This window comes from Salvelinus sp. IW2-2015, linkage group LG31 (assembly GCF_002910315.2).
Source record: "Salvelinus sp. IW2-2015 linkage group LG31, ASM291031v2, whole genome shotgun sequence".
NCBI lineage: Eukaryota > Metazoa > Chordata > Actinopteri > Salmoniformes > Salmonidae > Salvelinus > Salvelinus sp. IW2-2015.
Genome location: NC_036870.1, coordinates 28,361,406 through 28,428,199, shown reverse-complemented (window position 1 = coordinate 28,428,199; position 66,794 = coordinate 28,361,406). Strand labels below are relative to the sequence as shown.

Below are 66,794 nucleotides of genomic sequence, written 5' to 3'. Positions count from 1 at the left end.
TAGTGGTAGTAGCCCTCCTGTGAAGGAGGCTTAGTAGTAGGTATTTACCCTCCTGTGAAGGGAAGTAGAGGGTAGTAAGCCCTCCTGTGAAGAGAGTAGTGGGTAGTAGCCCTCCTGTGAAGGGAGGTAGAGTAGGTATTTACCCTCCTGTGAAGGGAGGTAGAGTGGGTAGTAGCCCTCCTGTGAAGAGAGGGTAGCGGTAGTAGCCCTCCTGGGAGGGAGGTAGAGTGACGGTATTTACCCTCGCTGAGGAAAGTAGAGTGGGTAGTAGCCCTTTCCTGGTGAAGGGAGGTAGAGCTCATTGTAATGGCTGGAATGGAATGAATGGAACAGAGTCAAATATGTGGTTCCATATGGTTTGATGCATTTGATACCGTTCAATTTATTACATTTCCAGCCATTACAATGAGCCCGTTCTCTATAACTCCTGCCACCAGCCTCCACTGACATATACACTACCATTCAAAAGTTGGGGTCACTTTAGAAATGTCCTTGTTTTTGAAGAAAATAAAAAATGTTGTCCATTAAAATAACATCAAATAGATCAGAAATACAGTGAAAATACAGAAATACAAATACATTTTTAATATTGTAAATAACTATTGTATCTGGAAACGGCAGATTTCTTATGGAATATCTACATAGGCGTACAGAGGGCCCATTATCGGCAACCATCACTCTGGGTTTCACTGGCACAATTGTGTTAGCTAATCCAAGTTTATTCGGTTTTAAAGGCTAATAGATCAATCACCTCACAAGGCCACAAGGGCTTAATTTAGTAGTACCCGCAAAACACCAGTCTCAACGTCAACAGTGAAGAGACGACTCTGGGATGCTGGCCTTCGAGGCAGAGTTGCAAAGAAAAAGCCATATCTCAGACTGGCCAAAAAATATATATATTACGATGGGCAAAAAAACACAGACACTGGACAGAGGAATTCTGCCTAGAAGGCCAGCATCCCCGAGTCACCTCTTCACTGTTGACATTGAGACGGTGGTTTTGCGGGTACTATTTAATGAAGCTGCCAGTTGAGAAACTTGTGAGGCGTCTGTTTCTTAAACTAGACACTCTAATGTACTTTTTCTCCTCTTGCTCAGTTGTGCACCGGGGCCTCCCACTCCTCTTTCTATTCTGGTTAGAGCCAGTTTGCTCTGTTCTGTGAAGGGAGTTGTACACAGCGTTGTACGAGATCTTCAGTTTCTTGGCAATTCCTCGCATGGAATAGCTTTCACTTCTCAGAACAAGAATAGACTGAGTTTCTGAGTTTCAGAAAAAAGTTATTTGTTTCTGGCCATTTTGAGCCTGTCATCGAACCCACAAATGCTGATGCTCCAGATACTCAGCTAGTCTAAAGAAGGACAGTTTTATTGCTTCTTTAAATCAGGACAACCGTTTTCAGCTGTGCTAACATAATTGCAAAAGGGTTTTCTAATGATCAATTAGGCCTTTTAACTTCTTATGGCTGCATCCCGCTATCGATATGACAGCAGCCAGATAAAGTGCAGGGCGCCAAATTCAAACAACAGAAATCTCATAATTAAAATTCCTCAAACATACATGTGTCTTATATCATTTTAAAGGTATTCTTGTTGTTAATCCCACCAAAGTGTCCGATTTCAAATATGCTTTTCAGCGAAAGCACTACAAACGATTATGTTAGGTCACCATCAAACCACAATAAGCACAGCCATTTTTCCAGCGAAAGATAGCAGTCAGAAAAAGCAGAAATAGAGATAAAATTAATCACTAACCTTTGATTATCTTCATCAGATGCCACTCATAGGACTTCATGTTACACAATACATGCATGTTTTGTTTGATAAAGTTCATATTTATAACAAAAAATCTGAGTTTACATTGGCACGTTACATTCACTAGTTCCAAAAACATCAAGTGATTTTGCATAGCCACATCGTTTCAACAGAAATACTCATCATAAATGTAGATGATAATACAAGTTATACACATGGAATTATAGATATACCTCTCCTTAATGCAACCGCTGTGTCAGATTTCAAGAAAACTTTACGGAAAAAGCAAATCATGCAATAATCTGAGACGGAGGTCAGAACAATAGCCAAATTAGCCGCCATGTTGGGGTCAATAGAAACCAGAAAATACATTATAAATGTTTCCTTAACTTTGATGAACTTCATCAGAATGCAGTCCTAGGAATCCCAGGTCAACAATACATGCTTGATTTGTTCGATAATGTCCGTTATTTATGTCCAATTAGCTACTTTGGTTAGCGCCTTTGGTAAACAATTCCAAAGTCACAAAGCGCCTCCACTATAACGTGACGAAATGTCTAAAAGTTCCGTAACAGTCAGTAGAAACATGTCAAACGATGTACTGAATCAATCTTTAGAATGTTGTTAACATACATCTTGAATAACGTTCCAACCGGAGAATTAGATTGACTTCAGAAGAGCGGTGGAACGGACGTCCTCCTCATGTGAAGGCGCATGGTGAATGCGTGACCAGCTTGTGGCAGTGATGACTAATTCCTGTCTCCTTCGGCCCCCCTTCACATTAGAGTCATCAGACAAAGTTCTGTTGACTGTTGACATCTAGTGGAAGCCGTAGGAAGTGAAAACTCATCTATATCTCGCTGTAATTTCATTGAGAGCTTGGTTGAAAATCTGCCACCTCAGAAACAATTCAAACAGGAAGTGGAACTTCTCAGGTTTTTGCCTGCCATATGAGTTCTGTTATACTCACAGACATAATTCAAACAGTTTTAGAAACTTCCGAGTGTTTTCTATCCAATACGAATAATATGCATATATTAGCAACTGGGACTAAGGAGCAGGCCGTTTAATATGGGCACCTCTGTGCACCTTTCATCCAAGCTACTCAATACTGCCCCTGCAGCCATAAGAAGTTTTAAAGTGATAAACTTGGATTAGCTAACACAACGTGCCATTGGAACACAGGAGTGATGATTGTTGATAATGGGCCTCTGTATGTCTATGTAGATACTCCATAAAAAAACTGCCATTTCCAACTATAATAGTCATTTACAACATTAACAATGTCTACACTGTATTTCTGATCAATCTGATGTTATTTTAATGGACAAAATATGTGCTTTTCTTTCAAAAACAAGGACATTTCTAAGTGACCCCAAACTTTTGAACTGTAGTGTATATACTACATGACCAAAAGTATGTAGACACCTACTCGTCGAACATCTCATTCTAAAATCATGGCCATTAATATGGAGTTGGTCCTCCCTTTGCTGCTAAAACCGCCTCCACTCTTCTGGGAAGGCTTTCCACTAGATGTTGGAACATTGCTGCAGGGACTTGCTTCCCTTCAGCCACAAGAGAATTAGTGAGGTCGAGCACTGATGTTGGACGATTAGGCCTGGCTCGTAGTTGGCGTTCCAATTCATATTAAAGGTTTTCGATGGGGTTGAGGTCAGGGCTCTGTGGATTCCAGTCAAGTTCTTCCATACCGATCTCGACAAAGCATTTACGCTTTGTGCACGGTGGCATTGTCATGCTGAAACAGGAAAGGGCCTTCGAAAAACTGTTGCCACAATGTTGGAAGCACAGAATCTGCTAGAATGTCATTGAATACTGTAGCGTTAAGATTTCCTTTCACTAGAACTAAGGGGCCTAGCCCGAACCATGAAAAACAGCCCCAGACCATTATTCCTCCTCCACCAAACTTTACAGTTGACTATATGCATTCGGGCAGGTAGCCTTCTCCTTGCATCTGCCAAACCCAGATTCATGAGTCGCACTGCCAGATGGTGAAGCGTGATTAATCACTCCAGAGAACGCGTTTCCACTGCTCCAGAGTCCAATGGTGGCGAGCTTTACACCACTCCGGCCGATGCTTGGCATTGCGCATGGTGATCTAAGGGTTGTGTGCGGCTGCTTGACCATGGAAACATATTTCATGAAGCTCCCGAAGAACAGTTATTGTGCTGACGTTGCTTCCAGAGGCGGTTTGGAACTCGGTAGTGAGTGTTGCAACCGAGGACAGACAAATTTTATGCGCTTCAGCACTCGGCAGTCCCATTCTGTGAGCTTGTGTGGCCTACCACTTTGTGGATGAGCCGTTTTTGCTCTTAGATGTTTCCACTTCACAATAACAGCAATTACAGTTGACCGGATATACAGTGGGGAGAACAAGTATTTGAACCACTGCCGATTTTGCAGGTTTTCCTACTTACAAAGCATGTAGAGGTAGGATTTTTTTTTAATCATAGGTACACTTCAACTGTGAGAGACGGAATCTAAAACAAAAATCCAGAAAATCACATTGTATGATTTTTCAGTAATTCATAAGTAATAAGTATAAGTAAGTATTTGTATTTGGTCAATAACAAAAGTTTATCTCAATACTTTGTTATATACCCTTTGTTGGCAATGACAGAGGTCAAACGTTTTCTGTAAGTCTTCACAAGGTTTTCACACACTGTTGCTGGTATTTTGGCCCATTCCTCCATGCAGATCTCCTCTAGAGCAGTGATGTTTTGGGGCTGTTGCTGGGCAACACGGACTTTCAACTCCCTCCAAAGGCCTCTCTCATCTTTTTAAGTGGGAGAACTTGCACAATTGGTGGCTGACTAAATACTTTTTTGCCCCACTGTACATATGAGATGAGTAATGTAGGGTATGTAAACATTATATAAAGTGGCATTGTTTAAAGTGACTAGTGATACATTTATTACATCCAATTTTGTATTATTAAAGTGGCTATAGATTTGAGACAGTATGTTGGCAGCAGCCACTCAATGTTGAGATAGAAGCTGACAGACCTGAGCACCGGGGTTTCCTATTTTAGTTTCTGTCTATAGGCTAAAACATACAATATACTTGCTGTGAAGCCGCTCAACAACTACATCATATTAGTCATCTAACAGACTCGGATCCAGAGCGACACACAGAGGCAACCAGGGTCAACGTCCTGCTCAAGGGCACGTTGACAGATCTCCCACAAGGTCAAAAACGGGGACCCGGACCAGCGATCCATCGGCCACCGGCCCAAGCTCCCAACCGCCAGGCCACCAGCCCTCCCAGATCCCCCCACAGTTCCCCAAGAGCTGCCCCTCAACCATCCGAGAAAATAAGATTAAAATAAAATAATCCATCCAAGAAAATGAACAAAAGAGAAAAAAAGATGAAGGAAAACAGAAAACAATGCAAAAAACATCAAGGACAACAAAAAGCATAACAGCAAGGCCAATTGAATATGTTTGAGTGCATGTTTGGAACTATGTACATGTGTTTGTGCACATATGTACAAACACCTGCAAGGCATCAGCCTCAGGRAAACCGGCATTAGCTGTAAAAACACTGCCTCTCAGTGTCATTCAAACATACTTTTTGTTATGTTTTATTTTGACTTTATTTTTTAGACTTTTACTGTGGCACCTTTTGTTGAGGAGGCTCCACTCCTCATTGGCCACGCGACTTGTCTGTCTACTACAGATGTCGTGTGATTGGATCTTCCGTAGTGAATTGCTTATTCAGCAAATTCCCGTTGTGAGACACCAAACGATTATTTGAAAGAGAACCGTCATTTTGTCAAACAGAGATAATGACTTCTCCTAGAAGGCCTCTTAGGGTAGTTAGTGCTAGTGGAAAATGCAAAGCAAATAGGACGAAGCAAAATGGACAATCGTTTTTTTCCTGCTCATTGCATTATAATAAGAATATATGTAACTTGCAGCAATGCAAAGTATCTTATGGATGTTCTTATGTTCAATATATATTATGGATAATGAATTATCAATGAAAAGTTAATCAATGAAAAGGTAATCAATGAAAAGTTGGTACATTATACAATTCATCTTTGTAATATAATGAGAAGTCAAAAACAAAGGATGTTTATTAAACATTTTGACTAAGAGTTGAACATTTTCCCAAATTCTCAAAATCTTTTTAAAGACTATTTAGAGTCCCGTCACTTTATCTTGTACCAGTATCATCATTGACATCAGTTGTGATGCTATTGTTATTGAAGTTTATGATTGAACAAGAAAAAGTACATCTGAAATAACAAAAATGACACACACATTGCCAACCTATTGTGATCACACAAAAAACACACACAAAAACAATTAATTCAACTGTTCACCACTCTCTATCATTGAAATACCCCCAGCAGCTGTAAACATATTTAGTTTCATTCTATAGGTAGACTGACTAATAAACTTCCTCCAAGAATACAGGTGTCCAAATATGTCAAATAGATTGTGTCATTTTAAAAGTCCCCGTACACACATGTAAGTCAAACATAAATACCCAGTGTTAGTGCTCACTTACCGTGACAGCATTGTGACGGGATAGTTCAGTCAGTGGGGCGATACTCAGGTGTCTCTATAGTTTCCAGTAGGTCTACAGTCTGGCTGGAGCGAACCCAAGAGGTTTTATACTTTCACCACCCCCTCTGCTCCTAGGGGGCCACAGAGACACACTGAGACAGAAAGAGAGACAGAGGCACTGCAGAGGAACAGCTAGCATTAAACTAGTTTAAAACAGGGTTGAGCATGAGGCTCTCACACCTTTGTGTTTTCAAACAGCTCATGTTCTAAAGTCCCCTCTGATCTGAATCTACCCCTGAATCTATAAAACTAAATAAAGTGAGTCTCGCACTCTATATATAAACTCCCAGTAATTTATTGGGTTAAACACCAACATTTCGGCATCACTGTGCCTTCAGGTTTACCCAATAAATTACTGGCAGTTTATATATAGAGTGCGAGACTCGCTTTATTTAGTTTTATAGATTCCCCTTTCTGTAATACACATGATTTCCAAATTACTTTGAGACACTCGTTTGTGTATGGGTTGATGGTCACTAGACTTGATACTGAATGTTATGGATTGTTCTCATGTCTGTTGATAGTGGTTGACGCCAGACTGCAGGAACAAGAACCAAGGATACTGATTGTTATTATATTCTGTGACCCTGTGTAATTCTGTAGCAGCTGATGTTGTGACTTCCTACAAGACGGTGGGTGTTGATGGAATATTAAAATATAAGAGCCTGCTTAGAGAAGGCCAGTTAGACCTTTTCTCATGCTGGACGTTGTCTCCCTGTTGCAACTTGTAATAAACCACATTGGTTTAATTGTATTAAACCAGATTCATTTTTATTTACTATTTGCAACTTTTCTTTTATTCACCTTGAAAATCCCTTAGTGACCACAAAATGTTTTGCATAAAGTAGAGGTAAAGAAATACACGATACAGATATTTCCAGGAGCTCCAAGGGTGGGGGTGTGAGATGGGGGTGGAGGGAAGTGGTTACCGACGGATCCAGTCTCTGCCTTTTGCTAAAAGCTCACTGTAATCTCAAGGTTTCAAGGCGGTGGCTTACCTTTGGTATCTGTTTGAGGGCCCATAGTGTGAAAGTCATAATTATGCTCTAAAAACTGATATACCGCAAAATTAGCGTAACCTACTGCGCGAACCCCCAAACTGTGCCGCATCATCGTCGCTTCACAAATGGAGTCGTGAAATGAACATAGTGGTAAATTAAATATAGCCTAAACAATGTTGTATTTTGCAAAATGGTACAACTACAGTACATTGTAAAGAAGGGATCCCTCTAATCCCTAGGACACCTTCAGAAATGTTTAATTTGTCAAATTAAAATGGATCATTGATTCCATTATTGTAGGACTAGGGTTACAAAATTCCGGTAACGTTCCCCAAATTCCGTTTATCCAGAAACCCCTATTCGAAGATTCCCAGAATCAGGAAGACCAGGGGATTTTGGGAAATTTGCCGTGATTTTGCAACCCTACAGATCTTAATTTGATCACTCTTTTGTTGCTGATCATTTTCCTGCACCGTGGGAAATCCCGATGAGCTTTGTGTTTTACATAAACACACTAAAACACGGTTATATTAACACTATTTCACTTTAAATGTAGCCTACTTTTGGCCAGCTAATAGCCTAACCACCGATCAAGCAACATTATGGACTAAAAATTCAAATCCTGTTGCTGCAGGATTATTTTTGCTGTGACAATATAGGCCAAATTAAGATCCTAAATCTGTAGGTAGGACCCACCTGCCATGTTGTAGTGATGAAAGACGAGGCCATGTTCACCAGCTGGGAAGGGAGGAAGAAAAACTGTGAGTGGTGATGGCTAACATCTGGGAAATGCTAGGACACATTACTCTGACAGCTGGACATTCTGGTCATTTTCATCCCTGGACTGTTTTTTAACCCTAAAAGCACCAACAGGGTAATTTTAGACCCGAAATAAATGGTAAATTGTTTAAATTCCTCAAAATATCATATATTCTTTAAAAAATCTCACACAATTATAGTCAAATGTGATGTTTCAAACAAAATGTTGTTGTATGTTTTTAACAAATATTTTGATCAATTTCATCCATAGCCACTTGTTATGAACCTTTGTCTGTTATTCAATCAAAGTGTTGTGTTTCTGTGATACTCAGAAGCTGAGAAATTTGTGACTGAGCTAATCTTACATACTGGTATGACCTATGATGGCCATCGATATGGCTGATTTAGGCCACCTGCCCATTACTCTCGGGGTGAAACCCTGAAGTAAGGCTGATCGAGACCCCCAGACGTTCCATGAACGCCTTCCAGACCCTAGACGTGAACTGGGGACCTCGATCAGACACTATATCCTCAGGCACCCCGTAGTGCCGGAAGACGTGTGTAAACAAGGCCTCCGCAGTCTGTAGGGCCGTAGGGAGACCGGGCAGAGGGAGGAGACGACAGGACTTAGAGAACCGATCCACAACGACCCGGATCACCGTGTTACCCTGTAAGGGGGGAAGATCGGTAAGAAAATCCACCGACAGGTGCGACCAAGGCCGTTGTGGAACGGGTAAGGGGTGTAGCTTCCCTCTGGGCAGGTGCCTAGGAGCCTTACACTGGGCGCACACCGAGCAGGAGGAAACATAAACCCTCGCGTCCTTAGCCAAGGTAGGCCACCAGTACCTCCCGCTCAAACAGCGCACTGTCCGACTGATCCCAGGATGACCAGAGGAGGGTGACGTGTGGGCCCAATAGATCAACCGGTCACGAACAGCAGACGGGACGTACAGACGCCCAGCGGGACACTGGACGGGAGCGGGCTCTGCACGTAACGCCTACTCAATGTCCGCGTCCATCTCCCACACTACCGGCGCCACCATCCAGGAGGTACTTTGTCACCTGAATGAGAATACGGAATCAAATGAAGAAATGGAGAAGCAAGTGAATATACCAGACAGGTGTGAAACATAGCACCCTCACCTGGACACACACCTGTGTAGTCCAGGTGAGAAAACTCACCTGTGTAGTCCAGGTGAGGACACTCACCTGTATAGTCCAGGTGAGAACTTACACCTGTGGGATCCATAGCAGATCAACCGCCAGGATAAAGTGACTCAGGGGGCAGTTGAAATCGGTGATGCAGCACAATTTTGGGGGGTTCTTGCTTTGGATTTATATTTAATTATGCTTATATCATGCTATACCACAACAGACCAAGTTCAAGTTCAAATGCCGAAACTCCGAGACCATTGACTGAGTGCTTTTGAAGTGACAAGTTGGCACAATTTCTTTTGCATATCTTTACTGTGCTGTATCAGCAGAATGGACAGTGCCCTATACACTAAAGCAAGGCTGTTTTGGTAATGAATATTGGCTACAATATAGATAAGGTAATTCACCTATTACAAAGCCTATATGAATGCAGCCGTACACACAGCTGACTTATTACACATTTTGTTGTGTTACAGCCTGAATTCAAAATATATATTTTTTTTACATTTCACCCATCTACACACAATATCCCATAATGACAAAGTGAAAACATGTTTTTAGAAATCTTTGCAAATTTATTGAAAATTAAATGCAGAAATAAAAATTAAATGCAGAAATATCTCATTTACATAAGTATTCACAGCCCTGAGTAAATAATTTGTAGAAGCACCTTTGGCAGCGATTAGATGTTTACACACCTGGATTGAGCAACATTTGCCCATTAATCTTTTCAAAAAATGTCAAGCTCTGTCAAAATGGTTGTTGAGCATTGCTAGACAACCACTTTCAGATCTTGCCATAGATTTTCAATTAGATTTAAGTCAAAACTGTAACTCGGACAGTCAGGCACATTCAATGTTGTATTGGTAAGCAACTCCAGTGTATATTGGACTCCAAATTTTGGCCTTCGTTATTGTCCTGCTGAAAGGTGAATTTGTCTCCCTGTCACGCCCTGACCGTAGAGAGCTTTTTATGTCTCTATTTTGGTTTGGTCAGGGTGTGATTTGGGTGGGCATTCTATGTTCCTTTTTCTATGATTTGTATTTCTGTGTGTTTGGCCGGGTGTGGTTCTCAATCAGAGGCAGCTGTCTATCGTTGTCTCTGATTGAGAACCATACTTAGGTTGCCTTTTCCCACCTGTATTTGTGGGTAGTTGTCTATGTGTAGTTGCATGTCAGCACTCGGTTTAAATAGCTTCACGTTAGTTTTGTTAGTTTGTTTAGTGTTTATTTGTTTATTAAAGAAGAATGTATTCAAATCACGCTGCGCCTTGGTCTCATCGTTATGACGAACGTGAGACTCCCAGTGTATGTTAGAAAGCAGACTGAACCATGTTTTTCTCTAAGATTTTGCCTGTGCTTAGCTCTATTCCTTTCTTTTTATCCAAAAACCTCCCTAGTCCTCGCCGATGAAAAGCATACCCATAACATGATGCAGCCACCACCATGCTTGAAAATATGAAGAGTGGTACTCAGTGATGTTGGATTGACCCCAAATATAACACTTTGTATTTTTTGCAGTTTTACTTTAGTGCCTTGTTGCAAACAAGATACATGTTTTGGAATATTTTTTATTATGTACAGGAGTCCTTCTTTTCACTGTCATTTAGGCTAGTATTGTGGAGTAACTACAATGTTGTTGATCCATCCTCAGTTTTCTCATATCACAGCCTTTAAACTCCCTGAGCGGTTTCCTTCCTCTCCAGCAACTGAGTTAGGAAGGAAGCCTGTATCTTTGTAGTGACTGGGTGTATTTATGAAAGTGAAAAGCTGATTTAGTGAAAATCTGATTTACCTAACTCAGTGGAGATCTCCAGAGTTAGCCATCCCTGAGACTGGGTCGGGTAGCGGAAGTTAATGCAAGACAGCTTTATAAATTCCAGTAGATAAGACAAAGCACTTTATTAGATTCAATAGACACATCACTTCAATCATTATACGTCTTGATTAATTAAGCTAATTGTGTGATAATTCGAAATATAAATAAGTAACTTTACCTGCAATACTGGTATCTAAAGAGGAACCTGCATGTCCTGGCAAAGAAGCATCGGAAAGACAGGGGATGTTAAGAGGTCAGTAAAAACAGATTGTTTAAATGAAACTCCTCGTAGCACTTAACATGACAGCCTAGAATAAAGTGGTAATAACATGGTGATAGTCAGCAGATGACAGAACAAGGCTTTACCATGAGAGTTGGTGTCAGAGGGTGAAGCATGAGAATATCCTCCACCACCTCCTCTATCACCTTCTCTTACACCACCATCACCACTTCCTCTTATACCACGTCATCCATCACCACCTCCTCCTCTACCAACTCCTCCTCTTCCTCCTTCACCACCTCCTTCTTCTCCACCACTTCCTCCACCTGCACAACCTCCTCCTCCTACACTACCATGTCTTTCACCACCTCCTCCACCACCTGAAGCAGACAGAAACACCTCAGGCCATTCAGTGCTACCATGGCTACGTTTACACAGGAAGCCCAATTCTGATCCAATTATTGTCAAAAGAACTGATCTGATCAGCCAAAAGAACAATTAGTGAGATTTGTTTTTCTATTGTGTTAACGCAGCCCATCTGCCAGATATTTAATATGAGAATGCAATGGTATGGCCTAATGCCATTACTTCCTTCTGATACCAAAGTTATGCTTTTTAAAATTTGACCTTTATTTAACTAAGTGCCATCCGTTTTGTCACCAAAGCCCCATATACTACCCACCACTGCGACCTGTATGCTCTCGTTGGCTGGCCCTTGCTTCATATCCGAGGCCAAACCCACTGGCTCCAGGTCATCTATAAGTCGTTGCTAGGTAAAACCCCGCCTTATCTCAGCTCACTGGTCACCATAGCAGCACCCACCTGCAGCACGCGCTCCAGCAGGTATATTTCACTGGTCACCCCCAAAGCTAATTTCTCATCGGCCGCCTTTCCTTCTAGTTCTCTGCTGCCAATGACTAACGAACTGCAAAAATCACTAAAGCTGGAGACTCATATCGCCCTCACTAGCTTTAAGCACCAGCTGTCAGAGCAGCTCACAGATCACTGGTCCTGTACATAGCTCATCTGTAAATAGTCCATCCAATCTAACTCATCCTCATACTGTATTTATTTATCTTGCTCCTTTGCACCCTAGTATCTCTACTTGCACATTCATCTTCTACACATCCTACCATTCCAGTGTTTAATTGCTATATTGTAATTAATTTGCCACCATAGTCTATTTATTGTCTTACCTCTCTTATCCTACCTCCTTTGCACATGCTGTATATAGATTTTTCTACTGTATTATTGATTGTATGTTTGTTTATTCCATGTGTAACTCTGTGTTGTTGTATCTATCGAACTGCTTTGCTTTATCTTGGCCAGGTCACAGTTGCAAATTAAAACTTGTTCTCAACTAGGCTAACTGGTTAAATAAAGGTGAAATAAATAAAATAAAGATTCAGCCTACACATAATGTCCATATGTAACCTGATACACTACCAATTGACAGCCAATACTATTACCAAACCAGTAAAGGAAGTGAATGGGTTCCTAGAAAATATTTTTCAAATGTACAAATTGTATTTGTATTGAGTGTTATAAAGGAAATCCTCCCTTAGCACCTTAACGAGGTGTCAGGCTGAGCGCTTATACCTACAGGAAACCAGCCTTGAAGTCTAGACAACCTTATTTAACAGTCCATTAAAAACCTTTCAATACATTCACTTACAAATATATATCCTGTATTGTAAGACTGAAACATTACAAACTTCTGCAGTGAGTTTAACTCACAATGTAAGATCTGTTTTTGATGGAAGAAAGCCTCAAATAAAATGTCTCAAAGTGAAATAATTTCCCTTCGAAATTGTTTTAATTAAGTATGTTAAAAAGCAGCTGTTCTGTGCTGGATCAGTGTGGGTGTACGCACCCCTGCAATAGAATGGTGTGGGTGTATTCCGGTCAGTAAAAATATTCATGTGAGTAGACTGCTGATTGGCCAGCTCAGCCAATGAGCCAACATGACAACATGTTCAATGAGGAAACGGTCTGTTTGAGATACAACTTTGAGGTGGGAATTATTAGGTGTCAGTGAGTCACAAACCAGTAAAATACGTAGAGCCGGGTCGCTCTCTTTCATGGTCCTTCGAGACAAATTTGTGACTTTGCTGATACCACTTCAGTATGGAGGCCCACAGAGACCACACAGGGTATTTTCCACACTGCCCCCCTGCAGTGCAGTGGAGTATGGCTCTGGGGTATCCAGTGAACTACTACGATGTGGATTATACCCCCTCTCTGGAGCCTACGGGAACCACGCCTGCCTACGATGCAGCATGGACCCTGTCCTACATCTGTGGGATACTGCTCAGCACCAGGTGGGGCTGCATCCCCAACAACCCAGCATGTGGATTATTCTTCTACGTTTGGATATCAGGGAGTTGCAGCGCAGTGGACATCGCCACAATTGTCATATGGAGTACAGGAAGCTCATGTTGCCCATATTGAGCAGAATATACAGTCTTCTTGGACTTATGCAACAGAAGACCAGATCCAGGGCTTCCTCCTGTCTGGGGAGCCCTCTCCAACAGGTTGCCATGGAGAACACGGGACAGTCTATTGTTTGACTGTGACCATCGGGTGTGACTATATTGCCTCTCCAGTATGGAACGCCTTTTGGGTCTTTGAGTGTCAAAAAAGATACACGTCAAATAAGCTTTAAATTTGCACGTCAAATAACACAATGATATTATAGAATGTTGTGTGTGCTGAATTTGCACGTGCAAGCCAAGCGCCACCATTACTCTCTGTCAAAGCTGTTAAAAAAAGTCTGCGAAAAGCATACACCGACCACGAACGATGCGTTTACAATACCGCGTTGGTAATAAGCCATTATTTGTTCGACCGAATGGGAAAACTTCGGTGTAAGCTTTGATATAAAATCAGGATCAAACAAGCATTATATATATAAAAAAAAAAAAAGCAAATATCTTTCATACAGATGTTATTAGCAATTTCTGGGGTAGCTAGCTAGCTTTAGCTTGGTACCTAGCTATCAACAATGCAACCACCCTGAAAACAATGACCAGTTAATGACTGGTCATTTCGAATATTCTTAGCAATGATTTAGGAATCAATGTGAGTAAGTATTCGCTAGGTAGCCACTTGCTGTTCGCCTATTGTAATTGAACTTCAATTCATGAAAATAACTAGCCAGCCAGCTACTCAACCCTGTAGCCCAAAACTAACGTTATAAACAGCCAGCTAACTTAATCTGGCTAGTGAGGCTCGACCGGACCGGGTTATGTGTTGTGAAGCTAGCCACAATAAGGATTAGCCACATTGGTGGAATTTTCGGTTCGCATTCAAAATAAAAGACCCTCTTTGAAAGTGACGCAGAAGGTTACAATTGGTGTAATCATGCCATATTTAGACTAGACAATGTTAAACAAGGTTGGAATGTGGAGCAATGAAATGGTTTATCTGTCTACTCGGTGACACCCACAGAACACAACTGTGAAAAGTTTACACAAATATTAGCGTTTGTAGCTCTTATCGTGGGACTGTGACTACGTGAAAACACCTCTCCAGTCAGCCTATTGTGCTTATTGACATTCATATTGCAATGTACAGCTTTACCTAAGGATTTGGGATCAATGAAATGGGGTATCAGTCTACTCAGTACCCAAGTACTTTTTTCCCAAAGTCCTCCTCAGAGTTATCAGGCTCCAGAACATCCATGTTGTATTGTTTTCCCTCGGGAATAGTGTTCAATACACATAGTAGGTTGACTGGTACAATAAATGTGGCTCAATTCACAGTGGTTTCAGAATCCCACAATAAGAGCTACGATGCTAATGTTCTCTGGGTGCCACTGAGTAGACTGATACCCCATGTCATTGATCCAAAATCCATAGGTAAGGCTGTACAGTGACATAAGTATGCCACAAACACAATTCTTAAGTGTTATACATCCAGTGTGATTTCAACCGATTTTTGTGAAATTAACAAATTATAGTCTTTTGTTAATTTTATATAACAACATTCCAACCTCATTTAGCATGATCTATTAAACTAAGGCATAATTCCACTATTTGTATTCATTTGAATCACTGTCAATTACAGACCTTTATTCTGAAGGCTAACCGTAAATTCCACTATTGTGGCTAATCCTTTTATTAGCTAGCGTCACATAGATGGGTCCGACCACCATTAATCAAATAATAACTATTTTAGATAATGACAGCTAGCTAGATAGTTAGCTAGCTAACTATAGCTACTGATACAGATTATGTCGTTTTGCTATGTTTAGCAATTTAGCAACAAAATTGCTAAATTGGCATCACTGCTCCTCACATGAGCGATATCGATCACCCACAGCTCGTGGCTTCAGCCAATCAGACTCTCTCCATGCACCCCACACTCTGTCCATGCACCGATCACGCATTCTCTGATTGGTCAGATGCTCATAGTTAGCCCTTCACCACATAGGGACTCATATGATTACGTCTTTATCAATAAAAAAAAGAAACATTCTGGTATAATACTCTATTGGAGAGGAATGTGATTAATGATAGTTTTTTTTACCAACAATATTTGATAATTTACTTTAAATGTACTCGTATGTCCTGTTTTGTAACTTTATCATATTCAGATTTTCACTTTTATCTTTTGTTTGTAGTTGGGATTATTGAGGGCACCATTTTAGTTTGTTAATAGCATTAAAATGTCACATTTAGCATAGCATTGTCCTCGTCTCACCAGCACTGGCTGGTCCTATGGTATCCTGACACATGACTCTCTGCCTTCCCCTCCTTCTCCCTCCCTCTCTCCCTTCCCATCTCATACACCTTCTTCTGAGAGTTCCACTTCACCCTCCTCTACCTCAATCTCTATCTTCTCCGGCTTTTTCTCTAAAGAAAGAAAGTATTTAGTTGATTATCTGTTCAAATATCACAATGAATACTAATACAACTTTAATTCAATGAGCTACTTCCATACCTTCCACGGGAGCAGTTGAAATTGTTGTTACCAAAAAGACAACCACAGAAGTAATTACAAATATTTCTGCAGATAAAGAAGATGTATATCAAAATATGGAGGGATGCATAAGTGTATATCAACCGTTTAATATCAAGGATCAATTATATTCCTTCTCCAATCTGAAGTGTATGATTTAAGTTGAAATACAGTTTTGCAGATGGAGGTGAAGTTTCTTTGTGGATTGATACATTTGCCATAAACCTACAGTACATGCATGTCATATTTATTTCCTAAGTGCAAACATATGAGATGTCACTAGGGAGCAGTATTCCAAAGAAATCGTATCAATTGTGTTACATTAAGAGGAAGAATCAAGAAAGAGTGCCCAATAAAGCCAAGACCATAACTGAGAATCAGTGTCATCTATTTTATCAGATATTATGTATTCTTCAACAACAATACCAACGGCAAAAATGTATTTAGGTTATATAAATTATTTCTCAAGCGCTTGAAAACCAACTACCTCGATAATATGAAATGTCAATGCATTACTAGTAAATTGTTCATTGTGTGGATGGATACCAACCCAGAGAGGCAAATCATAAATTGATCAATTACATCAGCATTACAGAACAATAATCATATTCAAGGCCTAACCAAAATCTCACGCTTTGAACAAAACAAAACAATACGCCTGGACCAAGATACAATCTTTCATTACCAAGATGACCAATTACAGGATTCATTATACGCAACATTTGCAGCTCTTCATTGTTTACTCACCGTGGCAACATGTTTTGTAAAGGTCTATGTGGGAAACACAGGAGCAGAAATATAGAGCAGTATGGTGAAAAAATTGAAAGATTATGTTATAATACTTTTATTGCATCAAATGGTTGTTTTATGCAACAGAATAGAGTATTGTTAACTATTGTGTGTGTGTTCTACTGAGGATGGGCCTCTGGGAGATAACACTGACAGGAGATTTACCATGTCTTTTGGGTGATAAAACCTAAAGAGCATTCCAGAGCATGAGTTAATGCTTCTGTTCTATACGGGGCCAGACACTGGTCTCTACACAATGAGAACTGTTGACACAGCAGATACTGTCTGCTATGTATTATAGGTATCTTTCATACAAATCTTAACCTTGTGACCCATTCTATATATCTGTTGTTCGTCATGTAGGTTGAAAGGGGTGTATCTTGGCTATAAAATACCTTTGTACTTTTTTCTCGGGGTTCTCAAGGAATCATTTGAGCATGAATTGTCGACCAGCCATGACCAGCCATCATTATCGTAGAGTACTCAATCGATTCACTTTATATGTGTGCTTTGTATTGACCTGCTCCCTTATTAATAAGTGATTCAAGATTTAGTTTAAGTATAACTCTGACTTGTGTGATAAGTTTGTCTCTCCTCATTTGATAGTAAAGAAATTAACCACCACAGCAGGTAACTGTAGCACACAGGGTTTTAGACTTCCTTAAGCTTGACTGGGCACCACTATATGTTTTATACCCTCTCATCCCCCCATTTTGGGAAGGGGCAGGACTTGTGGGATAACCCCAGCCCCTACCAATTGAGCTCAGCTACTCCCTAGCTAGGTTTCTTCCTTACAGGTGAACATATTACTAAAACACATTAACATTAGAGATAGAGATACAAACAGGAATAAAATAAAATAAAAATTCCAATATGAGCATTCAATTTATTCAAACAAACCCTGAGTCAGGCCGTCTCTAACTGATGGATCTTGCTGAGAGTGAGACTGTGGACAGATCTGGATAGTGGTGAAGAGTAATCTGAGTACCAGTCTCTGTAGCTAACATTCCACTCCTTGCCACTCCTTGTCATTGCCAAACATATTGGCATTTCAGCAATCTCAAAATTCAATATGCAGCAGGATATACTAGATTAAGCCTAGTTAGGGAAGAGAAAACGGGTCAGGTTGCTCAACCATCTTGCCTTCCATGAATCCCCCTGACATGAGCTGTAACCTCTACCTCTAGTCTAACCTCTCAGCTCGGAGATCAACAGTTAAGAGCACAGCCACCCTTCTGACAGTGGAGGGCACAGCCACCCTTCTGACAGTGGAGGCCTCAGCCACGCCTTCCTGACAGTGGAGGCCTCAGAGCCACCTACTGACAGTGGAGGGCACAGCACCCTTCTGACAGTGGAGGGCACAGCCACCTTCTGACAGTGGAGGCCTCAGCCACCCTTCTGACAGTGGAGGCTCAGCCACCCTACTGACAGTGGAGGCACAGCCACCCTTCTGACAGTGAGGGCATTGCACCCTTCTGACAGTGGAGGCCACAGCCACCCTTCTGACAGTGGAGGGACATGCCACCCTTCTGACAGTGGAGGCACTGCCACCCTACTGACAGTGGAGGGCACTGCCACCCTACTGACAGTGGAGGGCACTGCCACCCTTCTGACAGTGGAGGCACAGCCACCCTTCTGACAGTGGAGGCCACAGCACCCTTCTGACAGTGGAGGCCTCAGCCACCCTTCTGACAGTGGAGGCACAGCCACCCTTCTGACAGTGGAGGCACAGCCACCTTCTGAAGTGGAGGGCACAGCCACCCTTCTGACAGTGGAGGGCACAGCCACCCTTCTGACAGTGGGGGACTGCCACCCTTCTGACAGTGGAGGCCACAGCCACCCTTCTGACAGTGGAGGCACAGCCACCTTCTTCTGACAGTGGAGGCCAGCCACCTCTGCGACAGTGGAGGCCACAGCACCCTTCTGACAGTGGAGGGCACGCACCCTCTGACAGTGGAGGCACAGCCACCCTTCTGACAGTGGAGGGCACTGCCACCCTTCTGACAGTGGAGGGACTGCCACCCTTCTGACAGTGGAGGCCACAGCCACCCTTCTGACAGTGGAGGCCACAGCCACCCTTCTGACAGTGGAGGCCACAGCCACCCTTCTGACAGTGGAGGCCACAGCACCCTTCTGACAGTGGAGGCCACAGCCACCCTTCTGACAGTGGAGGCACAGCCACCCTTCTGACAGTGGAGGGCACTGCCACCCTTCTGACAGTGGAGGCACAGCCACCCTTCTGACAGTGGAGGCCACAGCCACCCTTCTGACAATGGAGGCACAGCCACCCTTCTGACAGTGGAGGGCAGCCCCCTTCTGACAGTGGAGCAGCCACCCTTCTGACAGTGGAGGGCACACCACCCTTCTGACAGTGGAGGGCACAGCCACCCTTCTGACAGTGGAGGGCACTGCACCTTCTGACAGTGGAGGCCACAGCCACCTTCTGACAGTGGAGGGCACAGCCACCCTTCTGACAGTGGAGGGCACTGCCACCCTTCTGACAGTGGAGGTACGCCACCCTTCTGACAGTGGAGGCACAGCACCCTTCGACAGTGGAGGCCACAGCCACCCTTCTGACAGTGGAGGCCACAGCCAACCTTTGACAGTGGAGGGCACAGCCACCCTTCTGACAGTGAGGGCACAGCCACCCTTCTGACAGTGGAGGCCACAGCCACCCTTCTGACAGTGGAGCCACAGCCACCCTTCTGACAGTGGAGGCCACAGCCACCCTTCTGACAGTGGGGGCATGCCACCCTTCTGACAGTGGAGGCCACAGCCACCCTTCTGACAATGGAGGCCACAGCCACCCTTCTGACAGTGGAGGCCACAGCCACCCTTCTGACAATGGAGGCCACAGCCACCCTTCTGACAGTGGAGGGCACTGCCACCCTTCTGACAGTGGAGGGCACTGCACCTTCTGACAGTGGAGGCATGCCACCTCTTTCTGACAGTGGAGGGCACTGCCACCCTTCTGACAGTGGAGGGCACAGCCACTCTTCTGACAGTGGAGGGCACAGCCACTCTTCTTATGAAATGAAAAAGAGCAGCCTTCTGCATTCTGATCTCATTTCCTGTTCGCTGACAGACAGTAGAGGTGAAAAGCGCAGCAGTGGTGTTTCTGAGGACGGGATTATTAAGAACAGCCCTTAGCCATGGTATATTGGCCATATAACACAACCCCCCGATGTGACTTTTGCTATTATAAAATGGTTACCAAAGTAATTAGAACAGTAAAAAAAAATGTTGGGGTCATAACCTTGGTATATGGTCTGATATACCAGGGCTTTCAGCCAATCAGCATTCAGGGCTCAAACCACTCAGTTTATAATGAAGCTATTTTTATTTGTATCCTTTATTTAACTAGTCAAGACAGTTAAGAACAAATTCTTATTTACAATGGCGGTCTACCCCAGACAAACCCGGACCAATTGTGCACCGCCCTATGGGACTCCCAATCACAACCGGAAGTGATTCAACCTGGATTCTAACCAGGGACTGTAGTGTCGCCTCTTGCACTGAGATGCAGTGCCTTAGACCGCTGTGCCACTCGGGAGCCTGAGGCACTTGGGAGTGTGGTATATGGCCAATATACCACGGCTAAGGGCTGTTCTTAGGTGGGACGCACTGCTGTTTAGTCCCTCTGTCTGCCAACTAGAATAGTACATTAAACCCAATGGTGTCCAGAGAGCCACTGTTAATTCAGCCCTCTTCTCCAGTATTGGGTGATTGCATTCCTGCTGAGCTTGCTAATTCACATCAGTCACAGCCCAGGTCAACACCAGCCGAAGGACTGTTTTATGCTGTCATTAATATCTCGAGGCTCAGAGACTTATTGGTTTAATAAATTCTTCCTGATAAACTGGATAAATATATCTTTCATAACAAAAGTAATTACCTCTGCCATTAAAACAGACCCCCATTGTTGTCCACTGAAATATAAAACCAACTGTTCCCTTGATCAACCCAATAACTTTGTTCAACTGTATACACATGTAGGTAAATTTTTGCATTGATTCATCTCTTTTTTATATAATCGCCCTGTTACTTGAATTGTTGATTTAGCAACAACCGTGACTTGACTTTTTCTAATTCAAGTCAATTTGGGACATGTTCAATGTAGTACACGTGTAGTTCTAATAGCCAGTTCTTATGTTCTAGTTGTTAATTGGTCAACTGAACAGAACCAGCACTATGGCCTAATTCTCTTTAGAACGTTTGGGACTGACTGGTACTCAGAGGAAGTGTGTCTCAGGAGATGTGACCCTTCCTCCCTTTGGATATCCAAATAACAGGGTTGATGGTGGGGGGCATGTAGAAAGGCTGCCGTATTATAGTGTTACATGCTGATTACACCAGGCGTGCGCCATCGCGTGCATGTTGATTTTGTCCACCCACACCAGACACCATCAGGACATGCAGGTTGAAATATCAAAACGAACCCTGAACCAACTATATTAATTTCTGGACAGGTCAAAAAGCATTAAACATGTATGGCAGTTTAGCTAGCTAGCTTGCTGTTGCTAGCTAATTTGTCCTGGGATATAAATATTAGGTTGTTATTTTACCTGAAATGCACAAGGTCATCTAATCCGACAATTAATACACAGATAAAATGGTTAACAGAGTTAGTTTCTAGTAATCTCTCCTCCTTCAGGCTTCTTCTGCTTCTTTGGACTGTATGTGGCGGTTGGCAACCAACTTTAAGGTGCATTACCACTACCAACTGGACTGGAGTGTGGACCTCATTTCATCTTTCAATCACCCATGTGGGTATATGCTCCTAAAAACCAATGAGGAGATGGGAGAGGCGGGACTTGCAGTGCATCATGCGTCACAAACAGAAACAAGTTCTATTTTAGCGGCTGGCTACTCAGACACTCATTGATGTGCACAAGGAGTGTGGATGCAATGATTGAATAACATCTATGTGTACATTTATTTCCCCATGTTCACGCACGCAACGCAGGTGGTGTGGTCAGCATGTTATGCCTTTTGCCAAGATTCCTCTTAGCTAGATCCATGTCCCACCTCCCCACATCACGTGACTGCTAGGCTCCTTGGGCTGGGACAGTGGGTTCCTGTTGTGGGCTGAAAGTGGCCTTGGAGCCAAGCTTGGGTAATGGCTGAGATTAGAGGCCTGACGGGCTGGTGGATTGATCCAGCATCGCCCTCAAAGGTTAACCAGTGGAGATGTAGTCTGTCTTTACAGGTGTAGTCCCCATTGGACGCTCCAGTACTACCACTCTCTGTTTCATCAACCAGATCTCCACTCAGGTTAGAGGTGACCAGCCAATCACACAGAGGAAAATGAGTAGCCTTCTACTTCGTCTTCTGGCAGGGCACAGACCCTTTGTTCTGAGCTGTTTGGAGGCTTTTGTCTTTGGTTCACTTCCCCTTACTTCCTCTTCCTTCTCCTCCTATCAGGTATCAAGGTAAGACCCAGATGCAGACCGTGTCGGAGTAACAATGTTTATTAAAGCAACAGGGGTAAAGGTACAGGACGGCAGGCAGGCTCAGGGTCAGGCAGAGGTTGGTAATCCAGAGGTGGGGCAAAGGTACAGGATGGCAGGCAGGCTCAGGGTCAGGGGCAGGCAGAGTGGTCAGGCGGGTGGGTACAGGGTCAGGACAGGCAAGGGTCAAAAACCAGGAGGATGAGAAAAGAGAGATTGGGGAAAAGCAAGCACTGACACAAACATTCTGGTTGGCTTGACAAACAAGATGAACTAGCAACAGACAAACAGAGAACACAGGTATAAATACACAGGGGATAATGGGGAAGATGGGCGACACCTGTAGGGGGGTGTAGACAAACACAAAGACAGGTGAAACAGATCACCTCTTCTTTCTCCTCCTCTTCCTCCGTCTCCATGCAGGCTGGGTCCTATCTGGACCACCAGGTTTGGTTTATTTGTAATGTGAGAAGACCCCCAGGTTTCAGGGGCCCAAACATCTGAAAAAAGCCTCACCGAAGATCAACACTGACAGAAACGTCATAGGGGCCTCCCGAGTGGCGCAGCGGTCTAAGGCACTGCATCGCAATGCTTGAGGCTTCACTACAGATCCAAGTTCGATCCCGGACTGTGTCGCAGCCGGCCGCAACCGAGAGACCCATGAGGCGGCGCACAAGTGGCCCAGCGTCATCCGGGTTAGGGAAGGGTTTGGATGTCCTTGTCCCATCGTACTCTAGCGACTCCTGTGGCGGGCTGGGCACATGCATGCTGACACGGTTACCAGTTGTACGGTGTTTCCTCCAACACGTTGGTTAGTCTGGCTTCCGGGTTTAGCGAGCAGTGTGTTAAGAAGCAGAGCAGCTTGGCAGGGTCGTGTTTCAGAGGTCGCATGGCTCTCGACCTTCGCCTCTCCCGAGTCCCCATGGGAGTTGCAGTGATGGGAGAAGACTTTAACTACCAATTGGGCAGAAAAAGGGGTACTAATAAAAATATAAAACAACGTCGTCATTATATATGCACAAACTCCTACGAATTGTTTTGGCTGAGAAGCATGCAGACGCCTTGAGTCTATTGTCCTGCTGCGGAAGGCAACTTCACACCTACAGTATGTGTTAGGGACCAGGTTGCCAGAGAACAGAGTCAGCTGACCTGGTAAGCCCCTGAACTTTTTAGTTGTCTCAAGGAGGGCAGGTTGAAATAACCTCAAGAAATTCCTGTCCTCCACCTCAACTCACATCCACATGGACAATGCTTTTTCTGGATTCCCTGACTGGTATTTAGGGCATCTTTGACCGTAAATCTCTTACACTACAACACTTTCACTTCCACCTAGTCCACTTCCTGTTTGCTGTGTGTGTGTGTGTCTGTCTTGAGTGTGGCAATAAATGTGTGTTCTGTACATCTGTCTCTTACTGGTCATTTCCGTCCTCTTACTGGGACGCTGGGACAGTTGCGCCACTTTCAGAGACCACCACTCTTTCTCAACAAAGCCAAGGAACGAGGAAATAAGCAATGCCATGATGCTTTCTTATAAGACAAAAGCCACAGTGACACTGTTGGATTGAAAGAAAAGAAGGCCAAGGGAATATCATTACCTGGAAATACTCATCCATCCACAATGAAAGGTTTGTCAGAAATAGGAGTGTTGAACAGCACATACTGGAAGACATGAAAAACAATTGATGTAATGTGGTATCTCAAGATACCGTTTAGGATAAATGTGTGGCCCCTGGCCCTGACTTACCTGTAGCTATACAGTGATTGCTACCAGGCCAGTGCAGGCCAGTGCTACCAGGCCAGTGCTACCAGGCCAGTGCAGGCCAGTGCTACCAGGCCAGTGATTGCTACCAGGCCAGTGCTACCAGGCCAGTGCTACCAGGCCAGTGATTGCTACCAGGCCAGTGCACTTCACACCTCTTCTTCATGTCATCATTGACATAATCCCTTTTATTACAGTGTTGTTATAGTGTTACAATGTCTGATAAGGTTATCTGCTGTGTTGGTTACTAATGTGGTATATTATCCCAGACCCTGGATGTAGGACTTAGTATGCTACTATTCGACTTGACATGTGTCTGTATTTCAACTGTCAATGCATCACATTCTAGAAACTCCATTGATTATTGTTATGACATTATATTTGTTCGTTCGTTGTATTATCAAATTATTTATAGTTGATATTATTGTAATGTCCTGGTAGTCAGTGAGTAGGCTTCTTACTTGCTTCTCGTTTCATCAGCACATCCTTTACACATTCACAAAAACACACACATACTGCTTTTTATCCCAACAAACTTGCCCCCCAAAAATGATCTGACAACTCAATCTTTATTAGATATCCCCCCTGTGTGCATACAGTTATGAAATTAAATTCTCATTATTTCTATGCAATTGTTATTTTACCATTTGTCCAACCAATGTAGATTATATCTGATCAAAGACATTGTATGTACACTTCATTTTGTATAAAGGTTCTTATGTTTCTGATAACTTTAAAATGAATGTTGAACTGAGCCAGTAGAGTTATTTTTATCGGTTAAGGAAAAAGTGCCAATTGAGCTTTCTGTCAAGGACTGAGACAGCAATGCATCACATGAAAGCAAGAGAAAAACTGTAGTAACCCACAACCTGCAGAAACCTAGCAAACCTACAATGACTGAGTGCTATCTTTAAAAAAAACAGACTTTTTTTCAAGGGCATTGTAAGGGAACATGGTGACCATTTTATCAACACGCTAGTTGATAAGACAGGGGTGTAACTTGTATAATGATGATGTCACAACTTAAATAAACTGTCTTTAACAAAAACAAAGTTGAAAAAATATATATTCTCCATGATCAAATATTAAACTACCCTTGAGATGCCAAAAAACAACAATGCAGTCAAAAAGTGGGTAAAAATGTAATGTACACCAAAACAGTATAATAATTTAATTGTATCCCCGTAGACACCTTCACCATTTTGAGTGGCAAGAGAGGGTTAAGGAACTTAAGGAACGTAAGTTTTTTTACGCTGTTTGTTGTCATGACTGCGGGAGGACGTGTTGGTTTATGTGGGATTCACCATGATGGGACTGCAAGGAAAAGAGATGGAATGAAGTGAAAAAAAAGGCATTGTACAACGTACCTCTCCTCTTATAGTAAGTACAAATCAATGGATATGGCTTTAGCTACCTATCAAACTGTCTGATTCCATTCACAGCGTCCTGTGGGCTCCAGCTACAGGGCTAAGACTGGGCTGCCGGTGCATCAGCGCCTGTAAACAAAATGAGATATACAGTACATAGAAATGAATACAATCTGACAGCATCATACAGTACAATGGATCACATCCATCTCTCTCTACGTCAGAGAGTGACAGACGGGTTAAATACGTCTGAAACGAATGTAAGATGTACACAAGTAAAATGTTTGCACACATGACTGTAAGTCAAATCAAATTGTATTTGCGCCGAATACCTTTCTGTGAAATGCTGACTTACAAGCCAGTTTGAAGAAAAATAAGAGATAAGAAAAATATTTACTAAATAAACTAAAGTAAAAATTAATAGAACACTAATAAAATAACAATAACGGGGCTATATACGGGGTGGCAGGTAGCCTAGTGGTTAGAGCGCTGGGCCAGTATCCAAAACGTTGCTAGATTGAATCCCCTAGCTGACAAGGTAAAAATCTGTCGTTCTGCCCCTGAACAAGGCAGTTAACCCACTGTTCCCCGGTAGGCCGTCATTGTAAATAAGAATTTGTTCTTAATTGACTTGCCTAGTTAAATAAAAATACAGGAGACCGATACTGAGTCAATGTGCGTGGATACAGGTTATTTGAGGAAAAAGTGTCTGCTAAATTACATATATGTTGTTAATGTGCTGATGTGGCTTGGTGTGTCATATGTTCTGCTGACATTACCGTGAGAGTCACCCTGTGTCATGTAATCCTGTTGGTCTGGTTGGTCCAGAATGTCAGCTGGAACAGCCTGAGGGAGAAAAGGATGTTTATTCCAATCCACACTGTTCCCAGTAAAGCTCTGTTATGTGCTCCCAGTATGTAGGTTTATATATATATTTTAAACTTCTGTCATCGTTGTGTTGTTCTCGTCCTCATACTTGTCATTGTACCTCATGTGTTGGATAAATGAGTCAGATAACTCCCTGCACAGTACTAAGAGAGAGAGTGTGTGTGTGTGTGTGTGTGTGTGTGTGTGGTGTGGTGTGTGTGTGTGGTGTGTGTGTGTGTGTGCGTGTGCGTGTGCGTGTGCGTGTGCGTGTGTGTTTGTGTCTGCATAATGTTGTGAGATGTTATCTCTGTTCAAACAAACAGACATCTCATCAGACTTCATTATCTCTGTTCAAACAAACAGACATCTGATCAGAAAAGTCACAGGGACAAAAGATATGTTTACTTCATGGCACATTGACTGAGTTGACTGGTGCACACACATGCACTGTTTCTTCCCCTGGTCGAGGAAGCCTTAGCATGATCGGGCCTTTCATTGGTAACTACCCAAAGATGTAAGTCAGTTTTGGTCCTTACCTTCTGAATCTGGAGCCATTGTTTCTGCCCCATCCATGTCATCATCATCATCCATATCGTCATCTGAGTAAAAAAACACGAAACAGACTTTATTTTACTATTTCAATTCAATTACTCAAATGTGAACGTTTGTTTGTATGGCTTTGACTAACCTTTCGCCATGGACTCTGACGCATCATCGGAATCCTCGTCGGTCTCATCCTCATCTAAAGACCAGATTAATATATATGATGTTGAGCCACAATAATGAATTAGAACGTTACAACAGCTAAAGACCTGTCACGTTCCTGACCTGTTTTCTGTTAGTTTTGTATGTGTTAGTTGGTCAGGACGTGAGTTTGGGTGGGCAGTCTATGTTTTCTGTTTCTATGTTGGTTTAAAGGGTGACCTAATATGGCTCTCAATTAGAGGCAGGTGTTTTTCATTTCCTCTGATTGAGAGTCATATTAAGGTAGGTGTTTTCACACTGTTTGTTTGTGGGTGGTTGTCTCCTGTGTCTGTGTTTGTTTTGCACCATACGGGACTGTGTCGTTCGTTCGTCTTTTTTTGTAGTAAGTACTTGTTCGTTCGTTCTGCGTGTGTTATGTAAGTTCGTCGTTCTAAGTCTGTCTACTTTCGTTTTGTTATTTTGTATCATTTCAAGTATAGTTCGTTTTGTTCTTGTTTAAATAAATACGTCATGTCATTCCAACACGCTGCACCTTGGTTTAATTCCTGCTCCTCCTCTTCGTATGAAGAGAGAGAGGAACAACGTTACAAGACCAAGCCATTTGAAAGCACAGGTGATATGTTTCAGGATCAGAGGAAACAAACCTTTGTGTGAATCTGCACCTGGCTCTGCATCAGATTCAGATTTGTCATCCTCTGAGTCTATGAAAAGAAAATGTGCATAACATCGAGAAATAGCATGAAATGATGGAACATTTGATACAATTTACCCCACTCTCTTTGATTCAGTGCTGCATGGATCAGCTGATAAAGAAGCAAGGGGATCAAGTGACATGCAAGATAGATAGACATACCAGAGGCATCCTTGTCCATATCATCTTTGTCAGCATCATCAGAATCTGTATCAGAAAGCAGTGTTTCAGTTATCACAATATGGTACCAATACCACTCACAATGTAATACTTAGTGCTTTGATATTTTTATTTATCCTTTATTTAACTAGGCAAGTCAGGTAAGAACAAATTGTTATTTACAATGACGGCCTACCCCGGCCAAACCCTAACCCAGATGACGCTGAGCCAATTGTGCACCGTCCTATGGGACTCCCAATGCGCGGCCGGTTGTGATACAGCCTGGGATCGAACCAGGGTCTGTAGTGATGCCTCTAGCACTCTAGTGCCTTAGACCGCTGGGCCACTCGAGAGCCCATTTTACAGGGAATCACATATGTACATTACATTATGGCTTAATTATTAGCCACATTTCTATGGTTTAGTAGTGGTAACCGCACCTTTGGGCTCCTTCATCATGCTATCATCAGTGTCCTCTGGCTGGACTTCAGTGTCCTCTTCACTGTCATCCTCTTGTGGTTTAGGGGCACCGCTGGTCCCAATGTCCTCCTTGCTGTTGGAGTCTGTGTCAGCCTCAGTCTTATCCTCACTCTCATCCTTAATCTCATTCTTACTGTCATCCTTACTGTCCTCCTTACTGTCGGACTCTGTTGTGTCTAGGTTCATCTCCGCATCCAGCTCCTCCTTCTCCGCCTCCTCCAGCTTCCCCTCCTTTTTTGACTCCAGCTCCGCCTCCTCCTCCGAATCCTGTAGAGGCTCAAATTCTTGGCTCCCTACATGGCTTCCCTCCTCGATGTTGTCTTCAGGGCTGGCCTGCTGTTCCCCCACGTCACCTCTGTCCTTCATGTCCATTTCCTGCTGCTTTGGTTCCTCCTCCGAGAACTGGACATCCGCTTCGCTGCTGTCTTTGCTGTCGTCTGAGCTGTCGCTGTCTTTCTCATCTTCTTTGTCTGGCTTGTCGTTTTCTTCTGAGGTGTCCTGTTGGCTCTCGCTGTCCTTTTCTTCTATTTCCTGGTGCTCTGGTTCCTCCTCTGGAATCCGGGCCTCTTCTTCGCTGCTCTCTTTGTGGTCATCTGAGCTGTCGCTGTCTTTGCTGTCATCTGTGCTGTCTTTCTTGTCATCTTTGTCTGGCTTGTCATCCTTAGTGTCTGAGTCTGCGTCGTCTTGTTTGCTGTCGCTGTCCGCCGCTTCCTCTGTCTCTGTGTCTTCTGCGCTGTCCTTCTCTTCTGCAGGGGCCTTACCATCTAGTTCAATGTCCTTATCCTCATCACTATCGTCTTTGTCTGTGGCAGCATCTGCAGAAAAGTACAGTGTTTAGACATTCTGGTAATTCATTATTATGGTATATGACGTAGAATATGTAGTTCTGAACCAAGTGAGAACAAGAGAGGTCATGGGGGACATCAGTAGTGAGAACAAAAGAGGTCATAGTACTGAGCCCTGGGGGACACCAGTAGAGATACCTTCCCTATAATGACCCTTTGTGGGTGAGAGATACACAAACCTCAACGAGTAGACTCACCTGCAGAGTCATTATCTAACATTTCTTCTTCACCTGCAGTATCCTTCCCATCTGCATCCTCTTGAGGTGAAGAAAATAACAGGTTTATGACCAACTGATGGGTAGAATGGCTCAAAATGACAGTTTCCCAGACAATGAATATCCAATTCAGAAATGTCAATTTAACACACCTGAGTCACTCTTGTCGTCACTCTTGTCATCATCTTTGTCTGTCTCCGTGGCCTCCTCCGTGTCATCACTGGTCACGTCTACAATCACACATGATTTATGTCATCAAACTGTCGCAACCTATTATTTGATGTCGTTGTATTGCCAATGAACCTGTCTAGTACGACAATATGATGAAAACATTGACGTTGTTCTTCATACTTACCAGAGTCAGCTTGCACGTCTGTCAGTGCTTCATCTTGAAAAGAAACACAAAGTTCATTGTGTGTTTTATTATGAGTACCTAATCATGTTTTCATTAGACAGGGTCATGTATTGTCTATTTATCAATGCTTTGAGGGTGGGAGGACGTACAGTATTAACGGCGGTATTTACAGCATCGTCCCTGTCGACCTTGTCTGTGGAATGACAGAGGATGACCTATTGCACTGTGACCGTTCTAGTTCTTCACTACCAAAACAAAGGAACTTTTTCTACTGGCAGCACTTCCTATTGAAAATACTGTGAAGATAACTATGTTTTGTCTTTCTCTGCAAGGAGTTCACCTGCCTCATGTTATGATTAGTTAATGTCAGAATCCAAGTATTTATTTTTGTAGATACATAATCCAAGTCTTTAGTCCCTTACCCTCAGAGGTATCATCTGACTCTGTTTCATCTTTATTGTCATCTTATGCAGTTTCCCAACTCCAGTCCTCTAGTACCCCAAAAGCACACAATTTTGGTGTAGCCCCAGACAAGCACACCTGATTCAACGTGTCAACTAATCATCAAGACCTCAATGAGTTTAATCAACGTGTACTGTTAGGGGTACTTGAGGACTGGAGTTGGGAAACACTGATCTGACGGACAAAGAAAAATACTCTTAGACGTGTGTCTCCAACGTTATTGTTGTGTACTGTGCACTTTTCCACGTCATACTGTCCTCATATTTTTGGCATATCTTTAATCTGTCTTTATCTACACCAGCAGCAATGTACTTTAACTTAAAGATTTTGTTTTTGAATCAGTCTGTTTTTAACACTTACCTGTGTTGTCACTTTCAGGAGACTCTGTGGAGTCACTTTCAGGAGACTCTGTGGAGTCACTGTCAGGAGACTCTGTGGAGGTACTGTCAGGAGACTCTGTGGAGTTATCTTCTGGAGACTCTGTGGAGTTATCTTCTGGAGACTTATCCACATCTGCTGATTGTGAAATCATAATTTAAAGCAACATAGATTTATTATATATTTTAAGTCTGCCTGTTGATGTTTATAGCAATGTTTGTTACACTGATGATGTTTGTTACAGTTATAATGTTCTGATGATCAGTGAAGTCAGAGCTTGGTTATTGTACAAGGAATTCAGAGAGAAAAGTTCTTACCCAAAACCTCTGCTGACACCTTCTCACTGTCATCATGTCTATGTCCTGGGATTTTATTTTGTTACTTACAACCTCATGCTAATCACATTAGCCTACGTTAGCTCAACCGTCCCGTAGAGGTTAAAGACTTATCCAAAAAGCCTCACAGGTGTAATCGGCGAGCTTCTACAAAGTATTGACTCAGGGTATGAATTCTTATGTAAGTTAGATATTTCTGTATTTCATTTTCAATACATTTACAAACTTTTCTAAAAACATGTTTTCACTTTTCTCATTATGGGGTGTGTAGATGGGTAAGGAAAAAAATATATTAAATCAATTTTGAATTCAGGTTGTAATACAACAAAATGTGGAATAAGTCAAGTGGTATGAATACTTTCTGAAGGCACTGTAAGTATAATACTGAAAGGCACAATTTATAGTACAATATTTACACATGTATCAGGGAAGGGGAAATTGGGGATCCAAGTGTCACCTCTAACTACCATTTTGTACAATGTATAATAACTCTAGAAGAATTTGTGTTTCACTTTGTATCTTTGTTTTGACTAAAGTAGCTGTTGTACCCAGCTGTGCTTAGTCTTTCTGAGGCTAAAAGTAGCTGTTGTACACAAAAGAACGGGGAAGCTGTGGCCTTGAGTGGCAAGAACATCTCTCAAAACGTATCGCTTCCCTCACCAGCTGCATCTTAACATAATGACATTATCGCTTCCCTCACCAGCTGCATCTTAACATAATGACATTATCGCTTCACTCACCAGCTGCATCAGCTGCATCTTAACATAATGACATTATCGCTTCACTCACAGCTGCATCTTAACAAATGACATTATCGGTTCCCACCAGCTGCATCTTAACATAATGACATTATCAGCTTCACTCATCAGCTGCATCAGCTGCATCTTAACATAATGACATTATCGCTTCACTCACCAGCTGCATCATAAACAAATGACATTATCGCTTCACTCACCAGCTCGCATCAGCTGCATCTTAACATAATGACATTATCGCTTCACTCACCAGCTGCATCTTAACATAATGACATTATCGCTTCACTCACCAGCTGCATCAGCTGCATCTTAACATAATGCATTATCTCTTCACTCCCAAGCTGCATCTTAACATAATGACATTATCGCTTCACTCACCAGCTGCATCAGCTGCATCTTAACATAATGACATTATCGCTTCACTCACCAGCTGCATCTTAACATAATGACATTATCTCTCACTCACCAGCTGCATCAGCTGCATCTTAACATAATGACATTATCTCTTCACTCACCAGCTGCATCAGCTGTCTTAACATAATGACATTATCGCTTCACTCACCAGCTGCATCAGCTGCATCTTAACATAATGACATTATCTCTTCACTCACCAGCTGCATCTTAACATAAGACATTATCTCTCACTCACCAGCTGCATCAGCTGCATCTTAACATAATGACATTATCTCTTCACTCACCAGCTGCATCTTAACATAATGACATTATCGCTTCACTCACCAGCTGCATCAGCTGCATCTAACATAATGACATTATCGCTTCACTCACCAGCTGCATCTTAACATAATGACATTATCTCTTCACTCACCAGCTGCATCAGCTGCATCTTAACATAATGACATTATCCCTTCACTCACCAGCTGCACAGCTGCATCTTAACATAATGACATTACGCTCACTCCAGCTGCACAGCTGCATCTTAACATAATGACATTATCTCTTCACTCACCAGTGCGATGTAACATAATGACATTATCGCTTCACTCACCAGCTGCCTTCAGCTGCATCTTAACATAATGACATTATCTCTTCACTCACCAGCTGCATCTTAACATAATGACATTATCTCTTCACTCACCAGCTGCATCAGTTGTATCTTGGCTGCCTGCTGCTTCAGCTGCATCGTAACATAATGACATTAGTGTTATTGGAAGGCTTGAAAATACTGTGTAATTTCTTGCCTTGTTATTGATTATACAACTATACAGCATTTTGGCCATTTTTTGCTGCAATATTTTTTTTTGACAGTAGATATGAGGCTAAAGTTTGTCTCTCCTCACAGCTTTGTCCAGTTCGGAGTGACTTTAAAGTGGACATGCAGATTAAGTATATATACACTACCGTTCGAAAGTTTGGGGTCACTTAGAAATGTCCTTGTTCAATGTTATTTTAATGGACACAAATTTTTGCTTTTCTTTCAAAAACAATAACATTTCTAAGTGACCCCAAACTTTTGAACGGTAGTGTATATATTTTATGTGCACTTCAAGGCACAGCACGTCACAGCATGCCGCACTCGCCTGGGCAAAAAAATATTTTTCTGCATGAATTGAAATAACAAATCCTCATCATCAACAGGGACTTTCACAGATTTTGACCAGCTGGTTAGCATTTTTCGTGATGAATCTTGTTCTGGAGGCAGCTCTGCAGAATGGTCACCAGCTGGCACAGCAACAAAGTCATAAAATCTGATTTTAAATCTAACCCTAACCTTAACCACAATGAAAAGCCTGATGCATAACCCTAACCTGAAATTAAGACCAACATTTTAGTTTTCATTCATTTTTACAATATAGCCAATTTTGACTTTGCAGCTTGCCAATCTAAGGGGTAATTTCTAATTTCTGCCTCCAGGACAAGACTCATGACAATAAACGTCAACCGGCTCATTCTTATCGAATGATTTCGACCTTTGGCCATAACCCTTATCTTTGACATTTGACCTTTGTGTATTTTACTCCTAGGCCTCACCTGGGGCATCAGAGACATCAGGACTGCCTGGGGTTTCCACGCTGGTATCTACATCTGGAAGACAAGGACGGGTGACTTTGATGCTGTCATTGAAGTCACCATTACTGTAATTATCAGGAAATTCCCAATAGTCAGTGTGTTTCATTTCCATTCAAATGAATTGGTGACTCACTGCTTGTGTCTGTGGATGTATCACTGCTACTCACATCTGATAAATGAAGAAGAAAACATTGGGTGAGTTGGAGTTCGACGTCTGGCCATTGAACTTGTTTTAGCCATGGACTCTTCAGTAATAAAATTGGTCTGGACAAGATCAATATTACTATTATATTTTTTAATTGATAAATGGTTTTGATTGGGCTTACTGTCTTTCAAATACTGTTTAAAGTGGATTTTATAGAATCTGTGTTTGAAGAAGGCTGTAAGTAAACAATGTTTAATGGCATGAAAAGGTTTGGGAATTGATATAACTTTGGCTTGGATTTGAGAACCATTTGGTTTATTCTGTCAACTGTCTAAACCTCTAGCATGGCCCCACTGCAAATAGTCAGACTCTGACACATTTATGGTGCATGATGAGGTAGGACCCAGGAGCAGAGAAGAGAACCAACCGAGGAACCCTTGGGAAAACGTTCAAGAGTAGGTAAAATGTAAAACTGGGAAAACAACAAACACTAAGACTCGATAACTACTCAGGAGACAACGCACACAGAAAAAAAAAAAAGCTTCTGCAAAAGGTAACAGAAAACACACCTCACATAAAAGGGAATCATAATTATTAACAGAAAACACCTGAGTGTCATAATAGTCTCTAGGGCGGTCTCTGCCGCTCTCTGGTGACAGGTGAAACTATGACAATTTACTCATGTCTGGTCTAGAAAGCATTTGTCAAGCTATGTTTCATGGGTGCTGTTGTTATAGTGTATACATACAGGTTTATGTGAGTGTCCGATATTACAGTTCCTCTATAGAGGATAGTTAAGTGTCTCCATGATAGTCTCAAAGCAGGCCCATTTTGTCTGCTCACTAATTATGTGCTGTAATTTGTATAATTGTGGCTAATGAATTAGGTGTGCAGTTTTCACATTATACTCTGAGTTGCTCAACATGGGTTGTCTTTTTGAAGTCAACACACACACACACACACACACACACACACACACACACACACACACACACACACACACACACACTGATCTGGTGCATCTGTGGAATCCACTGCACCTAAAAACAAATTAGCGTCACAATCAACAGCTCAGTTTTTAATTCTCTCATGTTGAACGTCCTTCACTGGTCCTGTGCAGTTAAAGTTTTTACTTTCAGGGGGAATCACCATCCTAATTATTGTTCTAATCTACAGAGTTGGTTTCCTTGAGAGTTGAGTTGATTCTACGTCATACTTTTTTCATACACTTCTTCCTTGATAGAAAGACAGATTCCCCCAGTCCCCAAACCCAGCCACTCATACCTCCAGCCAGCTCTTTACTAGAGTCAGTCCCATCTGTGGTCCCTGTGAACAACAGAGGTTTTCTGTTTAGTTTCCGTCGGTATGAAATGGTACATACCTGGTGTGTTTAACTAGGTATTGGGTATGAGATACATTGGAGTCAATACAAACCTACAGAGTCTCCAGCTGCTGCTGCAACTACCGGGCTGCCAGTGGGGCCTCCGCCATCTTTGGCACCTGAGACCAGAATAGTATCATAGCACCCACTTTGTCAGTTGCCAATGATCACCCAGCTAAGCCAATACCAAATTATAAAATGCAATATCTTAATGTATCCAATCATGCAACACTAATGATTTGATTTTAGCAGTGTTGAGGTTTCAGTCCAGTGTTTTGAAAATGAATGTAAATGAAATCAGAAGACAAAGCACATATGGAGGGCTTGTCAGTCTGTCAGTCTGCTTAACATTAAGGTGCTCTAGCAAGGCAGCAGCTCTCTCTGAAGCACAGCACAATGAATGGTGTCATTGTTCCATCATAAACAGTACTTCTGACTAAATACAAATACATTCATGTGTATACACTACTTATAATTAACAAATCTTATTAGCCTGTAATTTTCTAACTGTTGTGGTAATTATGAACGTCATGATAAAACACAAATTACACGTTACCATCATTGTCTCCCTCTGTTCCATCTGCAAAGGAAAGATGCATAGGGGAGCATGATTAGTGGTTTGGGGATTTATCTCCATTTGAATAGACCATATGTGAGGCCCACCCTACTTCTCTCTCTATCCCACATCAGGCACAAGAGAACAGACCTCTTTTGTGTCTCCACAGAGTGACCTGGGTTCTGATTACACTACCGTTGTGGAGAAGCAGAGGACTCCCATTGTGATTCAATGGGATGGATGGAGGTCGCTGTATACATTGCAAATGCCTCCTTAAACATAATGTAATGGTCATTTTGTTTGCTCACTTGATGTTTGCAGTGTAGCTTAGAGTAGCTTATAGTAGCTTATAGTAGCTTATAGTAGCTTACAGACTGGATAACTGGAAAGGTGAAGCATGTTTTGTCATTGCGTTGAAACTGAAATTAAACTAAAATGAAAACCGTCGTCTCTAGACATCTTGTTCACCTATTAAAAAAATGTACATTATTATTAAGCTGTAGTTACTGATGGAAATATTCTAAATTCCCGCACAATTATAAGATTTAACAGAAGGTTTAATTTCATGTTTTCTTACCAGTAATGGGGGCTGAGAGAGCAAGACCAGCCAAAGCAAAGATCAAAGGAACAATCAACGTTCTGTTAGAATGAAGAACACAGAGATAGAACTGGTCACGACACTTTTAAAACAATACTTTAGTCAAACAGATGTAATGACTTCTCCTAGAAGCCATCTTAGGGTCATAGTGGCAGTGGAAAAGGAAAAAAATAGTATTTGAATGGAAGCAGGTAGGAGGAACTGTGTTTCCCCTGCTCATTGCATTATAATAAGAATATATGTAACTTGCAGCAATGCAAAGTATCTTATGGATGTTCTTATGTTCAATATATATTATGGATAATGAATTATCAATGAAAAGTTCATCAAAAATGAATCAATGATATATTGGTACATTATCTACTTTTCATATTTTAATATAATGAAAGGTCAAATAAAGGATTATTGTGAACTATTTTGACTTTAAAGGTAAATTCTCTAAATCTTTTTAAAGACTATTTAGAGTCCCGTCACTTTATCTTGTACCAGTATCGTCATTGATATCAGTGATGCTATTTTTATTGAAGTTAATGATTGAACAAGAAAAAAGTAAATCTGGAACAACTACATAAAGGACACACACATTGCCAAGCTATTGCGATCCCACAAAAAACTCCCACAAAAACAATGAATTCAACTGTTCCCCACTCTCTATCATTGAAATACCCTCAGCAGGTCTAAACGTCTCAAGTTTCCTTCTACAGGTAGACTAACAAATACACTTCCTCCAAGAATACAGCTGTCCAAATATGTCAAATAGATTGTGTCATTTTAAAAGTTCCAGTATACACACACGTAAGTCAAAACCAAATGCCCAATGCAAGCCACCCTTGTGTTAGTGCTCACTTACCGTGACAGCATTGTGACGGGATAGTTCAGTCAGTGGGGCGATACTCAGGTGTCTCTATAGTTTCCAGTAGGTCTACAGTGTGGCTGGAGGGAGCCCAAGAGGTTTTATACTTTCACCACCCCCTCTGCTCCTAGGGGGCAGAGCCTGTGAGCCACAGAGACACACTGACAAACAGAGAACACACTGGAATGCTATTTGGCACTAAACAGAAAGTACACAGTAGCAGAATACCTGACCACTGTGACTGACCCAAAATTAGGAAAAGCTTTGACTATGTACAGACTCAGTGAGCGTGGCCTTGCTATTGAGAGAGGTCGCCGTAGGCAGACCAGGCTCTCAAGAGAAGACAGGCCATGTGCACCTGCCCACAAAATGAGATGGAAACCAAGCTGCACTTTCTAACCTCCTGGCAAATGTATGACCACATTAGAGACACATATTTCACCCAGATTACACAGACCCACAAAGAAGTATAATACAAATTTTTAAAGTCTTGATAAACTCTCATATCTACTAGGTGAAATCCCAGTGTGCCATCACGGCAGCAATATTTGTGACCTGTTGCCACAAGAAAAGAGCAACGAGTGAAGAACAAACACCATTGTAAATACAACCCATATTTATGTTTATTTATTTTATCTTTCAAACTATTTGCACATCGTTATAACACTGTACATAGCGATAATATGACATTTGAAACGTTTATATTCTTTTAAAACCTTTGTGAGTAACGTTTACTGTTAATTTCTGATTGTTTATTTCCCTTTTTGTTTATTGTCAATTTCACTTGCTTTGGCAATGTAAACATATGTTTCCCGTGCCAGTAAAGCGCTTTGAATTGAATTGAATTGAATTGACAGAGAGACAGAGGCGTTGCAGAGGAACAGCTAGTATTAAACTAGTTTAAAACAGGGTTGAACGTGAGGCTCTCACACCTTTGTGTTTTCAAACAGCTCATGTTCTAAAGTCCCCTCTGATCTGAATCTACCCCTGAATCTCCCTTTAAAAACCCTCAGCCCCTCACACACATAGCTTACACACTAACCCCGTACCCCTCTCAAAGTACCCACAGATAACACTTTAGTCTGTAGATCGTTTTGTTGTTTTATTTCTATTGTTTGTCCATGGGATTTATTTGTGTTTGTCAACTGAGCTGCGATTGGTGTGTTTTTCGGGGGGACAGCACACCGATACTGTATGTGGTCAGGCAGGAAATTGTCTTTGATTTAAACCAAGTGATTTCTCTGTGCTGGTTTCTCCACATAGTAGGCTACTAATAGACTACCTGATTGGAAGTTATCCAGTGGTAATGGTATGATGTAGCCAGATTTAAAGTAGGGGTGTTGAAGTGATGTGATGGCGTGAACAGAGTTCATAGCAGTAGAGGAACAGGCTATTTATTTATGAAGTTTAAGGAACGAACAACGACACAGGATTAATCACTTTAACCTAATATACACGGAGTATACCAAACATTAGGAACACCTTCCTAATATGTAGTTGCACCTCCTTTTGCCCTCAGAACAGCCTCAATTCGTTGGGGCATGGACTCTACAAGGTGTCGAAAGTGTTCCACAGGGATACAATGCCTCCCACAGTTGTGTCAAGTTGGCTGGATGTCCTTTGGGTAGTGGACCATTCTTGATACACATGGAAAACTATTGAGCGTGAAGTTCTTGATACAAGCCGGTGCGCCTGGCACCTACTACCATACCCCATTCAAATGCACTTACATGTTGTGTCTTGCCCATTCACCCTCTAAATGGCACACATACACAATCCATGTCTCAATTGTTTCAAGGATTAAAAATCCTTCTTTAACTTGTCTCTTCCCCTTCATCTACACAGATTTAAGTGGATTTAACCTGGATTCACCTGGTCAGTCTATGTCATGGAAAGAGCATGTGTTCTTAATGTTTTGTATACTCAGTGTTTGTGTTGAACGGGTTGTGTCAACAACAACAAAAAAGACTTCCTCAAATCCTTTGTTGGGAAAATGATATTGTTGAGAAACCTTCAGTCTTTCTTCGTTTTCCTAAAGCAGTAGAGAGAATCTGTTCATGAGGTTTAAATGGTTGAAACAGAGAGCATGACACAGACATCAAGGCATATAGTGTGCCTTGATGTTTCCATGTTTACGAGCTTTGTAACATGTTTAAAGCTTTGTAACGTTTTAATGAAGACTTCTAACAGTCGAGGCCCCTCTGTGATAGTCTGTGACTTTATTCCACCCACCCAACTCTCACTGACTTCATTAGTGATGATTAGGATTCAACATGCTACGTTTTAAGACTTCGATGCAACTTGTTTGGTGTGAAATGATAAGGTTGACAATGTAACAACTGTTTGTCCATAGGGATAATACTAAAGTTATCAATGTTTATCTTTACATCAAAGTCTTACACTCACACTCTGAGGCAACTTTTAAAGCCGCATTTGAAGAGAACGAATAATTATAATCATAGTTCCAACCAAAACTGTTCTTGCATGCTTGTCAGAACGTTTCTTTGTTACAACTAAAAAACTCTTCTACTAACCTGATGAAAACATTCAATAAGACATTTTCACATGCAAGAGACCACACTGGCAGGATTATAATGGGTCTTGTCTGGTCAGATTAAACTCTTTTGAGGATTGGGGATTGACTGTTTCAGATGCTAATCTGATGCTAATGCTAACCGTTTGTATGGTGAATAGGTGATCACTGAGATAAAGATAATAGATTACTGGTGTAACAGAATAATAGATTATTAGCTAGCTTCCACTGATATTAACCCCCTGCTGTTAGCTTCATTGGCTCTTCAGTTTAGCATTGTGTTGGCAACGGCCCACAATGAGTCCTCCATATCTGACTTAGAAGGGTCTTTCCATCCTATACTAGTGGGCCTAAGCTGCAGACAATTCAAAAGAGCTATAGTCACGTCATAGAGGCTCATTTAAATTACTCAGTACCATTAATAAGCTTGGTACTGATGCTATCTTTCAGAAGGGGCTTTTCCACCCTATAATGGGCGGTAGGACTAAGCTTTTCGACACAGTCAATTAGTTAGCCTGTGTAACAAATAAGCATTTGATATCTTTCTCTTTCTCCTTTGCTTCTTCCTGATTCTCGGTGCCTGGAAACCACCGGGAGATTTCTCAGAACACCTCAATAGTCTTCATTCTTTGTTATTTTCAGTCACACAACATTTCAGTGAATGAACATGGGAGTGAACTCAGGTTTTTGCTTACCAGGTTGCTTGCTTGGCATTTCAAACGAATTGCATCGTATTACAATTCAATCTATTGAAATCTCTCAGAAAAAAGCTTAACTGTAAATAAGGGAGGTATCAGACCCAATGAAACGTCTTTGTTTAATGTTCAGTTTTGATAGAACAAGTTCCTGAAAGCTGATCTGTTGCGGAGGGATGCTGTTGTCTAATGATGACATAGAGTCTGTTGGAATCTTGTGATTGGACAAAACAGAGCAATGAAGATATTGTGGTAGAATGGATGAAATTGGGTTTCAATATCAATGGTGTCAGGTGACATATTTATCCATATTCAGTGGTTCACTAGTTGGCTTTTGAAAGGTCCTCAACAATACAATTGTAAATAACAGTTAACTTCCCAACATGGGTGTGGACAATCAAATGTGAGGTATGACCTTACACGTTTTCAACAACCTGCCAGTTTAAACATACTGACACATTTGTTAATGCAGATTCAAGATCCAAGGTTTTCAACTTGGCTAGAGAGATAGAGATCAGTGCTTGATCTTTGACCCTGCTCTTGTCAGTCCTATAGTTATGGAGGTGTATGCCTTATGATTAACGAGACATGGTGTGATCATAACAACATACAGGAACTCAAGTCCTTTTGTTCACCTGACCTAGAATTCCTTACAATCAAATGCCGACCGCATTACCTACCAAGAGAATTCTCTTCAATCATAATCACAGTCGTGTATCACCCCCCCCCCCCCGCCAAGCAGACACATCGACGGCCCTGAAAGAACTTAATTTGACTCTATCTAAACTGGAAACCTTATATCCTGAGGCTGCATTTATTGTAGCTGGGGATTGTAGCTGGGGATCGAATGCGCGCCCCGGGCTGGCAAAACCCTGGATCATTGTTATTCTAACTTCCGCGACGCATACAAAGCCCTCCCCCGCCCTCCTTTCGGAAAATCTGACCACGACTCCATTTTGTTGCTCCCAGTCTATAGACAGAAACTAAAACAGGAAGCGCCCGTGCTCAGGTCTGTTCAACGCTGGTCCGACCAATCGGATTCCACGCTTCAAGATTGCTTCGATCACGGGGACTGGGATATGTTCCGCATAGCATCAGACCATAACATTGATGAATACACTTATTCGGTTAGCAAGTTTATTAGCAAGTGCATCGGTGATGTTGTACCCACAGCGTCTATTAAAACCTTCCCCAACCAGAAACCGTGGATTGATGGCAGCATTCGCGCAAAACTGAAAGCGTAAACCACTGCTTTTAATCAGGGCAAGGTGACCGGAAACATGACCGATTACAAACAGTGTAGCTATTCCCTCCGCAAGGCAATCAAACAAGCTAAGCGTCAGTATAGAGACAGAGTAGAGTCTCAATTCAACGGCTCAGACATGAGAGGTATGTGGCAGGGTCTACAGTCAGTCACGGACTACAAAAGGAAAACCAGCCCCGTCCGCGGACCACGATGTCTTGCTCCCAGACAAACTAAACAACTTCTTTGCTCGCTTTGAGGACAATACAGTGCCACTGACACAGCCACTCCTCAGAGCATGCGCAGACCAGCTGGCTGGTGTGTTTACGGACATATTCAATCAATCCTTATCCCAGTCTGCTGTTCCCACATGCTTCAAGAGGGCCACCATTGATCCTGTTCCCAAGAAAGCTAAGGTAACTGAGCTAAATGACTATCGCTCCGTAGCACTCACTTCCGTCATCATGAAGTGCTTTGAGAGACTAATCAAGGACCATATCACTTCCACCCTACCTGACACCCTAGACCCACTCCAATTTGCTTAACGCCCCAATAGGTCCACAGACGATGCAATCGCAATCACACTGCACACTGCCCTAACCCATCTGGACAAGAGGAATACCCATGTAAGAATGCTGTTCATCGACTACAGCTCAGCATTTAACATCATAGTACCCTCCAAACTCGTCATTAAGCTTAAGACCCTGAGTCTCGACCCCGCCCTGTGGAACTGGATCCTGGACTTCCTGACGGGCCGCCCCCAGGTGGTGAGGGTAGGAAATAACATCTCCACCCCGCTGATCCTCAACACTGGGGCCCCACAAGGGTGCGTTCTCAGCCCTCTCCTGTACTCCCTGTTCACCCATGATTGCGTGGCCATGCACGGATCCAACTCAATCATCAAGTTTGCAGAAGACACTACAGTGGTAGGCTTGATTACCAACAACGACGAGACGGCTAACAGGGAGGAGGTGAGGGCCCTCGGAGTGTGGTGTCAGGAAAATAACCTCACACTCAATGTCAACAAAACAAAGGAGATGATCGTGGAATTCAGGAAACAGCAGAGGGAGCAGCCCCATATCCACATCGACGGGACAGTAGTGGAGAAGGTGGAAAGTTTTAAGTTCCTTGGCATACACATCACGGACAAACTGAAATGGCCCACCCACACAGACAGCGTGGTGAAAAAGGCGCATCAGCGCTGAAGAAATTTGTCTTGTTACCAAAAACACTCACAAACTTTTACAGATGCACAATCGAGAGCATCCTGTCGGGCTGTATCACCGCCTGGTACAGCAACTGCTCCACCCACAACCGTAAGGCTCTCCAGAGGGTAGTGAGGTCTGCACAACGCATCACCGGGGGCAAACTACCTGCCCTCCAGGACACCTACAGCACCCGATGTCACAGAAAGGCCAAAAAGGACAACAACCACCCGAGCCACTGCCTGTTCACCCCGCTATCATCCAGAAGGCGAGGTCAGTACAGGTGCATCAAAGCGGGGACCGAGAGACTGAAAAACAGCTTCTATCTCAAGGCCATCAGACTGTTAAACAGCCATCACTAACATTGAGTGGCTGCTGCCAACATACTGACTCATCTCTAGCCACTTTAAACAATGCCACTTTATATAATGTTTACCTACCCTACATTACTCATCTCATATGTATATACTGTACTCTATACCATCTACTGCATCTTGCCTATGCCGTTCAGCCATCGCTCATTCATTTATCTTTATGTACATATTCTTATTCATTCCTTTACACTTGTGTGTATAAGGTAGTTGTTATGAAATTGTTAGATTACTTGTTAGATATTACTGCATGGTCGGAACTAGAAGCACAAGCATTTCGCTACACTCGCATTTAACATCTGCTAACCATGTGTATGTGACAAATAAAATTTGATTTGATTTGATGTATCTAGCTCTCTCCACACCAACCGTATCACTCTCATTGCCTTCTCTAGATCACTGCTTCTGGTCCTGGGCACGCTAAACACCAGTGGTGGAAAAAGTACCCAATTGTCATACTTCAGTGAAAGTAAAGATCCCTTACTAGAAAATGACTCAAGTAAAAGTGAAAGTCACCCAGTCAAAATCCTACTTGAATTAATGTCTAAAAGTAAATGTAATTGCTAAAATATACTTAAATATCAAAAGTAAAAGTATAAATCCTTTCAAATTCCTTATATTAAGCAAACCAGACGGCACCATTTTCTTGTTGTTTTTTTATTTACAGATAGCCAGCGGCATGTCCAACACTCAGACATAATTTACAAATGAAGCATGTGCTTAGTGAGTCAGCCAGATCAGAGGCAGTAGTGATGACCAGGGATGTTCTCTGTTTAGTGAGTCAGCCAGATCAGAGGCAGTTCAGTGTTATTACTGAATTGCCTGAAATTATGATGGAATTAGCAGTCTTTGTCTACCTTTATTCAGAGTTGGGTTGTTTTCAGGGTTGGGTACAGATGTAGGATCTTCATTTGAGCCAATTTGCTACATCAGGAAAATAATCCTGCATCAACAGGAAATTAGAATTATTATGTGGATTCTAATTAATTTTTTTTTTTGTAGGGGTTGATACATTTTACGTTAGGGCAAATTAAGTCTGAAATTTTAAAGTGGAAATTATCAACTTTAGAAGCCTTTTTAAACCTTGAATACACTACAAGAAAACATTTCCTGCTGTGTAGGACAATTATCATCAACAAAAGGATGATCAAATTAAGATCCTACATCTGTAGGTTAAATGTAATCCGTTACAGTCACTAGTTACCTGCCCTTTTGGATTACACAAACTCAGTAAGTAATCTGATTACTTTACTTTTGGATTACTTTCCCCTTAAGAGGCATTAGAAGAAGACAAAAAGGATCCCTCAAACGCATCTGGTGTGTCGTCATAGTGGTTTCTGACTTGTGGTCAGACTCGCTCAGGTGGGACAAACTTAAACTTGCTCTTTTCTCAATGTCATTGAGAAAACAGAAACATATTTTTTCGCAAACATCCTTTCTGAATTTAAAAGTATCTGTTATGTCATTAAAATAGTTTTGCTGGTAACATAACTGATTACAGTTACAGTTTTTTTGTAATCAGATTCCATGTAATCAGTAATCAGTCGTTTTTTTGTATCCTAATGGTTGTAGTAGTACAGCTGACCAGTCATATCAATGCTTTGACAACCAAGGCATCCGTGGTGTTGAGCTAGCGCACCTATACCCGCTTCTACACCCACTCAGCATTGACAGGGATGCCACATAACACTCCCTTATCGCTCTGACGAGAGCTTTTGATAGGGTGTCTGTTATCTTCCCATTTTACCCGGATATTAGCTCCGGCTTTTGGCCTAATCCTTATTTAGAAGCAAGCACATATTTTCTAAGTCGATCCCAACCCACCTTACACTGTAATGTACATAGTGAAATGCGATAGACTTAATTCCTCAACGGTGCCATCTTTCAAAAGACCATGCTAAGGAAATGCATTTACAGTGCCTTGCAAAAGTATTCACCCCATTGGCATTTTTCCTATTTTGTTGCATTACAACCTGTAATGTAAATTGATTTTTATTTGGATTGCATGTAATGGACAGACACAAAATAGTACAAACTGGTGAAGTGAAATGAAAAAATGAACTTGTTTCAAAAAAAGTATAATTTTTTAACGGAAAAGAAAAGCTGTGCGTGCATATGTATTCACCCCCTTTGCTATGAAGCCCCTAAATAAGATCTGGTGCAACCAATTACCTTCAGAAGTCACATAATTAGTTAAATAAAGTCCACCTGTGTGCAATCTAAGTGTCACATGATCTGTCACATCCTCTCAGTATATATTCACCTGTTCTGAAAGGCCCCAGAGTCTGCAACACCACTAAGAAAGGGGCACCACCAAGCAAGCGACACCATAAAGACCAAGGAGCTCTCCAAACAGGTCAGGGACAAAGTTGTGGAGATGTACAGATCAGGGCTGGGTTATAAAAAAATATCAGGAACTTTGAACATCCCACGGAGCACCATTAAATCCATTATTAAAAAATGGAAAGAATATGGCACCACAACAAACCTGCCAAGAAAGGGCCGACCACCAAAACTCACAGACCAGGCAAGGAGGGCATTCATCAGAGAGGCAACAAAGAGACCAAAGATAACCCTGAAGGAGCTGTAAAGCTCCACAACGGAGATTGGAGTACCTGTCCATAGGACCACTTTAAGCCGTACACTCCACAGAGTTGGGCTTCACAGAAGAGTGGCCAGAAAAAAGCCATTGCTTAAAGAAAAAAATAAGCAAACACGTTTGGTGTTCGCCAGAAAGCCTGTGGGAGACTCCCCAAACATATGGAAGAAGGTACTCTGGTTAGATGAGTCTAAAATGTAGCTTTTTGGCCATCAAGTAAAACTCGCAAACCCAACACCTCTCATCACCCCGAGAATACCATCCCACAGTGAAGCGTGGTGGCAGCATCATGCTGTGGGTATGTTTTTTATCGGCAGGGACTGGAAAACTGGTCAGAATTGAAGGAGTGATGGATGGCGCTAAATACAGGGAAATTCTTGAGGGAAACCTGTTTCAGTCTTCAAGAGATTTGAGACTGGGACGGAGGTTCACCTTGCAGCAGGACAATGACCCTAAGCATACTGCAAAAGCAACACTTGAGTGGTTTAAGGGGAAACATTTAAATGTCTTGGAAGGGCCTAGTCAAAGCCCAGATCTCAATCCAATTGAGAATCTGTGGTATGAATTAAAGATTTATGTACACCAGCGGAACACATCCAACCTGAAGGAACTGAAGCAGTTTTGCCTTGAAGAATGGGCAAAAATCCCAGTGGTTAGATGTGCCAAGCTTATAGAGTCATAACCCAAGAGACTTGCAGCTGTAATTGCTGCAAAATGTGGCTCTACAAAGTATTGACTTTGGGGGGGTGAATAGTTATGCACCCTCAAGTTTTCAGTTTTTTTGTCTTATTTCTTGTTTGGTTCACAATAAAAAATATTTTGCATCTTCAAAGTGGTAGGCATGTTGTGTAAATCAAATGATACAAACCCCCCCAAAATCTATTTTATTTCCAGGTTGTAAGGCAACAAAATAGGAAAAATGCCAAGGGGGGTGAATACTTTCGCAAGCCATTGTAATGTTAGCGGCTGTGTTTGCCACATATCTGTCAGACAATAATTTACTATGTCAAGGGACTTCTTGGTTAGGCAAATGTTGAATGGAAATAGAGGGGAACATTCCAGATTTTATCTATTATTTTCAAAGGGGAGCTTTTGTGACATTTTCAAATAGATTGTTTGTAATGTCATCAAAAAGGAAACAAATTTACTCATTGCAGCTATATCACCACCTACTTTGCATTGAATGCAAAGTATTGACTTATGAGTAGCACTCTTGAAGTATAGCTCTTTGCAATGAATGCAGTGTATTTACTTATGCATTAATACTGTTGAAGCATACCTTTTTGCATTGTATTCAATATATTTACTTTGTATTAATAATGTATTGACAGACGTCAAATTGATTGAGTTGGCAACTAAAGTAAATTGAAGTGAAATCGACCAACATGTGAACAATGTAATTGGATTTCGGTTCAAAGTTGGGTGAATAAAAAGCAAAAAAATCCTTTACGATAATTATGATTTTTTTGCAAATCCAATTAGTTTTCCATGTTGATTCAATGTCCTAAGAATGAAAAACATAAATTTGTTCTTTGTTGAAAAGATGTGGAAAGAACATTGTTTGTGCCCATTTGGAAGGGCCATACCAAATATTTTATCACATTTAAAAATAACATTGTGGCCTATGGAGGGTGGTTATTTTTATGGAATTCATTATGTATTGTCATGGTTCTCTCTGTGATCATGGCTGAGACCAGGAACAAATGATAAATGTGCATATACTTGAGCTGTAGAAATCCCTCTTTTGAAAACCAGTCCTGTATAGCTAATCCCTCTTTGGAAACAGACTCCTTGCCTGTGAATGTGCAGCGTCATAAGGAAAGGCTTGTTCCTTTAGCTGACTGCTTGCACGCCATGCCCTATAAAGCCAGGACAGAAAACCCAGAAAATAGACAACAACAAAGTGAGGTTAAATGAGGGATCCACAAAAAAAATAGAAGGGTAAATCTTGAAGACAGATACCTCTGTTAGAAGATGGAGAACATTCAGTGAAAGCACAAGCTAGCCAGCCAAACTCTTTTCATTGCTCTGTTTCCTCAACTGTTTTCTTCACTGTTGGAAGTCAGTGGTATGCATGCAAACGGCTCTTAATGTGAGAAAGAGAGATTACTCAGGACTTGGAAACCCCAGATCCCGCAGAAGAGTTAACATAATATGTGGTATTGGTTAACAAGAGTCCCACCTCTTTCTCTATAGGCCTAACTGACTGGGACATGGTCGAAATCCCACTACTATACTACACCTTACCCCTGTCCTTGTTGTTGGGTGTCCATAGCAACCGCGTTGGGTGGTTGAAGTATGCCTCCAGCCTGAGATAAAATAAGTTACCAGTTAGTTCTGACTAATGCCCCCCTCCCAGGCACTAATCGTAACTACCTCAGTGTCTGTGTTTAATGATGGTGAAGTCACGCAGAGAGCAACTGGTTTGCCTTTTTATATTTTACAGCCCTCAGTGAGCAATAGACTTTTCTGAAGTTTATGTTTGGCCTGATCTCTAAGAAGGCCTAATACAAATATAAAAACAATAGTTCTTCATTTGATGTATTATGTGTGTGATTATGATATTAGTTCTTCATCCTTAGGGCAACAAATGCCGTCTTACTAAATTCAGAGGAAAGAATAAATGGTAATACATTATCTTACTTGTCAGCAATACTTCCCAAGAGCAGCAGGGGGCAGCAGTGATGCCACCACCTGATGAACTGTGCACGGATGGGCTTACTCAAACTTCATATGGGACATAACTAGCTGAACTTTATAGTAGCTACATGCAGGAGATATTTCTATGATCCTGTGTCAGTTTGACATGTGATACTTCAGGGAGCATGTTCATGTTTAACGTATACTTTTTCACTTGATCCTTTTTCATGTGGGTGAAGTGAAAGACTGTTCCTTAGAGCAACAGAGCATCTTTGTTTTTCTGCCACCTAGTGCATGTTAGAAAGGTTTTTGAATGACAGCACATCAGAGAGAAGAGAGATGGAGCTTTAAACCGCTTTAAAGTTGTTGTGTTCAGAGTCTGTGCTGAGTTTAATTGATGTTGCTGTAACTTTAGCTAGTCAGTTCACCTTTAAAGCTGTTTTAGGATGTAACCTATTAATCCAAGTCATAGCAAAGATAGAAAGTTGAATTGTTATATTGACTTGGGAGCTCTTCTCAGATTTCCTTCGTCACATATACTGTATGTACAGAGGAAGGGATTCTTTGAAGGACCGCCAATCTAAACGGCCGATGTGGGGAGTTTGTCAATGGGCACAAAAGGAAAACAGGCAGGGGTGTAGTGGAGCGTAAATGCAAGTAAACACAGTTTACCCACTTTTTGTTCTGCCCAACAGCTTACCCACCTTTTGCCGGAAAAATGCATTGAAAGTAGAGGAAGCGTTATTTTTTTCACAGAGACCCGCGATTAGAGTTTACCCACCATTTTTTTTTTACCACAACACCATTCCACACAGGCTGCTGTTGGGATAGAGCTCCTTTGCACAACTCTACTCATCTCTAAGCGAGTGTACAGTGCATTCTGAAAGTATTCAGACCCTTTGACTTTTTCCACATTTTCTTACTTTACAGCCGTATTCAAAAATTGATTAAAATGTTGTTTTTCCTCATCAATCTATACACAATAACCCATAATGATAAAGCAAAATCAGTTTTTTGGATTTTCTTGCGAATTAATTATTCGATCAATTGTTAAGCGATTATTTAACTTTATCATTCACTGTATCACAATTCCAGAGGGTCATAAGTTTACATACACTAAGTTGACTGTGCCTTTAAATATCTTGGAAAATTCCAGAAAATGATGTCATGGCTTTAGAAGCTTCTGATAGGCTAATTGACATCATTTGAGTCAATTGGAGGTGTACCTGTGGATGTATTTCAAGGCCTACCTTCAAACTCAGTGCCTCTTTGCTTGACATCATGGGAAAATKAAAAMAAATCAGCCAAGACCTCAGAAAAWAATMGTAGACCCCCACAAGTCTGGTTCATCCTTGGGAGCAATTTCCAAACACCTGAAGGTACCACGTTCATCTGTACAAACAATAGTACGCAAGTATAAACGCCATGGGACCACGCAGCCGTCATACCACTCAGGAAGGAGACGCGTTCTGTCTCCTAGAGGTGAATGTACTTTGGTGCGAAAAGTGCAAATCAATCCCAGAACAACAGCAAAGGACCTTTTGAAGATGCTGGAGGAAACATGTACAAAAGTATCTATATCCACAGTAAAACGAGTCCTATATCGACATAACCTGAAAAGCCACTCAGCAAGGAAGAAGCCACTGCTCCAAAACCGCCATAAAAAAGCCAGACTACGGTTTGCAACTGCGCATGGGGACAAAGATGGTACTTTTTGGAGAAATGTCCTCTGGTCTGATGAAACAAAAATATAATTGTTTTGCCATAATGACCATCGTTACGTTTGGAGGAAAAAGGGGGAGGCTTGCAAGCCGAAGAACACCATCCCAACCGCGAAGCACGGGGGTGGCAGCATCAGGTTGTGGGGGTGCTTTGCTGCAGGAGGGACTGGTGCACTTCACAAAATAGATGGCATCATGAGGCAGGAAAAATATGTGGATATATTGAAGCAACATCTCAAGACATCAGTCAGGAAGTTAAAGCTTGGTCACAAATGGGCTCTTCCAAATGGATAATGACCCCAAGCATACTTCCAAAGTTGTGGCAAAATGGCTTAAGGACAACAAAGTCAAGGTATTGGAGTGGCCATCACAAAGCTCTGACCTCAATCCCATAGACAATTTGTGGGCAGAACTGAAAAAGCGTGTGAAAGCAAGGAGGCCTACAAACCTGACTCAGTTACACCAGCTCTGTCAGGAGGAATAGGCCAAAAATCACTCAACTTATTGTGGGAAGCTTGTGGAAGGCTACCACAAATGTTTGACCCAAGTTAAACAATTTAAAGGCAATGCTACCATTATACTAATTGTATGTATATGTAAACTTCTGACCCACTGGGAATGTGATGAAATAAATAAAAGCTGAAATAAATAATTCTCTCTACTATTATTCTGACATTTCACATTCACAAAATAAAGTGGTGATCCAAACTGACCTAAGACAAGGAATTTTTACAAGGATAAAATGTCAGGAGTTGTGAAAAACTGAGTTTAAATGTATTTGGCTAAGGTGTATGTAAACTTCCGACTTCAACTGTAAGTATTCAGACCCTTAATTCAGTACTTTGTTGAAGCACCTTTGGCAGAAATTACAGCCTTGAGTCTTCTTTGGTATGATGCTACAAGCTTGGCACACCTGTATTTGGGGAGTTTCTCCTATTCTTCTCTGCAGATCCTATCAAGCTCTGTCAGGTTGGATTGGGAACGTCGCTGCACAGCTATTTTCAGGTCTCTCCAGAGATGTTTGATCGGTTTCAAGTCTGGGCTCCGATTGGGCCACTCAAGGACATTCAGAGACTTGTCCCGAAGCCATTCCTGCTTTTTCTTGGCTGTGTGCTTAGGGTCTTTGTCCTGTTGGAAGGTGAATCTTCGCCCCAGTCTGAAGTCCCGAGCACTCTGGAGCAGGTTTTCATCAAGGATCTCTCTGTACTTTACTAATTTCATCTTTCTTTTGATCCTGACTAGTCTCTTTTGATCCTGACTAGTTCCTGCCGCTGAAAAACATCCCCACAGCATGATGCTGCCACCACCATGCTTCACCGTAGAGATGGTGCCAGGTTTCCTCTAAATGTGACACTTGGCATTCAGGCCAAAGAGTTCGATCTTGGTTTCATTCGACCAGAGAATCTTGTTTCTCATAGTCTGAGTCTTTTAGGTGCCTTTTGGAAAACTCCAAGCGGACTGTCATCTGCCTTTTACCGAGGAGTGGCTTCCGGCCACTTTACCATAAAGGCCTGATTGTGGGGGGCTGCAGAGATGGTTGTCCTTCTGGAAGGTTCTCCCATCTCCACAGAGGAACTCTGGAGCTCTGTCAGAGTGACCATGGGCTTCTTGGTCACCTCCCTGACCAAGGCCCTTCTCCCCCGATTGCTTCGTTTGGCAGTGTGGCCAGCTCTAGGAAGAGTCTTGGTGGTTCCAAACTTCTGCCATTTAAGAATGATGGAGGCCACTGTGTTTTTGGGGACATTCAATGCTGCAGAAATGTTTTGGTACCCTTCCCCAGACCTGTGCTTCAACACAGTCCTGTCTCACTCTACGGACAATTCCTTCGACCTCATGGCTTGGTTTTTGCTCTGACATGCACTGTCAACTGTGGAACCTTATATAGACAGATGTGTGCCTTTCCAAATCATGTCCAATCAATTGAATTTACCACAGGTGGACTCCAATCAAGTTGTAGAAACACATCAAGGACGATCAATGGAAACAGGATGCACCTGAGCTCAATTTTGAGTCTCATAGCAAAGGCTCTGAATTCTCATGTAAATTAGGTATTTCTGTTTAAAAATTTTAATACATTTGCAAGAATTTCCAAAACACTGTTTTCGCTGTGCCATTATGGGGTATTGTGTTTAGATTGATGATGAACAATTTTTATTTTGATCCATTTTAGAATAAGGCTGTAACATAACAAAACGTTTAAAAGATCAAGGGGTCTGAATATTTTCCAAATGCACTGTATAAGGCAGAATAGGTTTGTCATTAACATCTTTCAAATTTTGCAAACCTTTACAAACGTTCATGAAACATTCTAAGACAGCCAAGAAACACACTGAGGTGGTACAGAGAGATAAACATAGAGCCTTCTCCTCACTGAGTTATACCTGCATCACAGGCCGTTTTGTGGTCGCAGCGAAGCGGGGGGAAACCCAGCAAAGGAAGGTGACACCGGAGACCAGTGACCCATAAAAGGTCGACAGAATCTGGAGGAACCGGGCTGAGTGTTGTTTTGTCCTGCCGGTGTGTGTTTGTGTGTCACTTTAGAAGTCAAACCCCTCAAAGAAAATATAAGATCTGGGAGGATGGAGTGAAGGATGGGGAGTGGAGGGAGACTTAATGTCTCATAAGATAGGCTTGAAGGCTTGACCTCTTAAACCTTCTTGCATGGTGGTGTGGGATTCGGCTGAGAAAGTATACCCTGGTTGCCCCTCTCTGAGAAGTGCTGCTGGGGGCCGGATCCAGGGGCTTATCCATCCGAAAAGGGCTCATGCCGGCCCCAGAAATTGAACGTATCGGACTGCAGACGTCACAGGGAAACAGTCAGGGGTGTCCAGTAGCGGGTGAGTATCCGCTTCAGTGTGTGACTGAGAATGGCTTGACCTTTATGGAGGGAATAGAACAGGTAATGCTGTTGTTGTATTGGTGGTTCATAACTCTGATGGCTCAGTGTGGGGATTAAAAGTCGGACTATATTTCAGGTTGCTGATAAATCCCATTACACTAGAAGCAACCTCGAGTAGGGTTACCCACGTTCTGTGCAGTCACACAGGTAATGGGGTCACTAATGTCAAATATATACACTAGGTAGTTTGGAAATGTTAAAAGAGTGCATGCCAGAGTAATACTACGCTGGAGAAAAGCACAAGACTCATATTGGCAGACTCCAGGATTGGTATTCAGAACACAGGAAGCGTCAGGTCAGAAACAGAGAGCAGTGACTCCAGGATTGGTATTCAGAACACAGGAAGCTTCAGGTCAGAAACAGAGAGCAGTGACTCAGGATTGGTATTCAGAACACAGGAAGCGTCAGGTCAGAAACAGAGAGCAGTGACTCCAGGATTGGTATTCAGAACATAGGAAGCTTCAGGTCAGAAACAGAGAGCAGTGACTCCAGGATTGGTATTCAGAACACAGGAAGCTTCAGGTCAGAAACAGAGAGCAGTGACTCCACGATTGGTATTCAGAACACAGGAAGCGTCAGGTCAGAAACAGAAAGCAGTGACTCCAGGATTGGTATTCAGAACACAGGAAGCGTCAGGTCAGAAACAGAGAGCAGTGTGCACACCCCCATTGTAAACACAAAATATGGTTGCACTTAATTGTATGGACTGTACCAAAAATACCACTTACAGTATATAATAAGATGGAAAATGGTAATAAAATTAATGAAATATTATTAGCATTGTACTTGGGTCTTCTTTCATCCTCATATTTGCATGTCTAATTTCCATTTCCAGATACCCTGCCTTGAAACAGTTAGAAATTATTTAAAGTAGAACATGCGGGTCTATCTATATCTATAATCTATCAAGAATAGCATTCTGAAATGCCAGCTAATCAAGGCCATTTACTGTAAATAAAGCACCATTTTTTAAAATCCCGTTTGTTATGTAGGACAACAACCTCAATTTGATTCATTTTTAACAACCAGACATGGTTCAAGTATGGAAATCAGTCAAGTAGAAATATCACTTTGCTCAAAGAAGTTTATTTAGAGATGTAAGCGATAGAGGTTTACACTTAAACATGTTTTGGTATGTGTATTCATCAAACATGTTTCATACATGATGTGTTAAATAATGTGTGTATAAAAGTGCGGATTAGAAAAAACTAAGAAACACTTTGGATTGAAACACTGGCTTTGTGTTCGAGAGCAGGGTTATTTTTATGCTATCCACTAAATCTATGCCAAGACTGAGTACAGTTTAACAGCCTTCTGGTAGGCAGCATCAGTCAAATGTACTGTATTGTCCTCAACTCTGAGAGAGATTCTGTGATTTCTTTAACAAGTTTCTGTAAAGTATGATGAAAAATATAGTTGATATAGTATATCTAGTCTTTTCACCTTAGCTAAGGACAGTTATTTGTCTTAGTTCGTAACTCCATATTTCCACCAACTGGCTAATAATCAAAATAGCAAGAGTCTCCTATGGACAGACCGGTAGCGTTTGACCACCAAGAGTACTTAGCACCTCTGACCACCAGCCGTAATTTGCTAACTGAGTGCAAACCAATTCTACATGTAGAAATGTTGGCAGTCAAACGCGCGGTGAATGAGCGGTAAAGGAACAGCAGATGAACGGCACATCGACATTCAGTGCAGTGTGTGCGCTCCCTTAGAAATTGAGGTAAACTCAGCAAAAAAAGAAACGTCCCTTTAACAGGACCCTGTCTTTCAAAGATAATTCGTAAAAATCCAAATAACTTCACAGAGCTTCATTGTAGAGGGTTTAAACACTGTTTCCCATGCTTGTTCAATGAACATGCACCCGTGGAACGGTCGTTAATATACGAACAGCTTACAGACGGTAGGCAATTAAGGTCACAGGTATGAAAACTTAGGACACTAAAAAGGCCTTTCTACTGACTCTGAAAAACACCAAAAGAAAGATGCCCAGGGTCCCTGCTCATCTGCGTGAATGTGCCTTAGGCATGCTGCAAGGAGGCATGAGGACTGCAGATGTGGCCAGGGGAATAAATTGCAATGTCCGTACTGTGAGACGTCTAAGACAGCGCTACAGGGAGACAGGACGGACAGCTGATCGTACTCGCAGTGGCACAGGATCGATACATCCGAACATCACACCTGCGGGACAGATACAGGATGGCAACAACTGCCTGAGTTACACCAGGAACGCACAATCCCTCCATCAGTGCTTAGACTGTCCGCAATAGGCTGAGAGAGGCTGGACTGAGGGCTTGTAGGCCTGTTGTAAGGCAGGTCCTGACCAGACATCACCGGCAACAATGTCACCTATGGGCTCAAACCCACCGTCGCTGGACCAGACAGGACTGGCAAAAAGTGCTCTTCACTGACGAGTTGCGGTTTTAGGGGTGATGGTCGGATTCGCGTTTATCATCGAAGGAATGAGCGTTACACCGAGGCCTGTACTCTGGAGCGGGACCGATTTGGAGGTGGAGGGTCCGTCATGGTCTGGGGCTGTGTGTCACAGCATCATTGGACTGAGCTTGTTGTCATTGCAGGCAATCTCCACACTGTGTGTTACAGGGAAAACATCCTCCTCCCTCATGTCGTACCCTTCCTGCAGGCTCATCCTGACATGACCCTCCAGCATGACAATGCCACCAGCCATACTGCTCGTTCTGTGAGTGATTTCCTGCAAGACAGGAATGTCAGTGTTCTGCCAAGGCCAGCGAAGAGCAAAGATCTCAATCCCATTGAGCACATCTGGGACCTGTTGGATCGGAGGGTGAGGGCTAGGGCCCTTCCCCCCAGAAATGTCTGGGAACTTGCAGGTGCCTTTGTGGAAAACTGGGGTAACATCTCACAGCAAGAACTGGCAAATCTGGTGCAGTCCATAAGGAGGAGATGCACTGCAGTACTTAATGCAGCTGGTGGCCACACCAGATACTGACTGTTACTTTTGATTTTGACCCCCCCTTTGTTCAGGGACACATTATTCCATTTCTGTTAGTCACATGTCTGTGGAACTTGTTCAGTTTATGTCTCAGTTGTTGAATCTTGTTATGTTCATACAAATATTTACACATGTTAAGTTTGCTGAAAATAAACGCAGTTGACAGTGAGAGGACCTTTTGTTTTTGCTGAGTTTATTTTCATGTGAGTGAGGTCCTTTCTATTTTGAAACAGGTTGGTGAATTTAGAGCAGTCTCATTGGCTCTGAAGGTCATGATACTGCAAAAAGCATGCCTCGTCCTGGACTTTAATGGATGCGTGAACTGGTCTCAGACGGGTGTTTTTGGGCCTGTTGTCATGTCATCACATTAAATGGTAAATGCAAGGGTACATTTTATTCACAGAGAAAGGCCCATGAGTTTGTGTTGAATCTATCACTGAGTTGTTCCACAGGTGTTAAAGTAAACAATATGCCATGTCATGCTGACTTTGTTTTACAGCCCAAGATACAGCAAAACAGCCTCATCATGTGCGTACGGTTCTGTACACGTCCATGTTATGGCATACACAGTAATAAGATACAACATGGTTTTTTTATACGTAATCACTCAAATGAAATGTTTGCTTTTGTGTGTCTTTGTGGCGTTTCAGGATTTACGACGAGAGGGCCGTGATCTCCTCTTCTGTTTTGGTGCTGCTGTCTTTCTTCGGTTACCACCTGCTGGCCCAACTAACTTCCGTGACTTTTGTTGTGGAGCAGCAGGAGGAGGAGGAGGAGGAACGATTCTCACACCTTCATCGGAGCTCTCATCCTCTGAAAAATAGGTCATGTGAAACTTAATTGTGGAACTTTACACACATTTGACTGGTTTGTCATGCACCGTTTTTTAATATCTAGAATGATACGACTGAGATATTTGTGCTTTCTATTGACACGGTGTGTGCATGTGTGCGTGTGTGTTTTTGATTTTAGTCTTTTACCTTCACGGTCCTCAACACTGTTTGCCATGCCACCTATTGGAAAAAGAAGCAATCACATCAAGGAATTTAATCACATTCATATTTTATTTGTTTCTGCTCATAGCCGTACATGTTTACTAAATGAATCCGATATACGTGTTATATACCTACACATATCAAAAAGACACCTACCAGGTCCAGTCACCCCGTTAGGTTTAGAAGCTGTCGAGAAACAAATTATAAACAGATACTTTAGATATCCACACAATTAGGTTTATTCCTTCATTCTTCATTTTTGTTTACCAATATTCATTCAGTAGTTTTATTGTTAATACAGAACGATGTAAACTCACCATCTTGTCCAACTTCTACACTTGTGCGGCTGACATCTAAGATGAGACATGTTGACATGTTACAGAGCGAGGCATACATTTTTTGTCTAAATAATGTTTAGTTCATTTCAAAGACATCACATGTCATTGTGTTTAATGCTGTGGTATTTGCTAATCTGCTATTATACTACACCAGAGAATTAGAACGTCTCTACCAGCAGTCCCTCCATTGTAATACTGTGGCTTATCTATTAACAAATTGCACAAAAAGGGCATAATCAAAATTAAAAAACAGTATCACTATATTGCCTTGCTTCAACATTTATGTAACAAATGTTACTGTCTGCCAGCAAGCTTCCCTATACTAAGGAAATGTTGCAAGATATAATAATTACCACTAGATGGAGGTGTAGGACAAAAAGTTCCAGCATTTCTCTGTTTTGTTTGGTTCTGAGTCATTGAAAGGGATACACAGACTTTTCTGACATGCAAACCGATATGTAATTTCAGAATTTGTTACAATTGGTTTAGGGTTAGGGACAGGGTTAAGGGGTTGGTTAGGGGTTAAGGATGAGTTTTTGATTTTGGCTAGTTGGTCTGTATAGCCCTTACCATAGGTCACTTATATTTGTGTCTGTGATTTTGACTCCAATCTACACTGAGAGGCAGTGATATCTCTCTGGTCTTCTCAGGAACACTCCGGAACATCCATGCACAAAACAAAACCTCACTTTATCCCAAGAGCAGGCTATCACAAAGGAGACAGGCAGCATGTTCTAGAACTAGTCATTTAACATCACTTCTTTGACATAGATTTGTAGATAAAACATGTTAATTCAGCTCATTCTAACAACAACAAATAATGAAAAACTTAACTTTCAGAGTGCATGGTTTACCTGTTTATGCCTTACACACAGTCGCCATAGTTACACCGCTGATGTACTTCCACTCTCTTGAGAAAATTGATTTATTTGACTTTCGAGTAACCAGTCTCAACCTGCCTGAGTTTACAAGCAAGTGTGCCCAGTCTCGTGTCACAAGGGGTGGGGTTTGTGACTCAAATCAAATCAAATGTTATTTGTCACATGCGCCGAATACAACAGGTGTAGACCTTACAGTGAAATGCTTACCTGGTACGTGACTCAGCTGACAAACAACCATCTGACCTGGGCTAGTCAAGACTACAAGACCCACCCATATTTACTGAGGACGATAGGTCATCCACTCTCTTCTCAAAGTGTGCACTTGCACACTCCCTGCCAGAGTCAGAACCAGGCCAAAGCTTCCCCTCTCCCATAGGTCAGACAACACACCCCTCCCCTCTACTGTGCTCACGGTTAGACTTGTCCGAGGAGATGGCGTTCATGTTCTCTGTGGAAGAAGCAGAGATTACCATTATGAATGGATATATTGACCACGGATTATAGATAAGACTAGGCTTACTGAGCATTGGTTGTAAAGAGTCAGCCAATGAGGTGATGATACTCTTACCAGTTGGTGCTTCATCCGAGGTTGAGTCCTTATCTGTTTGTAAGAAAAGGCAGTATGGTTCAGAATAAGACAGCAATGGGTCTTTCTTTACATGGGCTATTAATTGGAATGATTTTAAAGTTGCACAAAGGTCAGCATAGAAGTTCAGCAAAAGAAGAACGTCACTCAGACTTTTGTGAATACCTGTGGACATGGCTTGGGCAGCATGATCTGAAAGTATCACACGAGACACACAAGATACTGTAAATTACTAATTAATAACAATTAATTACTTTCTGCTAATGTTACTGTACATACTGTTTGATTCAGCAGCTGTGTTACTGTATTCAGTCATTATGCCAACACTTACTGCTATTAGTATCGAGGTCAGCTTGTACTAGCACAATTGCCAGAGAGCAGAGGATGAGAAAATTCCTGGAAACAGAAATTCAAAAGAGGAATTTAAAACCAATGTGCTCTGCAAATTGCAGACTAGATAGTATGTATTTATAATTTGTATTATTACATACACCCGATAGGTGCAGTGAAATGTGTTGTTTTACAGAGTCAGCCATAGTAGCACAGCGCCCCTGGAGCAGATTAGGGTGCCAAGTGGTGATCACTGGCCTTGACAGCTTCTCTATTTCAGACTCTTTCATTTTGGTACTGCATGCCTGTCTCTGTTATTTTAAGATCATCTGTTATTCTGAATTCCAATTTCCAATCAGACACCAAATCCTTCTAATCAACTGGCTGTTTGAGGAATATTTCAGTTGAAGTGCCAGCCGAAGGACTTCTGAAATTGTCCACAACCTTTTCCCATTGACCTGAGAGCATACCCGGTTATTTAATCAATGTAGCATCTTAATGGTGCATTTTAAATCAACGTTCTATTGAAATTCCCTACACTATCGGTCAAAAGTTTTACAACACCTACTCATTCAAGGATTTTTCTTTATTTTTTACTATTTTCTACATTGTAGAATAATAGTCAAGACATCAGAACTATGAAATAACACATATGGAATCATGTAGTAACCCAAAAAATGTTAAGCAAATCTAAATATATTTTATATTTGAGATTCTTCAAATAGCCACCCTTTGCCTTGATGACAGCTTTGCACACTCTTGGCGCCACCACCACCTACATTTTCTATTTTATGTTTCATTGCAAAGGTATAGTGGCATCAAAAATAAATAAAATGCGTAAAAAAAAACATTCAAATTAAAGATGTAAACCTCAATAAATCACGTAGCGTCCATTAAGACATGGCACATTCTGCATCATACATTTAATAACCCTCAAACATGCTCATAGTAATGATAATAGACTTACCTGGTCAACATGCCTTGAGGTTAGAGTCTGGATCCTGAATTGTACCGTAAAGATGTCAATATTGCACTTCAACTGGTCCTGATGCAGAAGGGGGTGGTGGTGTTTTTATACCTATCCCCAAGCCCATTGGGGATGGAAAGAGGAGTGGCCTGCTTATTGTGGACAACCTGTGAAAGAGGAAAAAACGGTGACATACCTATTGGATTTCATTGCGTGGTTTAATGTAAGAATTTGTATGTCTCCTACCTACATACATTCTCTCAAAGGAATCTCATTCCCCCAAAAGGCACACCTAAATATCACAGAAACCTTATTGTTACATGGGAGTATCTCGAACTTCCTATTCCCCTCTCTTTCCTATGTGTGTTTTTTTATCTGAAGGAAACATTACACTACAGTCCCTTTAAAGTTCAGCCTCTACGCTACAGTCCCTTTAAAGTTCAGCCTCTACGCTACAGTCCCTTTAAAGTTCAGCCTCTACGCCTTACCCCAGTCCTTTAAAGTTCAGCCTCTACACTACAGTCCTTTAAAGTTCAGCCTCTACACTACAGTCCCTTTAAAGTTCAGCCTCTACGCACGACACGTCCCTTTAAAGTTCCAGCCTCTACGCTACAGTCCCTTTAAAGGTTCATCCTCTACACTACAGTCCCTTTAAAGTTCAGCCTCTACGCTACAGTCCCTTTAAAGTTCAGCCTCTACGCTACAGTCCCTTTAAAGTTCAGCCTCTACACTACAATCCCTTTAAAGTTCATCCTCTACGCTACAGTTACTCTCTGAGGGGGTGTTGGGAACCTGTGCCAAGTAGTGAGGTCATAGTGGAAAGCATAGTGGAACAATTGCTAGATCTGCATTCCAAATAGCACTCTATTCCCTATTTAGTGCGATACTTTTGACCAGAGCCAATAAAGTAGTGAACTAAATAAGGAATAGAGTACCATTTGGGACGCAACCCTGATGATGGGAAGCTTTGAACAGCCTCTGTCCAGACCAGACCACCTGGCCAGGATTACACTCACTACTTCTCCTGAGAAATGTGTGTACTTTCCTGCACTTGAGGCTAGTGGACGGCAGCATCTTGGTAGGGGGAATTCCCTGGTCACAAATAGGGATCCTGGACTGAAATGTTAACCCAATTTAACAAGTAAGGCAAACCCAGACTAGGGGAAGGTCAGGACAAATGGTCTGATTTTGGTCCAAACAGTTGGTGAAATAAGGTTACAAGGGTCTGTTTCATTCTAGCTCCTAAGGAGCTAGTTTCCATAGATGGGCTTGATAGGCTGAACCATGATTCTATCAAACTTAACAACAGGCTTAGCTTGGCACAGGCAGATTTTATTCATCATTTGGTATTCTTCTTCAAACTCTCTACATAGCTTATACTAGTTTTTAAGTGCAGTGAACATGGAAGTAGGATCTCGCCTTGCAATGCAGACTTTGTAGCCTCAGGGTAGCTTATATAGTCACGAGAGTTATGGAGAAGGGCCCCAGGCACTTACTGACCTAAGGATAGTATATGCAGGCTTTTGATTCACAGATGCCAAATCCAATTGCAAGTCTGTTTTTTTTTTGTTCTTTTTTTATAACAATTATAAAGAGAGTCACACACAAAATACATTACACACAAAATAAAATAACAGGTTCCATTTTCAGCAGCAGATACAATCATAAAGTACAGTTAGCATTATAACTTAGTAACAAATCCAATTGCATGTCTGATGTGTGAAAATGAGATAGCACTTTTTCAACAAAACCAGCTTTTAATGAATGAAAACCTTCTCCAGCACAATACAGATAGCAATTTCAGTGAATAAGTAAAGTATAGAGTAATAGTCATTAGAGTGCAGTAGCTATGTGAACTCATTGCCCCAGTCTGAATACAATGGCAACACAGGCATTGCTCTCTGGAGAATGAAAGGCAACTTTGAGCCCCAGACTGCGGTAAATTTTGTCTCATGTGCATCCAAAATAACCTGGAAAAGAGGAGAAAGAACACCCGCACTACCAGACATGGTCGATTTCACAAGCTCATGCCGCTAAGACTAATGCCCTTGTAAATCCCCCCTCCCATTCTCATCCCACCGTCGTCATCCGATCTGCCGGGTTATTTGCTTTTTATCAGAAGGAACAAATGCTAATGGAAATGAATTGGCCTTCCTTAGACAAGACACGAAGTCTAACCATCTGGGTTTTACCTTTCCTGGCTTTCTATGGGGAGCCGACGCAAAAAGGAAGGCTCCTCTCTAGAGCAGAACAGAGGTTAGAGTGCTGATAAAGGGAGAAAGTAGTCCCCCTGTAGTACAGTTACATCTCACACGTCCTCTTGCGTTGGTATTTAAGCCTTCTCCGGCCCAGGTATCAAAGGAGTCCTCTGTCTGCTCTCACTAAAAGGATTTCTCTCTTTAAATGTTAAAAGATAATTAGACGTTTCTCTCTCTCTTTCATTATGGAGCGGCTGATCAGGCCGTTTGGAGAGATCTTTTCAAGGCGAACATTGGCCTGGAAAGCCTTTGAAAGCTGGTAATGTCTGATTTACATGTGCATAGGGAGGAAGCCCATTGGTTGCACTGGACTACTAGGGTTCCAACCCAAGGACTGAAAGGACTGTCCTCACTTCACTGTACAGTAGGGAAGATTACCGCACTGTATATCAACGACAGTGGCAGTGAACCCTCTTGGGGAAAGTCCATGAGACTGTAAACACATTATACCGAACTCATTGACATCACTATTTTTATTTACTGTTTATTAAACAACATACAAATCCTTGAGTTATTCTTGATACGAATTAAAAATCACAGTTTTATTTTTCAATACAAGACATAGTGATTTACTCTTGATACATCTCGACTTTCACTGTAATAATCTGTTTTGAATACGATGTGATGACATAAGAGCAAACACTCTCAGGTCTCCAGTGTCCTCTCGGATACTATTGAATATGATCGTTTGGTGCCCACATTGTAAATTGCCTATCAGCTGCAATTTCCAGAGCTCTCCATCGCCATGAAGAATCAGACCCTATGACTAGCACATACCAGACAGGATTTATTCAAGTGGGGAGGGTATTGAATGTCTTTTTAATATATAGTGTCCCACATAGGCCTAGAATGAACCTGAATCATGATGTATCGTCTTTATTGTGCAGAGGAATATCTATGGACTGTATAATTTATGGACTCACCAACTGTAATGAACAGTATAGATACTTAGGCCTACCTATCTTTTGGGTTGTGGTGAGTGACATGTTCAACACCGTTTATGAAGGGAACACCTATAACGTATGATATATGCAGACAAGTCAAGATTTTATATCAATAGGCCTATAGATTATCTAAAAAGTACTCATGTTGCCTTTATGGTACAGACAGAGACCACTTTGTTTTGGGGGAAATTGTGTTGCACAACAGCACTGGATTAAACTTTTTATATATATCAAGGTCAGTGTAACAAGAACATCGTGCAATGCAACCACATTCCAGACTACTACAGTCTGTCAACTGTCTCATCAGATAGAGTCCTATATTGTCCTGACCAATGGACAGACTGAACACTTCTAACAGCTGAATGTAGGCCTACATAGGCAAAAACTTCATTCATTTCAGGATTTAATCGTATAAACTACTATATGTAATGGTGGTGTTTGGTTTGGTCTTGTGGCCCCTAAGATGCAGGTTCGATTCCCCGCTGTTTGGTACCTTGACTTGGATTGTTCTAAGCGAAGAAGAGGGGGTCAAAGGAGGGTGAAGTTGCAGGTGGTTCAGTGAACCATGCTTGAATGATGTGATACAGRATGTCCTTGCCTGATATCTGAAGATTTGCATTAGCTCTGTGAGTGAATGCTTTAGRTTGGCGAGCTAACACAGTCTTGTGGTAATATAGTTAAATTTTGTTCACTGCCTCCAATTTCAGTGTGGGGTTTACTAACATCTTGTCATGTTGTTGCATTGCCCCTGGCTCTGATCTGCTTCGCTACTACAGCCTTCTTGTCTATGTAGTACCCATCAAATGAGTGCTGACATGCGCCACCCCGAGGAGTGGAGGTCTTGAGTAACTGCCCTCCTTTATCGAAAACTGGTTGCTGGAGTCCAGTGTCGCCATATTGTCATCCCGAAGCTCTGAGAGGTAATATACTGTATATTTTAATCGATTTTACCAGCGTTTAATTGTCCTTTTTCACCTAGAAAACATATGAATGGTTAGAGTCATTATCGTCTCGTGGAATGGATGTGATAGCTTGCTAGCTAACTTACTGTGAAGTGAGTTTTTTCCCGGCCACGACTTGCTAGTGAGCGGCTAACTTTAGCCAGTTAGCAAGCTATTTCTTATCGTTGTGGCAAGGCGTAAACTAAGGCATCAGGATAGAAATGGCTATGAAATCTCCTACTCACGTAGTTAGAATATAACACATACTATTTTTAAAATCACTAAATGTTGACATTTTACTGTAGGGAAGCACTAGTTCGAGCTATGCTGYCTATGCTAGGCTCATCGACTAATCCCAGACCCAGACTTGAGCTAGGAAAACCTCAGGCCTGTGCGGCCTTGTGACCGTGCGGTTATCAATCAATGAAATGTGCTTTTTGGTAACGGTAACAAGAAGACCACTGTGATGGGCAATGATGGCCTTAAATGTGCCTTTTAAAGATGTTACAATTTTTAAGTTATAGCTACTACCAGGAACTAACAAAGCATTGGTGAATATCTAGCTATCCGGCTAACTAGTTGATGCTGCTATCAAGTAGGTAGCTAGCTACTAGTATCAACTAATATTGAATATAAATATATATTTAGGGATCTATTGATGAACTTTATTGTGTATTGTTGTAATCATTTAGTGCCTTGTACAGGTGAATGACCATCTCATCTAGCTAGCTAGTTSGGTTTACATTTTCACAGCTGACATTCTGATAAATGTTGAGTCAGTCTGAAGCTAAAGTAAAGAGGACATTTTGTTCGATAGCTACTGTAGCTAGCTAATTTATGCAATGTCTCTTGTCTTACTACTTAATACTGTTCAATTACAGTAATACAAATGTTTGCTTCTAGAAGCCATTAAATCATATGAGTAACAACTCATTAATTTATTGAATGACCACAAGCTTGGCGCAAGCTCTGGCTACATCTTGTAGCTAATTGTATTACAGGGGAATTATAGCAAGGTAACTAGCTAAGGTTAGATATCACATTTTAACATGTATTTTTTTTGTCGTTTAGCAGACGCTCTTACACAGAGCGAATTACAGGAGCAATTAGGGTTACGTGCCTTGCTCAAGGGCACATCGACATATTTTTCACCTAGTCGGTTCTGGGATTCGAACCAGCACCTTTTCGTTACTTGCCCAACGCTCTTAAACGCTGGGATACCTGCCGCCCCATCTTTTGCAATTGATCTCTTTCTGTGTTCATACAGACAGAGTAACTTCTGATAGGAAACTTGAGGAAATGGAACCAAGGTCCACAAATGTAGCTAATATGTTAGTTATTACTCATGTAGACCTTCTTGAATTGGGCTATGTTCCAGACTCAATCACATTTTTGGGATTCACTTCTTGGTTTGCAATGGTAGCTGTAATGGTAGCTAGGACTAGCCTACATTTTCTGTATTGCCCCCACCAAATCCAGCTTCTATGAATCCAGATGGCCTTTACAGTTCAACCTTCAACTGGAAAGACATTTGATTTGATACCAAACCTCTCCTGCCAATATACCTTTCTCGCCCTGAGTAGCTCCTCTCCTCTCTACCTGGGCGGCGATATTTGTCAGCTGCTGTGTAGGCTAGGCGTACTCTCACGGATCATGTCTGCCATGATCATTAGGCTAATGCCCCTCTGTCTTTCTATTGATGAAACCCAGTTGTTTTACCATGCTATTTAGGACTATGCCTATTCAATAGTTTGATATTTAATTGAGACAGTCGGTTTCAAACTTTGAAAGAAAATTGAATGTAGCCAATGTTTTGATCTTGTCTAAGTCTCATACGGTACAGTCTAAAATACTGAGATCCCTTTGCATTGGTTTTTCCTTTGAATTTCTTGGATATTTTAGGTTTTTCCTTTGAATTTCTTGGATATTTTAGATTTTGACTCCCTAGCTTTATATTTTCCCTTTTTAATCTACGAGGTCAACAAAGATCTGCCATTGAGTGGCTGACACATGTCTTGTGACTAGCTCTCATTTTGATAGAGGCATGTGACCTGAAGTTAGTTTAACCATGGTACTTACTGTTGAGCAAGACTGCTGACTTTAAGGTAGTGTGGAGGCATGGGTGATTGTTGGAAGGGGGGCTTTGGAATCTCTGGAATGGTATTCATTCCAAAAAGTTATGCTGCAAAACACAGTAGCTGTTGTTTCTGCTTCACCTCGTACAAATCAAATTTGATGT

The 66,794-nt window shown here is 41.8% G+C and overlaps 2 protein-coding genes across 6 annotated transcripts in view; one reads left to right on the top strand and one right to left on the bottom strand.

Moving 5' to 3' along the window:
• Positions 1 to 24,941: 24,941 nt before the first annotated feature.
• LOC111955864 (otolith matrix protein OMM-64) lies at positions 24,942 to 37,518 on the bottom strand. Of its 5 annotated transcripts, none has more exons than XM_070436276.1 (20): positions 37,430 to 37,518; positions 36,559 to 36,620; positions 35,982 to 36,005; positions 35,479 to 35,544; positions 35,329 to 35,370; positions 34,033 to 34,068; positions 33,861 to 33,914; positions 32,968 to 33,006; positions 30,764 to 30,919; positions 29,942 to 29,974; positions 29,739 to 29,816; positions 29,569 to 29,628; positions 28,487 to 29,341; positions 28,050 to 28,094; positions 27,841 to 27,897; positions 27,180 to 27,233; positions 27,029 to 27,090; positions 26,404 to 26,470; positions 25,672 to 25,753; positions 24,942 to 25,571 (listed from the first exon to the last, which is right to left on the bottom strand). In XM_070436276.1, the coding sequence occupies exons 1-19, from the start codon at positions 37,438 to 37,440 to the stop codon at positions 25,725 to 25,727; spliced, it is 1,830 nt and encodes a 609-aa protein (XP_070292377.1). In that variant the 5' UTR covers positions 37,441 to 37,518; the 3' UTR covers positions 24,942 to 25,571; positions 25,672 to 25,724. The 5 variants fall into 5 exon arrangements, with proteins under 5 accessions (XP_070292377.1, XP_070292378.1, XP_070292379.1 ...); XM_070436277.1 differs by having other exon boundaries at positions 30,764 to 30,916; XM_070436278.1 differs by lacking the exon at positions 29,569 to 29,628.
• Positions 37,519 to 64,430: 26,912 nt separating this feature from the next.
• Positions 64,431 to 66,794, top strand: part of LOC111955698 (casein kinase II subunit alpha) — a 17,585-nt gene continuing 15,221 nt past the window's right edge. Inside the window, exon 1 of the mRNA XM_023975970.2 lies at positions 64,431 to 64,534. The gene's annotated coding sequence lies outside the window, so the exon portion shown is untranslated. The remainder of the gene's footprint in view (positions 64,535 to 66,794) is intronic.

Excerpts from the sequence above, each read along its gene's own strand:
- LOC111955864 (XM_070436276.1), bottom strand. Across the intron at positions 29,342-29,568 it reads GTTAGATAATGACTCTGCAG|ATGCTGCCACAGACAAAGAC; the intron begins GTGAGTCTACTC and ends ACTTTTCTGCAG. Across the intron at positions 26,471-27,028 it reads CAATGGCTCCAGATTCAGAA|GCTGTTCCAGCTGACATTCT; the intron begins GGTAAGGACCAA and ends TTTCTCCCTCAG.